At 33.0% G+C, this 71010-nt stretch overlaps 10 protein-coding genes across 10 annotated transcripts in view; 5 read left to right on the forward strand and 5 right to left on the reverse strand.

Annotated features, from left to right (window-relative positions):
• Positions 1-7686, forward strand: part of TRIADDRAFT_27926 (uncharacterized protein) — a gene marked incomplete at both ends in the record, with an annotated part of 9413 nt that extends 1727 nt beyond the window's left edge. Inside the window, 24 exons of the mRNA XM_002114034.1 lie at positions 1062-1226; positions 2763-2881; positions 2968-3077; positions 3164-3275; positions 3478-3562; positions 3651-3747; positions 3952-4057; positions 4320-4399; positions 4525-4596; positions 4696-4776; positions 4902-5096; positions 5166-5207; positions 5278-5420; positions 5514-5589; positions 5673-5801; positions 5913-5992; positions 6069-6251; positions 6326-6503; positions 6577-6652; positions 6739-6831; positions 6929-7036; positions 7122-7186; positions 7273-7353; positions 7534-7686. Of these exons, the coding sequence (XP_002114070.1) occupies positions 1062-1226; positions 2763-2881; positions 2968-3077; positions 3164-3275; positions 3478-3562; positions 3651-3747; positions 3952-4057; positions 4320-4399; positions 4525-4596; positions 4696-4776; positions 4902-5096; positions 5166-5207; positions 5278-5420; positions 5514-5589; positions 5673-5801; positions 5913-5992; positions 6069-6251; positions 6326-6503; positions 6577-6652; positions 6739-6831; positions 6929-7036; positions 7122-7186; positions 7273-7353; positions 7534-7686 (2629 nt within the window). The remainder of the gene's footprint in view (positions 1-1061; positions 1227-2762; positions 2882-2967; positions 3078-3163; positions 3276-3477; positions 3563-3650; positions 3748-3951; positions 4058-4319; positions 4400-4524; positions 4597-4695; positions 4777-4901; positions 5097-5165; positions 5208-5277; positions 5421-5513; positions 5590-5672; positions 5802-5912; positions 5993-6068; positions 6252-6325; positions 6504-6576; positions 6653-6738; positions 6832-6928; positions 7037-7121; positions 7187-7272; positions 7354-7533) is intronic.
• A 7627-nt stretch (positions 7687-15313) lies between these two features.
• On the forward strand, positions 15314-17257 carry TRIADDRAFT_58165 (uncharacterized protein; the record flags this gene model as incomplete). Its single annotated transcript, XM_002114035.1, has 1 exon — positions 15314-17257. The coding sequence occupies one exon, from the start codon at positions 15314-15316 to the stop codon at positions 17255-17257; it is 1944 nt and encodes a 647-aa protein (XP_002114071.1).
• Positions 17258-18991: 1734 nt separating this feature from the next.
• TRIADDRAFT_28100 (uncharacterized protein) lies at positions 18992-20222 on the reverse strand (the record flags this gene model as incomplete). Its single annotated transcript, XM_002114364.1, has 2 exons — positions 18992-19136; positions 19984-20222. Coding segments are annotated over 2 exons (384 nt in total), but the record flags the coding sequence as incomplete, so codon positions are not given.
• Positions 20223-22513: 2291 nt separating this feature from the next.
• Positions 22514-28316, reverse strand: TRIADDRAFT_28036 (uncharacterized protein; the record flags this gene model as incomplete). Its single annotated transcript, XM_002114365.1, has 6 exons — positions 22514-22773; positions 22890-23031; positions 23303-23440; positions 24833-24898; positions 25981-25985; positions 28013-28316. The coding sequence occupies 6 exons, from the start codon at positions 28314-28316 to the stop codon at positions 22514-22516; spliced, it is 915 nt and encodes a 304-aa protein (XP_002114401.1).
• Positions 28317-38992: 10676 nt separating this feature from the next.
• On the forward strand, positions 38993-40404 carry TRIADDRAFT_27375 (uncharacterized protein; the record flags this gene model as incomplete). Its single annotated transcript, XM_002114036.1, has 5 exons — positions 38993-39227; positions 39384-39629; positions 39740-39873; positions 39973-40097; positions 40191-40404. Coding segments are annotated over 5 exons (954 nt in total), but the record flags the coding sequence as incomplete, so codon positions are not given.
• Positions 40405-43254: 2850 nt separating this feature from the next.
• TRIADDRAFT_58170 (uncharacterized protein) lies at positions 43255-43869 on the reverse strand (the record flags this gene model as incomplete). The annotated part of the gene is made up of 1 exon (XM_002114366.1): positions 43255-43869. The coding sequence occupies one exon, from the start codon at positions 43867-43869 to the stop codon at positions 43255-43257; it is 615 nt and encodes a 204-aa protein (XP_002114402.1).
• A 1491-nt stretch (positions 43870-45360) lies between these two features.
• TRIADDRAFT_27786 (uncharacterized protein) lies at positions 45361-48290 on the forward strand (the record flags this gene model as incomplete). The annotated part of the gene is made up of 4 exons (XM_002114037.1): positions 45361-45577; positions 46397-46709; positions 46799-47033; positions 47187-48290. The coding sequence occupies 4 exons, from the start codon at positions 45361-45363 to the stop codon at positions 48288-48290; spliced, it is 1869 nt and encodes a 622-aa protein (XP_002114073.1).
• Positions 48291-48971: 681 nt separating this feature from the next.
• On the reverse strand, positions 48972-53536 carry TRIADDRAFT_58172 (uncharacterized protein; the record flags this gene model as incomplete). Its single annotated transcript, XM_002114367.1, has 11 exons — positions 48972-49103; positions 49451-49605; positions 49780-49887; positions 50028-50079; positions 50256-50346; positions 50993-51037; positions 51177-51289; positions 51489-51563; positions 51661-51753; positions 52055-52207; positions 53492-53536. The coding sequence occupies 11 exons, from the start codon at positions 53534-53536 to the stop codon at positions 48972-48974; spliced, it is 1062 nt and encodes a 353-aa protein (XP_002114403.1).
• Positions 53537-57470: 3934 nt separating this feature from the next.
• Positions 57471-58985, reverse strand: TRIADDRAFT_58173 (uncharacterized protein; the record flags this gene model as incomplete). Its single annotated transcript, XM_002114368.1, has 4 exons — positions 57471-57572; positions 58112-58184; positions 58419-58532; positions 58723-58985. 4 exons carry the CDS (start codon positions 58983-58985, stop codon positions 57471-57473), a joined length of 552 nt encoding a protein of 183 aa, XP_002114404.1.
• Positions 58986-61949: 2964 nt separating this feature from the next.
• On the forward strand, positions 61950-64944 carry TRIADDRAFT_63338 (uncharacterized protein; the record flags this gene model as incomplete). The annotated part of the gene is made up of 12 exons (XM_002114038.1): positions 61950-62055; positions 62562-62565; positions 62682-62784; positions 62859-62912; positions 63010-63099; positions 63192-63277; positions 63381-63640; positions 63793-63971; positions 64081-64204; positions 64364-64446; positions 64618-64764; positions 64855-64944. 12 exons carry the CDS (start codon positions 61950-61952, stop codon positions 64942-64944), a joined length of 1326 nt encoding a protein of 441 aa, XP_002114074.1.
• Between the last annotated feature and the right edge of the window lie 6066 nt (positions 64945-71010).

Here is a 71010-nt window from a genome sequence, read left to right on the forward strand (position 1 = left end):
CTCGCAAACAAAAATTGATCAATTTCTTTAATAAGCTAGTTATCCTAGGCAAATTAAAATTTTACGGTTATATTAGGCGTATTTCTTCGATATCCTCCCTGCATAAACAATACAAGAGTAGGCTGACGTACAGTACTACAAACCTTCCTTACGTATTAACGTATTAATCTGCTATGATTCTGATAAAATTCTAAATTTAGTGTTTATGTGCTGAATAATGCTGCGCTGTTTAATTTACTTAATCAAGCGTACAACGCTATGCAAATGTTCGAGAACGGCTAGCGGTCAGCATTCTTAAACACTGTCACTTCGTATTCTCTGTGTTATAGTATCGCTTTTATTGGATCTTTAGCACTTTGTTCTAAATTCTAGTCATTAACTATAATTTCGAAGTACTAATGATAAGAACGTAACGTGCATTCCATGCTATACGTATTGCACCATTGCAAGGCATCAGAAGTATTTTTACCATTCAATTCTTTTAAAGAATGATATCTAGCGTGAATCTCTACAAGTATTACAAAATTGCTCTGATATAACATTCTACTATCTGTGTGGTAGGCGATTCTTGATTCATACCAACATAGTTGGCTTTTAAATTTGAAGTCTTTTTCACACTTTGATCGCAACTTTAGTACCGTGCTGGTAGCTCATATTGACCCCATTAGTGTAGACGATTTTTTATACTTTTTTTTCGACTTTCCTAGCAGTACTCATGACACCACAATTTTCGTATTACCCATACGATATTCTCAATCACTAAATTTATGGCATCATTAGTGATACATAGTTACTAAACCTACAGTATTCCTATTGGCATCAGTTACAAGTATGATTCCCTTCACTTTATGCTAGACCACGACCAATCATGCTCATCAATACTATTGTGAGTAGAGATACACGTATTGGTATGCTTATAACATTTGATTTGCATGCTTCAAATTATATTTTAAAATTTTTAATTAGGTACTGACAATAATTCTGCTAACATGATGCACAAAAATAATATTTGTTCTTGTCCTTACGACTTTATACAGTAAATCTTTCAACTATTGATTTAGGATTACCCAATATACACCATACCAGCCGGAAATCTCGCAGGGCAGACTAGAAAGTTTATTAAATTATCAAACTATGGTTTCGGATTTAACGGGATTGCCAATGGCTAATTCATCATTACTGGATGAAGGTACAGCTGCAGCGGAAGCTATGTCTTTGTGTTTTCGGTAAGAGCTATTCATCATAGGATGCCTTACTTTATTTCTTGGCACATTATATTTTAGATATGTCGTGCATGTATAGAAGAAAGTTATTAATACCCTTGTCCATAAATCGTTTCTATTCAAATTTTACCAAATTTACAGTACAGAAATATACTACTGCAGGTTATATTTAGTAGCTTACATCAGTTTACACTACACTACAGATAAGCATCGGATATTTTACGGTACATAGTACTGATATAACTTTTAATCTGCTGTTCATCATATGCAGTGCATAAAGCAGCACATTAGAGCAATGTAGCAAATAATTAGTCCTAATATTCAGACTTCCTTAGGTTTTCAGTTTTCGAACTTGAACCAATACGTATTCATTAATTATATATTGTACCAAGTACATGCATATGTACCATATAGTACCTAGGATTAAATTCATGTTGAAATGCGGGGCAAATAGAAGATACTCAAAAGTATTAGACGCTACTCAGCTAGTATAGCCTTCTTAAAAAAGAAATTTATACAAGCTAGGGTTGATGTCATGTAAATGAGTGAATTACTAAACGCTTATATTTTGTAATCCGAATGTTATGTTCAGTTTTTCTAGCATTCAGTAAGTGCAGTAGGAATTATTATTTAAATAATCTGTGCAACGATAGTACTATAGCTATCGAGATTCTTAAAGATCCAATAACATTTAAATATATTATCATAAACATCTAATGTACAAATTTAATGATCCATAATTAAGTACTCAACGACCGACAATTTACACTCGGTATGTTTACATTGAGCACACTGATCTCTAGTACACCTCGATATGCACTGCTGTTGTAGCCTATATGGGGACTAAATTAACTCCAATGCTGAGGTATTCGGTGTACTTACGGTGAAGTTCCGCTGATTCAATATTACTGTAACACAAGTTCAGCCAAAAAAAACGTTAGGGGGCTACCCTAGCTTCACATAACCGTTCCTAATCAGGAGGCTCGCTAGATATCTCCCAATCGTTTCCGCTTTACTATGCATAGGGTTGGACCCTATACAAACTGTATCAGCCGTATCTACGCATTTATAAGGTAGTCAATTATGAATTACTCCAATTATGGGATACCGATGACGTCATCGATACAGATGGACATAAGCTTGGAAAGGGCAGCTTCTACCTTTAGTACAGTAGTCCCTGGTTACAGTATATGAATATTACTGCAAAGCCAGATTTACGGTCTTACCACGGCATGAGTATACCTTACATTGACTTTTGAGTAGCGACATAGAATGCAATGATGGAAAAATCTGGAGTTATGAATAGCTAGGCTTACAGTGATATCAAGCACGCCACTCGGTAAAGGGTAAATTGACTAAATTCTGTTCACTTAATCCCCTTTGCGTATATTATTTCATAAATAAATGCCGATACCATTCCGTAATAGCCGCGATATATTCACACTATGGGCAGTAAATAGAAATACTATACTGGAGACTTAACAATTAATATATAACTTAAATTTTTAAACACTATTATCGTTATAGGCATTTTATCAGAGATAAACATAAGAACAAATTCTTAGTGGATGAACAATGCCATCCTCAAACTATTGCTGTGGTCAAGACACGAGCTAGGTTAAGAGAATGGAAATTGACATATTTGCTTTTTCGCTATTGTTTACTATAGTTATTAAGAGATTAATTTATTGCTTGCTTTATTATAGCCCTGTTAACGCGAAAGTAATTGTTGGTCCTTATAAAGACTTCGATTTTACTGGCGGTGACGTAGCTGGGGTACTTATTCAGTACCCTGATACCAATGGCGCTGTGTACGACATTGAACAGTTGATACAAAAGATACATGAGAATGGGGTTTGTAGTAATTAATAATAATGTTACCTAGTGGACAAACTTTCAAAATCCACCAGCTTATACAATTCTTATATGATGAACGGCAGGCATTAGCTGTTTGTGCAACAGATCTTCTTGCTTTAACACTCTTGAAACCACCCGGAGAATTTGGAGCTGACATCTGCATTGGTAACAGTCAGCGATTTGGTGTTCCTCTCGGTAATATTATTTGCTTTGCAATATGTTTAACTATTAGCTTTAATCTTATAGTTAGCTCTTATAATAATGATACTATTTTTACACAAGCTATCTAATAGAAAATATGAAAATTATATTAAAAAGCCTGCTTAAATAGCATATTGTTTTAAAAAGCTCTTGTAAATTTTCATAAAAGTGTTAAATTTCTGTGATGTAAACGTAGGTTACGGAGGCCCTCATGCGGCTTTTTTCGCTACTCGAGCAGATATGGCTAGGTTAATTCCAGGAAGAGTGATTGGAGTTTCTAAGTAAGAAAAATAATATTTTTACGCTTAGATTAAATGACTGTCACTTTCATTTTAAAAGTATTAAAGACTCCTTGCGTCATATTAACAGAGACACTGAAAACAATCCAGCCTTTCGATTGGCATTACAAACTCGCGAACAACATATTAGAAGAGCGAAAGCAACTAGTAATATTTGTACGGCTCAGGTATATAACATAGTGATAATCACTTTAGTAACTAAAATTCATCAATGATCTCTACATTTTACCAATAAATAAATATTGTAAATCTTCTAATTATAAATATCCCTGGTATTGAGAGGCAGTCATCGAGTTGCGTAGGAGTTACTAGCAAAGTGATGGTTTAATCTGTTATTTTCGCATCTCTAATGGCATATAAACTTACTGCAGGCATTATTGGCTAATATGTCAGCTATGTATGCAGTGTATCATGGGCCGAAAGGATTAAAAGAAATAGCTACAAGAGTACACAATGCCGCGTTATTGTTAGCCGAAGGTTAGATTTTAGCAGTTTTAACTTAAGCCGCATTTATCAATTGTATTTGCTATCTCACTAAGTACAGAACCGTTATTTTATACGCTTATTAGCAATTTTCACAATTCGTTTTATAGACTGTTTCAATTATTAACACCATTTGTTACTTGGATATATTCTTACTGTATTGTATTCAAATATAAAATAGAATATTAAGTTTGCATTCGATCAAATGAATTATATCACTAAGGTTAGAACAAATCAAATTACTTTTGACTGTTAGGACTACTTCGGGCTGGTCATCAAATTCCAGTAGAACCATTCTTTGATACTGTAAAGGTAATTTGTAATATGCATATACGCGTATACATATATCACACACAAAAAGTTTCTAATGTACGGTATATGATCGATTTCATTAATGTACCAGTTTCTGTGTTAAAGTTCTCTTAAAAAATTAAATTAAAAATCAGATAACGCTATCCGAGAGGAACTCAACTGAAATTATGAAAAGGGCAACCAAATGTAAATTAAATTTTCGAAAGTTCGATGAGACAACGGTACTTATGCTGAAATACGTACATTTTTATTTCTTATTCACAGTCTCCCTTTCTCCAGATTCAACTTATGTACATAGTATGACATAATTTGGTTTTTAGGTTAGCGTGACTTTAGACGAAACTGTGGACGAAAATGATTTAAATGATTTACTTTGGGTCTTTGGCCTATATTACAACGTTGTATGTATTACAGATTTATGGTAGATATTTTCGCTTTAGGTTATCGCAAGATTATATCTTATATTTTGCAAAGAAAGTAAATATCCTTTTACTGCTGTTCTAATACATATATATCGGATTGACAGGAAACACTAAGCCGTAAGATTGAAGCTGAAGGCAGAAAAGTTATCAGTGATGTTGTTGGCGGTCGGTTTGAAAGAGCTAGCCCATATTTACAACATCCTGTTTTTAACACTTATCACACTGAAACCGACATTGTTAGATACATGAAACATCTTGAGAATAAGGATTTATCTTTAGTTCATTCTATGATTCCCCTGGTACGCTGGAAACATAGTGATACATACTCAGATAGCTTGGTTTTAATTCAATTTTAAATAATCTTGTAGGGTTCCTGCACAATGAAACTTAATGGATCAACCGAATTAGAGGTTAGCATTCTTTTTTAAGCTAGGAATATTCAAACTAACCTGAATTCACAAATCGCTATCTCTAATCTAGCCCTCATCTATGCCTGAATTTTCTGAACTTCATCCTTTTATACCATCGGAACAAGCACAAGGCTACCGTACACTCTTTAAAGAATTAGAAACAGATTTATGTGAAATAACTGGATTCGACAACGTTTGCTTCCAACCTAATAGGTATAGCTTTGATACTTTTAATCATACAAATACTTTAATAAGAAAATTTAAATCTTTAGCTTAAAAGTCTTTGTTAATTACTTCAATATATAGTGGCGCTCAAGGGGAATATACTGGTCTACGAACAATCAAGCAATACTATGAATACCATGGGCAAGGCCATCGAAATGTAAGACGTCATTAATAAAATTAACATGTACGTACTCATGTTATGAAATTATTTGTTCACGGATGCCTTTTGCTATATTTTAGGTCTGCCTAATACCTAAATCTGCCCATGGTACTAATCCAGCTAGTGCAACTATGGCTGGATTGAAAGTTGAGGAAGTTGCTGTTGATCAGAAGACAGGATATATTGATATGCTTGACTTGAAAAAGAAGGTTCAATCAATTAATTTTTTCTCATCATAATTGGTGTTTTGATAAGCTGTCGTATTAAATGAATCATTTATTACTTATCTTCATCTATCTTGTACTGTATTCCGTAATTAGGCTGAAAAATTTAAAGATACACTAATTTCGTTTATGGTAACATATCCTTCTACGTATGGTATCTTCGAGGAGAATATTCGGTAATTTTTAGCTTTAAATGATAATGCATACTTTTTCTGCCTCTTAAATTATTTTTTCTATTGGTTTAAACTTTAGTGAAATGTGTGACTTAATTCATGACTTTGGGGGCCAGGTATACATGGATGGTGCAAATATGAACGCACAAGTTGGTATATGCCGCCCGGGAGACTTTGGAGCTGATGTTTCCCATCTTAACTTACATAAGACATTTTGCATTCCTCATGGCGGTGGTGGTCCAGGAATGGGTCCAATTGGAGTGTATGTAAAATTCTTTTTTTTTAAGTTGAACGATAGGTATTAGCATTAGTTGTAATCTTGAATTTGATCTTCAGGAAACGACATCTTACACCGTTTTTACCAACCCATCCAATTACTCCTCCCGCTACTGAAGGAGAGTTACACCCTTTTGGAGTGATCTCATCATCAGCATGGGGATCTTCTGCGATCTTACCTATATCGTGGGCTTATATTAAATTAATGGGTCGTAAAGGATTAAAGCATGCATCGGAGGTACAGTACTATAATGTGCTATGTTTGACATAATAAATTATAACTTATCGCATTCTTGTCGTGTACAACATAGATTGCTATCCTAAACGCTAATTATATGGCGAAAAGATTAAGTAAATACTACAACTTGCAGTTTACAGGCGAAAATGGTAAATAACCGACTGACCTTATATTCTCTTACTACAGTATTGCATCGCTATACAATATAAATATTTGATATTGATCTTATTTAAAGGTTACGTAGCACATGAATTCATACTTGATGTAACACCATTCAAAAGTGTAAAAATCGAAGCTATAGATATCGCTAAACGACTACAAGATTATGGTATAAAATTGTATTGACTATTTGAGTAATGATTAGCGGAATTGACTATGCTTGCTAACAGAAATTATCATCAATATCGTCAATTTTACGTAATTAGGTTTTCATGCTCCTACAATGTCATGGCCTGTAGTAGGCGCTTTAATGATCGAACCTACCGAATGTGAAAGTAAAATGGAAATGGATCGATATTGCGATGCCCTCATTCGTAAGTCGTTAGTAGCTTTGCATTCTTATTAAAATACTTAAAATGCTATTTATTTACGTCGTCAATGAATTGTGCGTATGCTCAGAAATTCGACAAGAAATAATGAACATTGAGGAGGGAAAAATGGATCCAGTTGTAAATCCATTGAAGGTCAGTACTTACATTCTTGCTGGTCGATTGATTGATTTACTTTGCAACATTCTGTATCATACTAAAGTGTTTTACACGAATAACAGATGGCACCACATACGCAGCAAATTGTATCATCCAGTAACTGGAATCGGCCATACTCAAGGGAGCAGGCAGTTTATCCAGCTGTAAGTTTATGGGTGTTTAAATTATATTGCTACATTAGCAGAAATCTTTTTTGTAAAATTATGTAAAAGCTACTCAGGTTTAGTGATTTAAAAAATCTCTTGTTTGCAATCAATGTGAAAAGCTTTCATAAGCGACATAAGTTAAACTGAATCTTTATTCATTATATCTGACTCTATTAGCCGTGGTTGCGGTATAAAAAGTTCTGGCCCTCGTGCGCTCGAGTAAATGATGAATATGGTGATCGCAACTTAGTATGTACATGCCCTCCAATGGATTCATATGAATCTAAAGCGCCTGAAGTTATCGCAGATAAAGCGAAAATGACTGCTTAAGTTAATAAATATTGATAATGCGCGATATTTTGAGTGAATCGTATCTGATGATTTACAATCAAAATTTCATAAAAATTGAGCAAATAAGTCCGCAGATAGCGATTTAAATACTGAACATACTTCAAACAATCTCATGTATTTATTTGCTTAAAATTTTAAATGGTGTTATGTATCGAATCTTTTGTTTATGACGTTTTGATAATTATGTTAGTACAATATTAGCCAACCAATTTGATTTCTAATTTAACTGGATATACTAAATTCCCTTGCGCACGGAATATAGACTTTTTCGGTAGATCTGTATTTATACCAATTTGCTTAAAAGTAAAAAATCCTGCTCAAAACTTGAATATTTAAACCCATTCTTTGCCTCCATTTGAAAATTCGTTTCTTTGAATATAATTAACGATATAGGCTGGCTCAGTTTTTAATGAGCCATGAAATTTAAATGGTCCGATCCAATTTTCTTTATACTACTGATAATGGTATATTTTGAATATAAATGACTATGCAAGATTAATGCAAACTATACTAATAAAATGTCAGTTCAGTGATATCTGTAATCAATGCTTTTGTTGCAACTTGTACGAATCTTTTACAGGCATGAGTTTCTTTACATTATTTTAATCTAAACATATTATGTTTTCGTTATACTTATCTATGAACACATTTAGATAAGAGATTGATAGATGGCAAATACTATTGTAAGTTAAGGCATACGACGTACAAGTGTTTACTCAATATAATTCGGAACTAATGCTGTGATCCCAACGCTTATGACGTTAAAAGATACTTCTCACTCATGAATTAAAGTTAAAACTTATCGCAACAAGCTGGTGCGATTTTCCTACACTATAGCTGTAACAAATCTATTCAATTACTAAATTCTCTAAAAATATAAAGAAATCAAATTAAAATAAAGGACTATTAACAAGTTTATAGAAAATATGGACGATACACTTTAGCAGTTTAGATCATTTATGATGCTCACTTTTAGGTATGAGTAGATCTAAGGTTGCATTAAGCCCGTATGAATAACTTAATACTGAGGATATGTTATACATAAATATCTGCGGGTCTTTACAGGTTAAAAATGTGGAACAGACGATGCAGTATCGATAAATATAATTGACTATTACAGTTGTAGCAATAAAGTAAAAAGACCATTGTTAATCATTTACCTGTAATTAACTTAATATTCTAATTAAATTGAAACATTTCATAGGTTGTAAGCGATTGAGTCTTTAATAGATCCGAAGAAGTGATTATTACTAATTGCTTGGTAATTCATAATCATAAACTCTTTAAGTTTGCTATACTAAGATTCAAGAATACAGTATACGATACCAATGCTGGCTTACTAAAGATTGTAGGGAAGTACAGATGCACATACCGCTTTCATTTTACAACTATTCAGTATATTACATCCATTCATATCTATACTCAAACAATCGATGTTACAAGAAGACCTTTTTCTAATCTAAAATATAATATGTAGTAGTATATCAATACTCTCAAGTTTGCTATACTAAGATCCAAGAATATACGATACTAATGCTGGCTTACTAAAGATTGTAGGGAAGTACAGATGCATATACCACTTTCATTTTACAACTATTCAGTACATTACATCCATTCATATCTATGCTCAAACAATCGATGCTACAAGAAGACCTTTTTCTAATCTAAAATATAATATATTGTAGTATATCAACAATCTATGTTAAGTTATCTACGTTGTTGATGGTGTTGAAAAGCACCACTTGATTATGATCCCATAAATTATTTATCATTATTTTTCCTATGCTTCTTTACCAAATAATAAATGTACGACATGCACAAGTAGTCTATACCAGTATCTGAAAACAAGTCCTGTTAGAAAATAGCTTCTGTGACTAAAGTACGTTACCACTAATTATTTAATACACCTTTAATTAAGCAGATCAATTCCATAGACCTTGATTTGTAGATATGTATACATCATTTTTAATTACTATCTATGCAGTATACAAGCATTTAATTAACAATTCATGTAAAAACAAAAAGTTCTTCCCGACTAAAGTAATAAGTCGGGACAATAAATAATTTATAAGGCTATGGCGATGTTGTACTCTCTGCATGGGAAATGTAGCTATCAACGTGAGAAAATATCAATTGACTAAGTTAGGTATTGGTCTATAAATTAGCCTATCAATCGTAGTATTGCAGCAATGACGATACATTAATTCTTTGGTTGTCATAGAAACTGAAAATGCTAATTAACATTGTAAAAATGTTCATGGCCACATCTGTTATAAACAATCAATTCCTCGGGTGGGATGGAATGTTAGCAGCAAACTAGCCTACAGCAACAAAAGAGTTAGAGCATACAATTCAATATAAATTAATTCATTATTAATAACAAAAAAAAAGACTTTCATTTTACATTTATTATAGTTAGGATGGATAGCGAAGCCAATCCGTTGACGATGGTTATGCTAGTTTTGTGCCCTAACTGCAATTAATAATCTCTAGTTTATCGCCTTCTGAACAGCATTGAGCTCTGGCATTAAACAACTGTTTTTGATCGAATGATCACTTCATTGCTGCTGTAAACATTAGAACTTAAAGGAAAGGTAAGTTTTTCTTAAATGATCGACAGGGAAGATGTACTGGATAGATAGTAAATGGTGAGTATTTACTGTTCATTTTCATAAAACGTGAAAGAAAATTGATTTTTGTTTATAATTACGTATGATTTTCTAAATGTGATCAAAAATTGGGGATGTAAAATTGCGTTTGCCTGATATTATCAATCTATGAATAGCTTTTATCACCTTTACCTCGTCTTCATGACTTTGGGATAGTATAGTGAAGTTGGAAGTTTATAAAATGAATATCATTGGTATAACGAAGTTGATTTCTGCTCATATTACCGTAGCATAAGATGTTTTACTATAGATAATCTCAAGTATCAAGTAGCTCTTGCATGTTTTATTGAAGTCATAAACTTATAATATGATCATAACTGCTACGTTAGCGAAGTGAATTCTTGCTCCTATATTAGCTTATTTTTTTCCAAGATTAGTTGACTGTCTTCGTAGTGTAATAGCTTTAACTTACTGCTAAATAATCCCAAGTCTCTAGTATGGTAGCCCTTGAATATTATGTTGAAGTCATAAACTTATAACATGATCATAACTACTACATTAATGAAACCAATTCTTGCTCAGATATAAGCTTATTCTCTTCTAAGATTAGTTTATACCATGTTTGATAGCCAACTTACCGTTCGATGATCTTAAAAGAATATAAATGTTACGATTTAACTGTCAGCTTTTAGTTTATAAAATGATCATCGTAATAATATTAATTTCTTGCTCTTATTAACTTGTGATATTTTCAAGATTAGTTTATATACTGTTATGAATACAGTAACAACTTTTACTTGCTCTCTACTTATGAGGGTTTTGTAGTCAATTAAATAAGCGAAAACCTTACAGAGTCATCATTGCTGATTAAAAAACTAGTGTTTTTCTTTCCATGTTAGTATATAATTTTCTAAGTTAGATCAAATATCATTCTTCGAAATTCGATTCTGCCTACCATTATTAGTAGAGTAATAACTTTAACCTACCTTTGACTGATTGAAAGAAGTTATAAATGTTATAGATAGGAGAATAAATTATGAAATAATCATCATCCGTGAACAAAATTAATTCCTACCGATGTTATGTGACGCTATATCTAAATAACATCAACTACCGAGTATCTTATTTCAAAAATGGATTTTAGCTTCCGTAATGGATAGAGTAGTAGCGGTTAATTTACATTTAGCTATTTTAAAAGAATTTATCAATGCTATTAGTAACAGAGCGCCTTACTAAACGACCGTCATCTGAAATTGACTCCTGATTATGCTAGTCAAAGCATTTCTAAACTAGACAAAACGTCATTTTATTTCAAAATTGGACTTTGTCTACCTTCGTCAATTGAGCAATAGTTTTACTAATCTTTTTTGGCTGGTGTGGATACTTTTTGAATGCTACGTTTAAGACTACCTACACCGACACTGATATTTAACATTTTGATCCGATTCCTCTAGAGACTGGGATATTGACTAGATCAATCTGTGAATATTTTGAACCTCTTGAAGGAAAGAATTAAGTAATTTAATTTTCACTCTGGAAAATATTCATCTACTAATAAATTCAGATTACACCTTCGCCATTCCATCGCAAGTTGAAGAAAATTTCCCATCAATAGGTATGGCGCACGATATTGATTTACACTTTTGAAGGTTTTACACCTCTATACGATTACTTTAAATAAACTATCAACACTATTCTTACGTTGATCATTTGAGTATAAACATATCGCCTTTGCTACTTTTTATTTAATCCGTATTATAAATTCAAATGTAACTCGTCAATCGTCGTTAGCAATCTCTAAATAGCAAAATAAACGTATAGACAATCAGATATCGATAGTTTATCCTGCTGTATCTCTACACGATAGCACTTTTAGAATCGAAGGATTAATTTTACTTCCATAATGTTATAGTACAACAAATGTAAGGTTATAATTAACCGAATAGAAATATTTTCATTCTTTTACATCAGCATCCGGCTACAATTTTATGAGTTGGAAGAGCGAAATGATCGAGTAAAGTTCATTAATCCTTTTATTAGCATCATTCATTCTCTGTCCAGGAATAGTTAGCAACCTATATCTACCGTTCCATAATTTATTTTAAGAGCATTAGTAAATCATTGGTTGAAATACTTGCATCAAATCAGTTCATGAGAAAGAAGATCTGGTGTTTTCTATGATTTCACAGTATAATAAACCGACGATTGCTGTCAGTGTCCAATGATTTGTAGAATATTTCAACTCTATCCTATAAATAGACTTTGTTCATCAAATGATCTCCAATGTTTGCATATACTGTTATCCGGCCAGAATAACAATCCATTTTACGTTAGCCTTTCTTGCTTTCTTATAATATGTTGTCGGAATTCGACTAAAATAGATTATGACGTGTTAAAGAATAATCTCGTAGCAGCTATACAATCAACGTAGACTCAAATAGCTTTCGATTTTTCACCCTTGTTGAGTTCTTTATTTTACCATAAAATGTCTAGAGTCAATAGCTAATAAAAGAATAGTTTGCCATATTAAAGGAAAGCATCTTCTTATCATAATAGGCTTGAATAGTTACAAGTAAACTTTCAAGATGATCTCGATAGTTATCACGATATCGTAGTCGCGATTGTACATAACTATTAATTTAATTGCCAGGCTTGAAAATCAAAGTTACTCGCAATTTCGGGTTCAAGCAAGCCTCAATTGCTTTCGTCTAATAATCTAAGTATTCCAATCTCATTTAAAAGAGTTTACTTCCTAATATAAATACCGTCTGAAAATTTTAACACACCAATAGTGATAACCGATGATCCGGTAAATTCTTACTATGCACATTAAGTACAAGTACTGGTACCAAATTGTCGCTTTTAGTCTGCCATGGCGATTTAATCAAGTACAAATGAGTATAATTTAACATTTCAATTTCACCGAGTCATCTATCAATAATTTTTTAAACTAGTCGATGGCTATTTACCGTTACATTTCGCTTATTATTTTAACAGCTTTATTTGCGAATAACGTAATAAAAATTGTCTTCGTGGCATGTACTGGATTGTAGTAGTCTTTAGCTACTCAATTTAGGGAGAACTAATTTTCAATGGCATGTATTTGCTAGTTTGTTAGTTTATTTATTGAGAGCCAACTTGAACCTAGTAAGAAATGAATCTAATCCTTTAATATCATATCATATCTATTTATCATTTTATCGATCGGGAACCCGATTCATATCTAGCAAGAAATAAGTTATTCTCTTTCAAGTCGTAGTCTTTCATTGTCCGTATTGGGTAGAACTAATGCCTTATTATATCTACCGATAAGTTTATTAATTTATCGCTAAGGAATCCGCTCATATATAGTAAGAAGTAAATTATGATACCTGAAGTAGTAGTCTTTAAATAGTATTGTTACATAGAACCAATTCTATATTATATCTTCTGATGAGATTAATTATCGATTGAGAATTCGCTCTTAACTAGCAAGAAGTAAATTATTACTCCTTAAGTAGTAATTTTTAAATACTTTACAACACAGAGTTAATTCGATATTATGCCTCCTGATTCAATTATTAATTTATCGACGGGGAATAAACTATTATCTGACAAGAAGTAAATTATTTTACCTTAAAAAGTAGTCTTTAAATACTTGTACTATGTAGAATTAATTCTATATTATATCTCCTGATTAAATTTAATAATTTATCGATAGGGAATAAGCCCCTATCTAGCAAGATAAATAAATTACCGGTATTATTTTTGTTGTTATCCGTTCTAGTGAATTAAAATAGAACCACACGGTAAATTTCGCTATGCTATGCTTGACAAGAGATCGCCTAATAAAAAGATAATCAACTAGATTCATCCGGTACTAATAGAACAGATTTGTAACTATCAATTATCTGATTTGAACGGAAGAGCAGTAAACAAATACCAATCATAACAGAGCTTGATAAACAATACTGTGAAGATTAAGATTGCACTTTTTCTTATTCAACTTGAACTCCTGTCTAGTATAATTGTTATCATTCAATTTTACAGCATTAGAGTTTATTTCACACTCAATGATTCTTTTAACAGTAGATGCTTAAAATTGTATTTGAAAGATTACTCTTACTGACAAGTTGAAACCCACTACTTTCTTACAGGATTGATTATTGACATATTTACAACTACGCTTGATTAGTCTAGAGATAAAAGCTCCATCTCCAGCTTATCCTCCCCCGTTACTACCGTTATTGATTATATATATATATAAACATATATAACATATATCAATAACATAGACAATTTAAAGAATCAAGTTTAGAGATCATTAGCTGAAAAGCAAGAAAAAAATCGCGTAAGAAATCTCCGGATATTATTTCAATTTCCTCCCCCACCCATCGGAAACTCCTAAAGAATAATATAGCTAATCTTATACCAATGAAGATGATAATCTACAGTTCTACCATACTATTCCTGGCGTATGGTCTTAGTATGAATACAATTATTTGAAATTTAAGTTTCGAGCTATCGATTGAAAGATCTGCCCAAATTTTCGACCGTATTTCTCCGACAATCTGTTATTTCTGGTTGTTACTTTCGTTCGATTATAATTATATGTTCATCAAGAAGATTGTCAGATTTGGAAATCGAAGTTGCTTGCAATTTCGGGCTCCTAATTAATCAAGTCTGGATTGCTTTCGTTCTAATAATTTGGGTAGTCCAATTTCATTCACAAGAGTTTACTTATTAATATTAATTAATACCGGCTGGAAATTTTAACACACTAATGGTGATAACCGACGATCCAGCAAATTCTTATTATGCATCCTAAAGGAGATCAATACTCAACCTATTCGATATATTATATTCAATTCTATTGAAAGACCAGAACGAAGGTGTAGCTACCTACTCAAAATTAATCTTTACTTCCATTCATTACCAATATAGCGGATACAATCCATTTTACCTGAGCGTAAAAAAACAGTTCTCTATTAATCTATTGCATTTAAAAGATCATCGAGATGGCTATTACTAAAGCTGTTGCCGAAAGGAGATGGCAACAAGTTCGCTTATTAACTGAACTATTCTATGATGTTAATTCAAGAGATCATCGCGGATATACACCATTAATACAGACTATTTACATTGATAATGAGCGTAAAGCGATTGGTGTGGCTAAATATTTGTTAAATCACGGCGCTAAAGTTGGTATCACAGACAAGCAAGGTTTAAATGCATTAATGCATGCCTGTAAGGAAGATCGCGAACGTTTAGCTTTACTCTTTCTAAGTGAGAGAGATTTTGATTTAAATCATAGCGATCATGATGGAAATACTGCCTTAATTTATACCGCTATTACAGGAAATATTATTATATTAAATAAATTGCTAGCCGAGATGAAAAAGTACAAATTAACTACGGATAAAGCCAATCGTGATGGTATTACTGCTTTAATTGCAGCTGCACAACATGGCAATATTTTATGTACTAGAATATTAATTTCTATTGGTCGCGCTTCTGTTGGTATTCGCGATAATAAATATCATCGGACCGCTAAAGAATGGGAAACCACTCGTACTAGTCGTGATTTAGCATCTAAATCGCCCTTATTTCAACTTATTGCTGCTTCCAGTAATAATTCATCATTAACTAGTTCATTATCTAGCTCGCGATCGCAAAGTATATCTACTCCAGTGGTATCCACTCCACGTCGTCGGCCAAGATCGGCCGTGACTAATTATCAACAATCTCGATCTGTAACCAAAAGCCGTCCAAATGAAATCATTACAAGCAAAAAACAACCTCGAGCTGTCTCTGCGGGTCCATATCGGCGCCCATTAACTCAACCATTAATGAGTAAACGTAATGCATCTGTGGAAATTTTACCATTACGTCAATATTCGACATTAAGTAACGATGATGGGCAAAATCAAGCAGTCTTAACACCACTAAACAAATTGATGCTAATTTATCAAGCTCAATATGCACCGTCGTATAAGGCTGGGGTTAAATCCGTTAATGATGATAAATGTTCTGGTCGTAGTTTATCGCCAGCCAGTACCATTGATCGTGAAAATAGTGAAACAAGTGAACTTGGCCACAGTATATCATCGATTGCAAAGCGTAGGATGAGTTTAAGTCGTCTAGTTGGATTAACTCGATCAAGGCGTGATAGTACAGCTTCCAATAGTAGCACCAGCTCATTTAGTAAATTAGCCAAGAAAGCCTTGGCAATAACCAGATCGGAAATAAGTAATAAAATTACCGGCAATAGCCACGATGAAAGTGATCATGATCGTAAGAGTGAAAATCGTGATGATGTTCGATTGTCACGATTTCGATCTTATTCTGATATTCGTTATGATCAGGAAAAAAGTGAAGACGACAAAGCAAGAATTCGATCAAAATTCATGGTTAAATTTCAATTATCGCAGCGTAAAGGTGGCGATTCTAATGATCAAGAAAACGATCAGGAGAATTTCTTTCCTTCCAATAAATTGCCAACACCAATGGAGAGTTCACATCAACGCATCTTGGCAGCAACAAAGTTAGTTTCACTCTATAAAGAGACTAAAAATAAGACCGCACAAGATAGAAAAAATGCTGAAAAAGACCAAGTATCTAAAGAACAACATGATGATATTCATACTCCCTTAGCACAGGACGATACACCTTCCAACGAATCGAAACATTTTTCTCCTCCCTCATCTTCTCCTACTCTTTCTACTGCTGACCATCTAAACCAAGTCGAGGATGATACTAATATCGATAACCATAATGCTGAAGAAGAGAATACTATAGACGATGAGAATTGTGACGAAAATGATGCCGATCTCTTAAATAATCGTCCACAATTTACATATGATACCATTGGAGCGATCAATAAATTTAGTAAACAATTTAAAATTATAAAAGATCAATCTAAAATAAGATTTCCTACCGTGATAGAAGCTGATGAAGAGTAGTGCAATCCTTAGAAGAGGATATCACCTAGAAATAAGAACGTAAAAGAGGAGAATATTGACCAGAAATGAAGCAGATCTCTTAATTTAGGGCTGGGACTGGACTGTGCCGAGAGCTACAGACTCTTAAATGATTGTTCACAATTTGCATAGGGTACCAATGGAGCCATCGATAAATTTAGTAAATGATTTAAAATAAAATTTCTAACCATGATGGAAGCTGACGAAAAGCAGAAGAATCTTTAGAAGGTATTTTATACGAATAATAAATTTAGAAAGGAGAATATTGGCCAGCAATGATGCTAGTCTCTTAAATAATTGTCACAATAAGCATGCGATACCATTGGAGCCTTTAATAAATTTCCTATCGTGATGGAACATGATTAAGAGTAAGGAATCCTTAGAAGAGGATATATCATACAAATAATAACGTCGAGAAGAGAAATATCGGCCCGAAATGATGTACATATCTTAAATAATCATCCGCAATTTACACTCGATATCACTAAAGTAATCAATAAATTTAGTAAAAAATTTATAAAAGTATTAGTAAGTTGTTTAAAAGTTTAAAATTATAAGAAATTGGTGCCTGATGCAGGCAATAATTGGATTATCATGGAGGATGTAATATCTATTCATTTTTTTCAATTTCATGCAATTCTAACCTTTATTTAAATCATTTTAATTCTACTTTGACTTTGGATTATTGAAATAATACCGGCATCTATCTTTACTGATAATATCATGTTAATATTGTATAAGAGTTAATATCTATTCTATTTATTAATAGATTTTAATCTAGAAAATAGAGAAGACACATCGATTAATCTTACTCAAAATATAATTATTGACGAGAAATGAGTCTTTTCCGGACTCTATTTATTTTATTTTGACTATAAGCTGTACACATTCAATTGGCATTCTAATTCTATCGATATTACTAATACAGCCTTCCATGAGTATAAAGTCAGAAAATGAAATACATGTTATCCATAAAATATTTAAATCAAATTTAATTATATTTGATCTTTAATTACAAAATAATTTAGAACAAATTATATCCTATCCATAAAATACATCGAAATTCGATTTGAATGCTAAAGATATTTAGTGACATTATAGGCTTATAACATATAATATATATATTCAGCATTTATTATCAGCTTAAATTTAAGCTGACAATAAATGCTGAATAGTAAAGTCTTTGCCCTTTTTCGATTTATGAACATCATTACTTTCTGTTGGGCATGACGACGATTGATAATTGGTTTTACCATTACTTAATAATTTGCTATGGCTTACAGTTGGCATGGCAGCTGGCAAGGAAGGTAAATAAAATTGAAATGGATAACTGCGTAGAAAAGGGAATGATAAATGGCAAGAAGATTTCATAGCATGATTTTGATGAAGGTAATTTCTGTAGTATTCGCTCGACCAACCCAAAATGCTTGAACACGATATATTCCGACTATAATGAGGATGAGTGTTGATAGCCATAAAATTATTCGATGTTATTGGAGCACAAGTTGACAAAGTTGTAGTCTTTTGAGGCCTGATACTACTAGAATGATTTTCTCCTTGAATATTGGATGATATGCCTTGGCATGGATTAGCATTCATTGAGTGTGGAAGAGTTTGGATCGGATAATAACTTGAGCTAGACGATGACGGTAAAGATGATGATATTGCCGAAGGATTAATAGGCTCTAACGTTGAAAGCATGGTAATGTCGCCCTTTTTAAATCGTTTTCGACGCCTGAGGAAACTTCCGCTATCGAACATGCCTTCGCTAGATGGATCCAAAGCCCAGTAATGGCCTTTGCCGGGCTGGTTCGTCTCACGTGGCAATTTGATAAAGCAATCATTTAGAGTTAAATTATGCCTATAAAAGAGCAAGTTGAAAAGATATTCTTGATAGGATTGAATTTAAGATTGTAAAATGTTATAATTTCAAAATATATCCTTATTAATATTAAATTTAATATCACAGAGTATTACAAGTTGAGAAGATATTCTCTATAAGACTGAATTTAAGATTGAAAAACATTATAGTTTTGAAGAGTAATTAAGGTTGGAAAGATGTGTTTAATGAAATTGGATTTAAGATCGCAAAAATCGCAAATATCCGCCAAGGAATTTAGTATAAGCTAGAATATTATAACTCAACTAGCATTATAGTGCCATAGAGCAAAAAATGAACTTTTGCTATTTAGATATTCCCGTTCAATAGTAAAGCATTTATTGCGAGATGGAACATGAAGTAATTTAATCTAACTATCTCATTTCATCTTTAGTTGATAAATGCCTCGAAATATCTATTCTGAATTTCTGTCTATATTTTGGAATTTCCATTTCTACTGGTACACTGAAACAATTAGAACTATCATATTTGGCGAAATGGATCATACTAACTGAAAATTTTATATTGGTTGCAAAATTTTGTTACCATTCTAAAAAATGGCCCAAAATAGTACTATTTTTAAACAGATGATATTAAATCGTGGCATTTTCTGCCAGTATCCAGAATTATCCCCAGACGTATGGTGATCAATGCCTTGTATAGAAAATTAACATTGATATTGGGCGCCAACTAATTTACCTATTATCAATGTTATTCCATATTTGCCCCTGAGATCGCCGTTATTGGCGCGGTAATTTGAAATATAAAAGTATAAACGAAAAAATTTTGTCAATTCCAACACTATCAGACTAAATCATGGTGAACAAACCTGATTGAATTTTGCCAACTTTTACATGATAGGCTGTAATAAGGAAAGTGCTTGGCTATGAATTGATAAATATCACATAAGGTCAATTTCTTGTTTGGAGAGTTTACAATCGCCATCGCAATCAGCGCGATATACGAGTATGGCGGTTTGCCACGTCGAGATAATCGCCTTGTCTTCACCTTTTGACTCAATTGATTAGTACCTTTACTTTTAACGCTAACAGTTTGATCCTTGTCCATGTTAATTAATTCGCTCTTGGATAGTTCATCATGCTCCACAGGTGATTCCGATTGTATAGTCGCTGTAACAGTTGAGTCAGCCATAATATCAAATTTTGAAAACCGCAAAGACTGAAAATTGGATTGAATATAGAAGAATCATAAAATTGGACTATGTATAGATAGAACGGAGAGTGACTACTTAGAAATAGGAACAATAATCATAAGGACTATTGAAATGCTGCAACAACTCTACTTTTCTGGCAATCTTCTTAACTACTATTTTTGATAGGAATCAATCTACAAATGAAGAAATGAGAATATTAATATTTCTCTCAACTTGTCAGTTAACTCCTTCTATGTAAGGTTTTTATACCTTTCTTATCACAGAAGACCAGATGAGCCGATTATTATGATTATAAGCATGTTATTTCTTTTTAACACATTATTGTTTTCATCATAATTTAACATCTTGATATGTACTGGGTTGGACGGTTAACTTTTGCACCTTTGCATTATAATTTGTACCTAGCAATTGTTTACGTATATTCAAGGGTTGCTAGTAGAAAAGCTATGAGCTAAAGCCTTGTTGAACGTTGTAAATAAACTTCATCGAATCTTTTTGCCCTATTTACCCTTTTCATAGTATTCATTGTCATGCTTAATTGAGACGTATACAATATTTCCGGACTCATCTCTAATCAATTCTTAGTACTCTACTAAAACTAGAATCTAGAATTCAATTCTGCTGGAAAAAATTACATAATTAAGAATATGAAAAATGTCTCTCTTAAACAATAATATTGACTACTTTGCACAAGTCAGTTCAGCTCGATGATTTTCAGGTATCAATAATTCTATGCTATTTGTCATGTTTCACGTATCAAGCTAAGCCATAGATAGTTAAGATACTCAACAATCATGCAACAATGTTCGATCGACTATAACAGGTAAAATTATAAATCTATCAAAATGATACACAAATAGGCAGTATATCATCGATTAATTACACTTGTGAATCAGTTTGTTGATTGGCTATTGTGTGAATTGGGCCCCAGACGTTAAAAGTCTCTACATGTCATCATTTTAATAGTTTATAGGACAATCATTAATAAGATTTATATTGCAATTCTATATGATAAAATTTTTAGCATGTAACAAAATGAAATGGAAATTAAATAGGTTACTAATAACTTGTGAATTTTTCGCATAATAATTTTATCATGAAATTAGCATGGTTTTGAAGTATGAAATAATCGTAGTAATTGCCTGCTCATGTTATAAATGAAAATTAAGCTATAGTTTTCTATCAAGAGAGTCGTTGAGCCCTTAATATTATTGTTTTGAAATCATATATACACTATCTTAATACTTTCGTGCAATCACACCTTGGAAAATTCTCCAAAATAGAATCACAGATTGTATATTGGCAAGCAAATAAGATGTTTCATTTCCTAATTATGCTTTCTAATGCCAATGTAAATCAGACTGTTTTTATTTCTTAAATTCATTGACAACAAATAAGAATCCTTCAACCAACAATTAAAAAAATTGATGGAATATATAGCTTTTAGAGTAATGTTGATTTATAGTAAAATGGATCTTATTTAGCGATGCAATCAGTTATCGGTTGATAAAAATGCATATTATTTTTGATTAGAAATGTAATCCGTCAAAGTTATGTACATTATTATTATGATATGCCTTTAGATTTCATACCTTTAGGGCAAAACTTTCCACATGTTATTCAATTACTTTCATTACCGGTTATCGGTAACTGTTTACATGCAGTCAACGTAAGACAAGCAAATTTTCTTTTTAAATACTGGGGCACTTCAACTAATTTCGGTGCTAGAACTTGCACCTAATCAATTCTTAGGGAAAGTTATGCTCCGCAGATTATACACAACACTGAGTCAGTGTCAATATTATCATTTTGGATAAGTAAATAGCTGTATAGCAATGTAACATTGACTATGCGTTCTTTGCTATAAAAAGATTCTATCTAATTCCAGATTTCATCATTTGTTATCAAAAGCAAATACTGTACGATACAATCATACAAGCAAGCAAGTACTATTCTAGGATGCAAGATTTCGTTCTATAAAGTTAATAATCTGATTAAGGTTCATTTTTTTTCGGTATTGATATCGGTAATAAATTTTTCCCTTTTCCTTTACCTTTTCCTGCAGTCTTCGAAGAATGCTTTACCTAACAAATAACAAAGTTAGAATCAATCATGATTTATGAGTTACATTATTACCGAATTCGAACACGAATGAATAAATCAAGATAAAAATGAAAAAGCTATCCTAGTTCATAAAATTTGCGGAACTAACTCGATTATAAATAACAACACCACCAGCAGCTAATGTCATTCCGATTGCATTTGCTGAAGTGATAGGATTCCGAAGAATGGCTATTGATATAACTATCACAAAAATCCTTTTAGTCGCACTTGCTACTGAATAACTTAAGGGATTGATCGTCCATAATATTGTGAAAGCTATTATATTTTGAAGAAAGTTGATGAAACCATTTAGAAATACCAGAAAGGTGATCCAGTATGGATCTAGGTCCGCATACTAAAGTAAAGCAATTTTCTGATCATTAGTTATAGATTGTTTCGTTCATAGCCATTCGTAACTTTAGTACAGCCTAATTACTATAAAAGCGTTTCATTTATACAATATGGATATCGTACCGTATCTTTCTCTTCGAGTATAGGCATAACATCAAAAACGAACCAAATTGGGAGCATCAGGCTAGTAGCACTTCTTGACATGGTATGCAGTAATCTTAAATGATGGACCTTAACATCGGACAAGACCTAGATAGTAGATATAGATATTGAATTAATCTTTAAGAATTAAGATCGAAGAGTTTTGTAAAACTTAATGAGTATTTTCATAGTGAGAGTGGATATGTTTATCAGCCATACTATATTATACTTGTACATATCAAGTATTTGACATTACTGAATTAAGATAAAATTTCAATTCTGTGAAGTCGGTATAATGATTAAGAGATTAAGTCGAGTATAGAATCTACGCATTGTTAAAACTTTTATTCTGTGACTTTTTTCATAGCATTGCACTTACTTTTTTACTATAAACGTTTTGTAAGGCAAAAGAAAGCGTTGATAGTACACAGCTAATTAGGCCGATAATATCAAATTCTATTTCTGTAGCGGTAGCTAACATAACTCCACCAACGATAGGAAGTAAAGATAAGTACTCCTAAAAAAGGTTACAATAAGTAAAATGATTAGATCGATAAAAATATTAATCAAACAAACCGTGATAAGTAAGACTATGGTTGGTATTTCGAATCGATATGTCAACAATTCGCTTATGCTTAATGAAAATATAGCTGCTAAATGTTAAATATGCACTACAAGATTAGGCATTATAGACTACATAAATTTCATGTCTTTTCATCATTATACATCCATTAAAGTACATCAATCAGAGATATCTATAGCCACTGATGATACTGCACTAGTGATTTACTGTATGAAGGGATCTATATTTAATATCCTCAAACAAAAGATAGCGTCCTGTACATTGTTATTGGGAATGCTTTCAGTTTGGATATTTCTTATTAGCTCTATCTAGATATTTTTCTTCTAACAAAGCAATAAATTAGCCTTTTCCTAATAGTATATCCTAAATATCAATGTATTACATAGCATCCTTAACATTATACGTGTAATAATTTACTTATTGGACACAGCTGTAGTATTTCAGTCAAAAACTGTAAATATAATATAGTCAGTAGCAGTAGAATTTAAATAACAAGACTGTGTTGCTGCATAGTTTCGAGTAGTGATTCGATATCTAGTAGGCAGTACTATAAAAAATACGTCTACTTAAACTTGTACGAAGTAGCTTTAATTGGTTACACTTTGTTCTCATATCTATAATGGACGAAACTTAATACAGTAAAGGAACGTTTACAGTATTTGTATTTACTGGTCTCTATGCACAATATATTCATACAGTATGAACTGTGCTTGCTTGTTACTAATAGTGCTGACGTCTTGCGATATGATAGACACTGCTGCAGTCCAGCATGCACACATATTTGTACTATATAAATATATATCGCAAACTTTTACTCCCGAGGATTTAATCATCCCTAGAGGACTCTTTTGCTATATTATATCGTCATTGATGTTATGATTTGCTTACAATTTAGAACTAGTATTCTATACTTATGCGTTATTAAGTATGGTAGCAGTATGATTTTGAATATCAAATTTCATGCTTTACTGTGCTTATCTTCCTATCTATACACTAATGCCATCTCTCTAATACCCTTGGGCATTATTAGAAGACGCAAAGTTTATTAATTTTGATAATATAATGCTTCAAAAAATAAAATGTACAAATTATCGAAGTATTAGATCCATATAAGGATTATTTAGCAATACTGCTAAAATTGTCGAAGAAAACATTTTCTTAACGTTTTCTTTAAAAAATCTTTTAAGTTGGATATTTTTCAAGCATACACTTGTCGAGTGACTGATGTCTGCAAGCCGAAATTTAAGTGATCAATACATAGCATCCAGCACTTTCGTGCGCCAGGTATTGACTTGTAAATGGAAAGTAGTAGCCTTCTCTACTCACCTTTACAGTATATGTAGCACCAAGGACTAGCTTCGCCATAATAACGGTAAAGAAAGGCATTAAAGCCTAGAAGAACATAATAAATGCAATGGAACGATTATAAACATAATATGAAATAATAGTAAGTGCAAAAAGAAACGAAATATCTAGTCTCAGGATTCATGATTGATATTTTAGCAGTAATCCATATCACGCTTGTCACCTATGTTATTGTACGCTCTAAAATGGCCTTTTGCGGCTCGTAGTTGCAATTAACCTTATAAAACAAACCATTCATAAGCTGAATTCTATTGCGATAAATATACGACAGGCTTCTAGACTATAATGAATTTTGTGATAGGTGGATATCTCGTATTTTCAAATACCGTCCATGCGCTATTTCTTAGTACGCAGCATTTAAGTGGTTAGCTAAGCATTAAGTAAATCATATTGCAAGCTATACAGGAACTAAAGTATACCGTATCTTACAAAATCGGATTAGTCTGCAATCTGATGCTGTTATTGGTTATTAAGTGAAATCATTGTTTGCTCTTTGAGTTAATTATGACAGTATCATTCTACTTTAAGCGTTTATTGTAATATGTACATTAGATATATTTTAATAATTTAATTCACGTCATAATGTCGTCCGTATTGGAGCTCAGGTTTATAAATATCAATACTAGCTAGTGATCGTTATTCTAGGTAATGACATACTAGTCTTAAATTTACATAGTGCATAAAAGTGATGTATCAGAGTCACAATTATTTTGCTGTCGTAGACTGTATACTATAATTGTACTTGCAGAATTATGCCATATATCTACTTATTAAACTTGGCTACTAATCTGTCCTTTTTAAAGCAAGTAAGAATATGCAATTAAAACTTTAGGAAGATGAGATCACGGTATTTGATACAACTATTACTATGATTTTCCTCGTCGAAATAATAAATCAGCATTACGAATGCTAATGTAAGTTGTATTATTCTGAATTAATATTAATTATTTATCAAATACGAAATGATAAACTCATTAATGACTGTGACACAATAGACAACAAAATTAGAAATAGCGGTATGCAAAGATCGGAGGTGGTGTACGATGTGTACTATATTGTATTCATAAATTATAAGAAGTATTTCACCATAACTAGTTATGTATACTCACTTTAACTTTAGTTTCACATGTATGGTTGATTATGGAAGGAAACGATAGCCAAGAGAACATATGCAAAAAAAATTCGATAATACTAATTAAGCTTATTAGACACTAGCATATGCTAATTATCATTAATTCAATTTATTTAAATTTAAAATTATAATCGTTACTGTACTATAATGCAGAATCGAATAAAAATTACAAGCCATATCTATAATTTAATAAGCCGTAAAGAAATTGTATAGTATCCGCATAGTACGTGCATAGCTTTGCAGACAATTGGTCAGTTAGTAATAGAAATTTACTTTTCTAGATTTAATATTTTGATTTGATAATTTCTACAGCTACGTCAGTAAATGATAGCGCCATAACTTGGGCTTGTAAGGCACAATAGCTCGCAGGTAAGCAATAGTAGCCAGAGACTCATTCTTCCTTTTATTGGTTGCAATACTGTAGGATCTACAAGTCCATATGTACGTAATTACTGTCAGATAGGTTTCTTAATGAGAACTGCAATAGTATTATAATACATATAAAAGGCACAGCTCATGTCAACCTTTATATATTATTCTCATAATGGTAAATTATATTAATAAATCGGGCAGTTCTAAGCGATCCTGCTGTATTTAGCGAACACTGCTGGCTGTTAACATCATACAATAGTAAGCTTTTAGTGATGTCTGGATTATATAAACAGTCAAAAGGAAGGCCGTATTTTACTGCAAATAAACGTTGAGATCTATGCAGTTATACTGACATTAGTGCTCTGCCTGGTACATCCACAGAAAGATAGATTAACATTCCGTTATTAGGGTTAACATCTTTGTAAAGAACATACTGTATAAAGTAAATTTATTATATCATGATATCTATTGTGCAGAGCTGTAGGATTTTCCGCATATGGCACGATGTCCTATGAGCTAATATGAATACGTATATGGATAGGATACTATAGTATCTCACTTTGATTGAGCTTACCGTAAGCAAAGGCTTAAAGTAACGACTACGCGTAATCTGCATTGCTTAACCTATTCATTTATTTGGCTCACTGAGCTTAGAAAGAAGGCCTACCCGTAAATGGAGTCATTCATTCATGAACTATGCAGGAAGGTATCAAAGTCTCATTTTATTACCTTACAATAGAGTCTACCGTATATGATCAGCTCAAAGTACAGTAATATATCAGCAATGGCTTGCATAAAATGTGAATCTATTATTTATCATCCTTATAACACCGGATTCTATAGTGCGCGTTCTATTTTATAAATTATAGAAATTGAACCTGTTAATCTGGCATCTAGAACAAAACAGTTTAAATTAAACACTTTATCAATACCACGTGTATTAAATTAGTCATGGACCGATTAACATAATGCTGCAAATATACAACATATGGCTTATTTAAAGATATGTTTTATTTCGTTGCATGCCGGTATTATGTATTCTTAACTGTACGTCTGTAGTGGGTATTTCAACATCGGTTTTAGCATTTATAACAATGATGTGGACATCTAGAACGTATTTGCAATTTGTATGGTATGATATCTACATAATCACCTGATTTCTTCTGTGCGTGCAATGTAGATGTCGTTTACCGTATAGATAATATAATCGGTCATTTTATAAAATAATCGGGCAATTTGTAAAATGACAAATTTTGCGGTCATTTTGCAAAATGACCAGTATAGGGTAATAATGATGAATAAATTAGATTATTGAAGATGTACCTGTTCAAATTGAACAGTTTGTGTAGCTCAATCTGTACAGATCGGGTCAACTTGATGTTAGTAACAGCAAAACATTAGATGAACTACTGGGATTTTAAATGAATCATCATGACCACAAACGTCAAGTCCAGGCATAGCACTATCCTATTTAAATTTTAGCAGAAATTGATAGCTTCAAGAAAATAGGCCACTGTCTCTGTTGATGTGCCGTTCTATGCATATCACAGATCTACTGCTATTAAAGTCGTTAGCTTGTACCAGCAAAAGCAATATACAAGTAGATGGATTGTAATGCAAGCTTCAACAGCACTTACCTGTATGTGCATAAGATACAGAAACTTTCCAAATAGCAACATGACTAAGTAAAGCACCTAAAATTTTATTAGCCGCTAAAGGAAGGATTTTACTCCAGTACGATTTATAAACAACATAAGGGAGTGAATCGACATGCCAAAATTTGAGCAGTGAACCAAGATAAACCGTTTGCGATACCACTTGGATAAAGGACAAAGTTAAAGGATGAGGCCAATCGCGTAAAACCCATTTACCAACTACGTTGTTGCTAGCGCTGACAATATACCATGACAAGCAAAGTAAAACAATTTTATATTTTCCCATCTGTTTGGGTTTGTCTGATTTAATATTAGGCGGTAATTCTTCGCCATCGATATTAGCCTCTGCAGTAAGAGGAGCGGTAGCCATACTTGTTGCCTTGTTAATAAGTAAATGAATTAATTTAATTGTGCGGTAATATGGGCCTGAAAGTGAGCAGCAGGCCCTTTTAAGGCCACTACACCACAGGACTTAAATGGACCGGTACCATACTGTGTACTTACTGCATTGCACCCTGACTGCATCGATCCGTCATTCATTCTACTGTTCCTGCCCAAGCCTGCCATATCCTTCAAACAAATATGTTACTCCGTGCTTGCACTCCTCTGTGTACTGTCAACAATAGTTTCTTGCAAGCAATATTTTATTTGGATAGTCTCCTAAACCTTGTATAGTATGCTCCAAATTAGAATGGATGCCAGCTGGTAATGGAAAAGGTAGAGGCAGTAAAAATCGGACAAATGATATGATTTTCGAGTTCAGGAAGGCTAAATGAGATGGGTTGTTGTAATTTTAATACAGAAAAAGAGAATAAAGTCTTGATCATTTATATTCTTTGATCGATTTCATACTTTCGCTTTAAGAAAGAAAAATCTCTGTTACTAAATATCGTCAATGACATAAATAACCAATAGCAATCCCTAGTAACGGATGATTAACGTAATATAAAAAATAATAATTTGAATCAATCGATAGTTTAAGCAAAATTACTCCTGGTATTGCTATTTTCATGTTAATAGAACTAATTTCTAGTCATACTGCAGAACATTCAATTGTTGGTATTCCTGTAAGTAAAGCGACGCCATGGTTCGTATGTAAAGTAAGCTTATAGAACGGCGAAAAATTCGCTATTAAAGTATGCTGTAGGTGCCATGTTAATGATAGTAGCATCGATTGCGATAGATCATGCCCATCGCCAAATCTAGTCTTAAATATCAGTCAGTTTCAAATGGATCTTTTACTCTCATAGTACTCGTATATCGAATAAAGATGAAAAAACGGACTGTACTGTAAGTTTAAGATATTAAATAACATTTCGTGGTCAATGGATTCATTCTAATGATAATTAAGAAATCATGTTTATATTGAGATATTACAGAAATTGATTTCTGAAAGTTTTTCTTCTAATCACAATGCGGTTGGCTAATCATTTTTTTTGGCGATGATATACCGCAGGTGGGTTTTGCTATTAGTAATATTTATTTGGACGCTAATGTGGAGTATTTTTACGTAGCATCTTTTTATTTGCCAATATATATCTATACGAATACGAGTATGTACCGGTATGCCTATGTATTACTGATCAACATATCGTACGTTCGTTGAAAAAGGAATTGCCGGCCGGTATAGACAACACTAGAATTAATTAATGAAATGTGTTTGCATAACCTTTTGTACACACACATTCTCATGATTTAAGCCAGTAAATGATCAATCGTACGAACACTAATTCACTAGTACACTAATCTAGTATTCTTGTTGTATGAGAATGGTAAAAGAAAGCAGAATAAGTCCTCTAATTCTATCATTCCCATAATCTTTTGACGACCAAGACTAATTTTTATAAATATCAATTTTAGACTAGATTCTTCGCTCTACAAGAAGACTCTGTTTTGCTAAATGATCCCTTTTTAGGGTATAAAGATAACGTAATACCCGTATGTACTGTCATGGACAAGAATAATTGGTAATGCTTATTGCTGCAATAGCACGATAACTGAGCTATAGCAATCAATGAGTAAAGGTTTACCGTAGAAATAAATATCACCGTCAAAGAATACAAAAATGAGATATGATCACGCATTCAATCTCTTACTATATTCAAAGCCTAACGTTGGTATAGCCATGGAAACATCATTATGTTGTTTTGTCACATATGGCAAAATTAACAGACAAAAAATGAATCTTATCATTTAGATCCTTTTTCTTAATTAAGGCCAGAATATACTCGTATAGAAATGAAGTTGTTCATACATTGCTCAGCGTATAATATTACCACACTCAGAACAAATTGTTCATTTCAGACTGCAGCCTGGAGTTTTAAAGTTTTTCATTCAAGTTATAATTTTAATGAAAAAGTGCAAGTTTTATCAATCTGCAAGCGTAATTATGTATCAGCCTTTCCTTATTAATCTTGAAGTTTGTAATGCAAAATCGAGATAGGTTTAGGTAAATATTTATTTTATATCTGGTACGTGAAGTTGCATCGAGATAAAGATAAAAATAGAAAGCACGTGTACAACAGAGTATTTACATAGACATCAAAATTTCGCCGATGGTCTTATACTATGCTACGCATCAATAAATTACGCTGTCCTACTATTGTTTGCTTTAGTTCAATTTAATTAGTGGCAATGTCTATGGTAGTATTTGAATCCAAAGTTTGCTCCAACAGTTAGAGCATAATATTCCCATTGTAGACGCTTTAGTATACGTAAATCTTGTCACTAAATCGTTCATTCGCTGCATGATAGCGGAAAGAATTTACCTGAGTGGTTTAGAAACGCTTAGTATTGAAAGATTAATCACGCGTATGACTAAAAGAATGATGATTCTTTCCAAGATAGAAAGATTATAAAAGGATTCTATCTACAAATTAAAATAAATTAAGAGCTGCATAAGAAGTGCTGGTACGGCAAGTTGTGATTACGAATTTATTGACATAAAAAAATACGGCAGTGTTCAATGCTTATTCAAGGATTGGTCTACTTGTAGTACAACATCTGGCATTAAAATCTGTTATTTACTTAATTAAAATTGTTAAGAGGATGAAGCAGATTATCGGAGTATTAAGACTTTTAATTTATTAGAATCTAAAAAAAACCTCGAAAAACCATAGTGCGGATTGGTAATCATAAATATACAGTATAATCGAGTTCTTAGTATACTGCATTGGTTGTTTGATTAATTACGCAATGTGAGCATTTCATTAACATGACCATCATGACTTTATGAATAGTAATTAGGAGTAAATTTACAATAGTATTATTGTATGCCAAGCCATGAGTAAAATTAGAGAAAGAGATCCGAAAATAAGATTATCCCATTAAATGGAATAACTGAAAATTATGCTTTAGTATCACGTAATATTGTACTGAAATGAATAATTTAATTAAAATAATATATGATTATCTTAATGTAATGACATCCATTGCTTAACATTCGCGATTTCAGTAAAATCGCTTCGCACCATATGGTACTAAAGCTGTTCCAGAAAGAAATTAATCTTTCAGAAAAGTGACGAATGAAGGATTTTCACAATGATTACATTACTATATGACTATGACACAGTCTTTACAGGAAATATAATGTATATTATGAATTAGAGTTTCCAGCCATTGCTCTGATTCAATAAATGACGCTATTTGCAGTGCAAGTATTGAAATGAAATAAAATACATTTTGAAAAATTGTACCGTCATCGCTAAATCAATAACTGCCTTAGAGCTGATCTGATTATCATGAAGGCGTTAAAAATATGCAAGTAAGCAATATTGCAAAGGATCGATAATAAAAGTATTGTCAAACCAAAGTTTGATTGTTAATAATGGTGGCGAAATTTTCTTGCTGATATATCTGTCTCATAAGGAAAGTTTGTAGTGTGCATTAATAAATTAATTTTTGATTAGATAGTAGGGATCTGAAGTAAAATCTATCATTTAAAGCATAACGAATAAAAGTTAAACCCAAGGTTGAGAATTTACAATTTCGCTTTACTCTATAAGCATTTATATAATGGTATATTTCAATTCTTACTATCCTTTAGGCACGAAGAATTTATTAACATTGAATTGGAACAGACTCCGAATACTTCGATAAGTAATATACCCGTATAGTAAGTTGATAAACTATGCGCACATTCATATGCAGTTTCCATCGCAAGATACTACAGTTATAACCTGAAAAGTGTTCTTTAATAGCATAAAAGTTTTCTCCTACTTCATCTAAATTTCGTCTTTACGTATATTAATTACCTCTATGGCGTTACATTATCACAAATTATGCTCTATTGTAAGCATATGTGGAATATTCACCTCCGTTTAGATATTACATTGTAGGTGATAACATTGCTATCTGGGCCATGCGATTAAAATAGGGTAAAATTCTCTACCAAATGTTCATTTTTTTAAATTGCGACAGTTTTTGATTTCAGATAATAATTTGTACAACCTGTTTCTTTACCTGACAGGTGTGATAGCTTTCTGAATTTTACTGTAATTGAAGATTCAACTATTTTAACCATTGCAGTACATATTATTTTGCAAAGACTGCCCTATTTGTTTATAATAACAAAGTGTATTTTGTAAAGTAGTTCCTACTGGGACAAAAATACTGTACTAACCTCTGATACCTATCATATACCATTATTTGACCTTAAGTTACCATACGCTAAGCTACCGTTCGTTATTAAAAGGATTACCTGAAAGAATTTTTTTGAAGATGTATGGCCTAGATACCTTTTAGTGATTTATTCTTTTACGATTAATGTTCATACGTATGTATATATATAAATCTGCAAGATTACTGTCGTCACTACGTGCCACTATGTATCACCATGCCTTCTCATACCCCAAATAAAAATATCCATAGTCTTAAATCCTAGTGCTTATACATGGTTATTAAGTGCTTAGTATAATAACAATGTGATATTTTTTACTGTAGTGTTTAAGTGTGATATAAGTTTAGATCGTGTTAATAATAATCTTACAAGTGCAGTTATTACCGGTTAGTCTGTTAAGCTATGATGTTCGGAAGATTCTCTAAACCATCCTAATTATTCTAGCACTGATACTACATATAAACTGAAGACATTACTGTAGACAGTGCATACCACAGTATTATTACACGTATACATATTAAAATAAGTTTATTTAAAATATAGTTAGAGAAAAATTTCATAAGGACTCTACGTAATTTTGATCTTTGTAGAACATTGAGATCTTTCAATATCTATCTAATTAATGCGTTAGAGATCGTCTACAATGCAGTATAGATCTGATAGGATTCATAGTGCGGTATTTTGTATATACGCGTATAGCCAATTATATATATTCTACCAAAAATTAAAAAAACAAATATACTAATTTTTCCAGTGATGTTAATGACGATCGAATAAAAAATTTAGTTGCGAATTTAGTAGATTACGATATTTCATTTAATGTGAACCCAACATAACTAGTCTGCTAGCATATTAATATATATTTTCTAGGTAAAATTACCTCTGTGTCCTATCTGATGGAATAATGGACCGAATTGTAGTTTTCAGAGCTTAAAGTATATAGCAAGACACTGACATTTATCGCAATTTACAGTCAATGCGAGTTTATGTAGAGATATACAGTATAATGATATCTTGTTTTAGTAAGTAGCGTAGAGGTAATCCGATGTAAGGTAAAGACTACGTGAAAAGATATAATAAGTTTTGTTGGATTTTTTTTTATTACGATAACAAGGTTTGTTAATAATGATGCTAGTATGATAGATAAAGAGAACGAGACGTCAGGACTAATCTAAAACTTAGATTGCAGAGGTTTACGTAATGAGAATAATACTATTCATAACAAGGGTAAATGCGTCTTAGCAGGATATGCTGTAAATAGAATAGAATACATTTATATATAAAAGGTGTAGTAGTGTCTCTATTGGTAGTGAGTTCATATCAGTATATTGTAGAATGTATTACATTAACCTTGCTTCTATAGTATACGCGCAAATATACTACGCTATATCTTACTATACTAAGTACCGTGTATTCGATAACACATTCAGACAAGCATTTCTATAAAGTTTACGGGTATCAATCTAGAGGTTGATCGCCATATAACAAAGTATAAGCATACACAGCATCATCCAAAGTTATTTTGCAAGCTAAAACAAAAATTACACCAAAACGATAAATCAAAGTAGCTGAGATGCAGTTTTGGCAAAGATTGATGCTTATTTGGTGTCAAAATTCGACACTTTGCAAGTAGCACTATCCTTTAACATTGCATCATTTACCCAAACTGTATACTCTTTTACTTATAGGCTTTAAACTCTAGATTTACGGTCTTCTATCGATCGAAATAAACAGGAGTAAATTTTAGTTTTCAGAGCTTTAAGTGTCCTAATAAAGTTGATCATTAGCTTCAAATCAACAATCTTCTTATACTTTACTCTTTTACTTATAGGCTTTAAACGTTAGATTTACGGTCTTCTACTGATCGAAATAAACAGGAGCCAATTTTAGTTTTCAGAGCTTAAAGTGTCCTAATAAAGTTGATCATTAGCTGCAAATCTACAGAATCCCGATTATTTCCAGAACAATTGACAATTCGCATATTTATTCTTAATTTTAATATCGTACAATTTAACCATCCTGGGGACCTAGACATACAGTACAGTACTTTTGTACAGCATACAGTACACGGATACACGGTAAAAAGTTACTGAACCTCTGACAGGTCTATGACAAATAGTAATACTATCTGTTCAATGAGCACATTATCGTAAACCGTCAGCAAAGCGACGGGAGTTTGCACTAGTATGCTTTAAACGCTAGATTTACGGTCTCCTACTGATCGAAATAAACAGGAGCAAATTTTAATTTTCAGAGCTTAAAGTGTCCTAATAAAGTTGATCATTAGCTTCAAATCAACAATCTTCGTATACTATACTCATTATATAGGCTTCAAACTCTAGATTTACGGTCTTCTACTGTTCGAAAGAAACAGGAGTAAATTTTAGTTTTCAGAGCTTAAAGTGTCCTAATAAAGTTGATCATTAGCTTTAAATCAACAATCTTCGTATACTGTACTTTTTTACTTATAGGCTTTAAACGCTAGATTTACGGTCTTCTATCGATCGAAATAAATAGGAGCAAATTTTAGTTTTCAGAGCTTAAAGTGTCCTAATAAAGTTGATCATTAGCTTCAAATCAACAATCTTCGTATACTATACTCTTTTACTTATAGGCTTTAAACGCTAGATTTACGGTCTTCTATCGATCGAAATAAACAGGAGCAAATTTTAGTTTTCAGAGCTTAAAGTGTCCTAATAAAGTTGATCATTAGCTTCAAATCAACAATCTTCGTATACTATACTCTTTTACTTATAGGCTTTAAACGCTAGATTTACGGTCTCCTACTGATCGAAATAAACAGGAGCAAATTTTAGTTTTCAGAGCTAAAAGTGTCCTAATAAAGTTGATCATTAGCCGCAAGTCTACAGAATCCCGATTATTTCCAGAACAATTGACAATTCGCATATTTATTCTTAATTTTAATATCGTACAATTTAACCATAATGGGGACCTAGACATGAATAAAGTTGATCATTAGCTTCAAATCAACAATCTTCGTATACTGTACTCTTTTACTTATAGGCTTTAAACTCTAGATTTACGGTCTTCTACCGTTCGAAATAAACAGGAGTAAATTTTAGTTTTCAGAGCTTAAAATATCCTAATAAAGTTGATCATTAGCCGCAAATCAACAATCTTCATCCATTTAATCTACGTCTTATACTGTACATCTAGAATATGCCACAGAATATTATCCCCTGTTATTCACCATAGTAACGCTGCCTACTACATGTACCACAGTAACTGTACGAGGACGCTCGAGTCATGACCACGTTAGCGATACAGTGAGACTAATACTGTATTAGTATCCAAAGCCCCTGACTGTGCACTATACTAGACGGTATCTACATCTGACGATCCTTTTATGTATGATACAGTATGAAAGTCTTTCGTCAGTATAGGTCTGGCACTGGCATTGTTGCAGTCCAGTGAAAGACGACGATGGACATGTCGAAATTGCAGTGAAGAAGAGTTTGAAGACTTATTTGAACGACTTTCCATCTGAGTAAATTATATTCAAAATAAGAAATAACGATCTAGAAAGCTTAGAAATATCCAATAGTACTAATCTTCTTTGACGTCATTTCCCTTATACGAACTGACTGACTTTACTCACTCCATTTATCCTTTTTGAACCTTGGCCATTCCCAACGACGACATTGATCTCACCTGGATCTGCTGTTCAATGATTTCATAGAAATTGCACTTTACCAATACGCTAATTTCTTGTACAATATCGGCAACAGTCAATAGACAAGATCCAGTTCAAATTTTGATGCTTGCCTAATTTTATCCTATGAAGGATGCATAAACATGACCAAACCATGTATAATCCATCTATTTATGGACTTTATTGCAGCAAAATGGATCGCTCATGAATGAATTGGACTAAGAAATTTCGATATTAATCCCTGGTCATCAATTACTCAATCGTCATGCGTTTATGGTCAGTCTTTACCGTTACTATAGCATTTGGTGCAGCCTTCTTAATTCTACAGCTGGTATTATATAAGGAATTTTTATTCAAGGTAGGCCGTTGCTCTAATCGATGAATAGTTATGATGATATAATATTAGATGAATTTCTTCTAAATATTCACATGTGTATATTGGACTTGTAATGCACCTCAATGCCATTTCTAATTTTATAATTTCAAGACGTTTTCGGCTATTGAAACACAAGTATACTATAGTATAAGCATTCGTTTGTGCTGAATTTGTAGGAAATTAGAACGGCATTAGCTTTATTTCCATTATAGTACAATATATGCCTCAAGAAAATTTTTGCCTGTCCTGTTACGTGTATCAATCGATATGCCTCGCTATCTTATCAAACTACTTAGTTTTATCCACTGCACAGTGCACATTGCTGAAATGGGCTTGATCCGATCATTGTCAATAATGATAACTCAGTTTCATTTGTCCAATTCGTCACTATATGCATATTAGCTCGTGAGTGCTCATGTAGTGCAAAGCTTTTTAAGAAAATTCATAGATGATGAACAATTCCTTACATCTTCAATCAGTGTTTAGAACATAAATCCTGTTCTATAGTGAGTTTTTACTTTGACTGTATCTTCGTCGGATAATGCCATCGTGGCAAGATTACCCAATGACGTGCTGCCATAACCTAGTACCGTAGACATCATGCCAGTGCTTGCTAGTAAAATTGACATTTTATATTACTTTAAGAGTACTCGTGTATCGCTAGGCTACTGTTATTGAAACAGTTATGCTAACATTAGTAATTGTCTGTTACAATGTATTATTGTTATATCGAATTAAATATCGCTCCTACTACAGAAATCAATTCCTGATTATGAATGGTACAATGGCGGCTCATATATACACGTAGTACTGTAAATGCATGTATTTTGATGGATAATCGAATCTCACTTACTGTATAGTAATTATTTTCAGTGAACAATCTATTGTAGTGCTACAAATTGGCTTATTTTGCAACCTATTTTCTGTATCTGCGGTTTTACATTAGTTTCATTCTGGAAACATAAATATAATGACACATGATATTAGATACATGAAATCGATAAGACACTGTAATTACCGATTGTAATTAAAAAAATCTCATTATTTATGCCTTACAACATGCAAAGTTAATAGATACACATTATTTTCAATATAGGAAAGGGTAAATTATCCACATTGTTATATATTCTTACCATATTCTTCATGCCTTTAACAAACCTATCATTATTGACTTTTAGGTATATGATAACACAAGATTTTCTAATATGAACGATCAGCAACTATCAGAATTAAATTGGGTAAGATTCTTGAAATACGTTAGACATTAGTAGGAACGCACATTTCATTGTTCTGAGTAGAAAATTTGGCATAGTTTAGTTTCATCACAAATAGCTGTCATACCATAGTGTACATCAGATATTATGCCGATTCATTTACTTCGTTGTCTAATACTAAATTGTTGGCTAACACAATTTGCATATTAGCATAATACGCAATAAAGGAAAGAATAGCACATTAGTCAAGTTTTTTGAATTTATCTTGTCAATTATAATTACTCTATGTTTTAATAGGAGAGCTACTGTTTAAAATGTAAATGTAGTAATCGAGTAGTAATCGCTTATCAAAAAACTTGTTGGAGATATCAAAATCTTTTGCATAGCTATGCCCTAGAAGTAGCAATGTGATTGATTAAATCATTGCAAAGGAAACCCATATCACTTGGTATATGGGTAGATATCAGGTTATAGAAATCAAGTATCCAATATACACGTATTGGTATATTGTTCGGCTACTGCTCTGTTTGCGCTATTATACTTGTTCGCTAAGATAGCACTGATTAACCATTACCACGATCGTAATGTCGTTATAAGTTGCTTAGGTGTTTACTAATACACGTGTATCAATTCCTGTTGTACTTATTAGGAAAAGTTTAATATAGTTTTTCAAATTTTTGAAAAATTGGGAATGAAAATAATACTGATTGATAATCAAGCCTTACAAATGTGGCAAACTACAATCAATAAAGTTTCTATTGGCATGAAAAGTAATAAACGCTGTCCTGTACTATGTAATAGAAAAAGAACGGCTTTTGCTCTGATGGATAAGGATTGGGAAGCCAATAAAGTAAGAAATGCTTCAGTCGAGCTTATTTTTACTAATAGATTCGCACTACGTATTTATTCAGAAATACGTACAATGTTAATTTTGATCATTTTCAAAAATGATTTTTAAATTTTACTGTTAGACCTTAAGTGAGAAGTTTTCTAATGAGGTAACAATAATATATTCATACAGATTAAAGTTTATAACGAACTATCTAAACGAAATATTCCATTTATTGTCGATTATGGAGATGATCCTCGCATTACGCATTGGTCTCTAATCGGTGATCAAATTGTTTATCATTTATGGCTTCGTTTACTTGACCATAGCTTTGTACAAGTTGTAATTTTGTATAAGAGAGGTAGTGGTAATTATCATTGGTATGGTCCTGTCAAGAACCCTTCCATACTGTCTGGTTTCTCAAGAAATAGATCGGCTAACCAGTTTGGCGAATTTGAAGGTGTATATGACAAGTACGTTTCTCGCCGTAATAAAAATTCTCCCTTTGGAAAATTTAAGGAGCGGAACTTTTCTATGATAACTATGATGTCTGCAGGGCAATGTATTGATTCTATGCCGTACTTATGCACCACAGTACTTTAAAATTGACAAAACTTTTAAATATTTAGGTTCTCTATTGTAGGAGTATCAATCGATGGGTTTAGAGTTCACATACCGATTAATATCAACGCATTTTTACGTCAATCGAGATCTCAGTACACAATGTGTAATATGAGTAGAGCTATGATTTTTTTTCAAAATCATGGGAAAGACCTGTCACCCAAAGCCAAGAAGTTTTATGACTCGTCTAAAAAACTAATAACTAAAGCGAAAAAAGTCTTAGATGATTTAATGATTCCATTTTGGATTAGTAGTGGAACATGCCTAGGTACATGCATATCGGATCTCTTTGCCAGTTCATTATGTAAAGTTAGAGATTGTTTATAATGTTATTACCATAGTAGATGAATTGCTATGTTTTATGCTTACCTGTATCAGGTTGGTTTCGCCAATGTGGAATCATTCCCTATAGCAACGACGTAGATATTGGCATTATGGCAGACGACTATAAACCAGTGCTCATTAACGCTATGAAAAGAAACGGTTTTTCCTTAAAATTTATTTTTGGCAAAGTATGTTCTATACTATGTAACGTGCTATCTCATTTTATAAATATTGCGCACAGATGCCGTAACAACTATTTATATGTTTACTTAATACTCTTATTTCAGCTAAACGATAGCTATGAGTTATCGTTTATGTATGGAGAAATCAAGTTGGACATTTTCTTTTTTTATAAAGAGAAATCGTACTATTGGAATGGAGGCACTCAAGCGAGAACTGGCCTTAAATTTAAGTGAGTAAATAGATTTTTTTGCAAATGCTCAATCATAAATTTGCAGTTTTAGATAATACCATGACCTTACCTTGCTATGCTAATTTGGTTTAGATATATTTTCCCGAAATTTACCTTATGTTGGACAGAATTTCTTAATCTGATGATTCGTGTTCCTTGCGATACGCAAGTATATCTGGAGGCCAACTATGGTATTAACTGGTTCACACCTATTAAAACATGGGACTGGAAAGAAAGCCCCCCTAATGTTATCAAGAATGGTCAATGGGATCGTCATGAATGGTCAAAAGTAATACAACTATTTTAATTAAATCTGGTTTGTAAGGACTTGTTAATGAATATATATCAACAATATACATGTTATGCAAATCGTCAGCTTTTTCTACGCTAATATAAGTAAGGACTCCATTTCCTACGGTATGATTTATTATGAATGTTAATTTTGTTGGTTACTTCTGGTGAAATTTCAAATTATGACTATATTTACTATCGATCTATGGTTTCATCCGTAGAATGACTCAGAATAGATGGATGACGAATTAAGGAATTAAATCTATTTGTTAAGTGCATTACAGTACTTTATCAAAATCTTAAGGAAACTTCCTGTATAAAAATTTTATCACACTTGCAATAGTTACGAGTCAATTTGGTTCTTGAAGATGTGAAAATCGCTACCTACACAATTATTGTGCGCAATAATTATTAGATAATGTAATACATGTACTGTACACGCAGACTGTATTCTGTAATCCCAGGTTTTTCGATACGATATTGTTCGAAAAACAAAATTTGTGTGCTTGACTCCGAACCTATTGTATCGTTTGTCACAACGAACTCAATCATGTAACGGTCTCGACCATCTTGTGCGGTAATATGGATACTAATGTTTTTAACTTGCGTAGCCTTAGTGTCGATGACTCTACCGTGGGTTGGAAAGCTAGCGTATCATGCTACATGATATTGATAAATAAAAAATTTTAATAAGCAGTTAATCTGGGTTACCCGTTATACGAATTGAAGGATACATAAGTTATACTATTTGTTTTTCCAATATGAAATCCAAACTTATATATTTTTGGTAGGGTAATTTACGAAAAAAGCACTGCTACAAATTAACACTTGACTAATGAAACATGTGTATCGCTTACGGGCGATCGATTTCGGTACATCAACACTTGCAAATCCTACTTCAGATTTCTGCGTATGCAAACTTTGCAAAGTATCTGCCAGGCAGCGAGTTATCTACATTCATACTGCTATGTATCCACGACCAATTCATAATACTTTCAATTAAATTCATCAACCTGAACGGAAACAAGGCACCTAACCCTATCTCAACAACTTTGATAATAACCTATTTCAACAAAACTCGTCATTGACGCGCAAATGTATAATTGGCTGATACAAATTTATTTAACGTAATATCCAAAATTTACTTAGCAAACAAGCCGTAAATGTTCCGATCCGATATCTAGTTGTTAATTCAACCAAGAAAATAGCAAACAAAGTTATTTCAAGGTTATGATGCGTACGATAAAAATATCTGGTGTATAGCCCTACAGTACATAATTTAAGCTTGTTAATATGACATACCTAGCTTATTTTAAATAAAAATACAAAGTAATTCTATTTGCATCAAGTAACACTCGTAGTGAAAGCATAGAGTGTCATCAGAAGGCAAAATGATACGAACTTTGGCGTAAGCTTCTAATAAGCTTATATTTGTAAGCACAGATACGTAGTATTGGATACTACTATCTACTTTCTAAGTGTTGCATAAAGAGACATTCCAGTAAGAGCATTTCGTTATTTCCTCAGTAAATTTACTATATTATAAAATCAACGGTACTACTAGAATAGAATAATCATTACGACCATTAGTTTATGTAGGCTAACTATAGCACATTAAGCAAAGGCTTTAAATAGCCTAAAGCCCCATTTGTAACAAGTTGTGAATATTGAAGAACAGATTTTGTATAAGATAAACCGCATTGGAAGATGTAGAAGTATTTCTTTGCTGCCGTTGAACAATAAAATTTGAGATAGTAGCTTCTACAACAGTCATAAATAACCAAATATCAATTGCGTTTAACAAAATTTATAAGAAATCAGCAAACAGCATATTCTTTTGTTCTTGCTATTTAACATCTTCCCAGATTTGGTGTCTGCTAAACGATTGATTAAATTTAAAGTTCTTTCATGAGGCATCGGTGTGGTAAAAACTGCTACTGTGTTAATCTAATAACCAATATACGCGTTGTCCATGAAGCGTTAACAGTCGTACCAAGACACATTGCCGCTTGCTATAGTACATAGATGATAATTACGATATAGCATACTGATTCAGTAAACCGCACCTTTGAATGATCAAGTTGTACGGAAATGTGCAACTCGACTATTAATGAATGATAAGGTATTAATACCAAGTTGTTATAAGAGGTGATTGTCATAATTACCTTATTACAGTAACTATTATATTATCAATTGATAAAAATAATAATAATAAGTTAAATGGTTTCTTAAAGTGGATGCATAGTCGTTACCATGGTAGTAAATATTCATCCGTGTAGGTAGTTCCATTAGAAGAGAAGAAGAGTAATTTCAAGACATATTCTTTTGATACACCAGTAAATACAAATACGAGTATTGGTATTGCTATCCCGGAGAGTGCACGACAATGTTATTACTATTGATGAGCCATACAGTAGAGTAGAAAAGCTAAAAAAGCTAGCGATTCATGTTTATTGATATCAGCTTCATGAAATCAATACGGGCGAATCTTTTTTTAAGACCAACAAATTCCCTTGGAATTCAATTGAAATTTTAAAATAAAACTTGAATATTACCATAGCGATCGCATTCACGGTATACTCTCATATCTGTAAATAACGCTATTTTAACCCAATCTAATACTATACTTTCAAATCGAACACAATCAATACACTTGCGCAAGTGGCAATCATGCAGCAATAATTGATAAGCACTCCATATTATTACACTTTTCAAGCTTGCAAAAGCTTTACAGTATGGCGCATTCACGGTTGCAAATATAAGCGACTTTAATCTCTAATTCTATCTTGCGATGCAGTAGGCTATTTACAGATCTGGGATGCAAATCAAGTCCATCCAGTACTGTACTTGATAGCAGCTATGCGAGTCACATAACGTCGTCTTCGTTGCTGTCTTGATCACCGATTGAAAAGTTCCTACTTAGGCGTTCGTGATCGCCTGAGTTATTTGATAGACTAATCGAGGGTTCAACAGCATCAAGTAGCACACTAGAATCCGACTCAAAGCCAAATTCTCTGGCTGCGATCTGCATCAAACTCAAAAGATTTTCTAGCATACCCTTGGTTTGCATCATTTCATTCAAGAGATCAGCTTTTGGTTTTAATTGATCGATTACACTGGCTTTCTCTTTGATTTGATTTTGTAATAAATCTGTCTGTTGCTTATAATTTTCGAGTTGCTCTTCCATGGTACAGTTTAACGAGTCTATCTTGTGTTTATAATTGCGAAGTTGCTCTTCCATCTTTTCATTTTCTGTTCGTAAGCTGTCAACCTTGCCTTCCTCCGATTTTAGCGAACTCTTGAGCAGCGACACCTGGATTTCGAAAGCAGCCTTATCTGATTGCCTACCTTTTTTTTCTTCTTCTAACTCTGCTTTGATGAGCTTATTTTCACTTTCCATTTCTGATAAATTTTTATACAACTGCTGTAGATGATCATTTGCTTCCTTAATTGATATTTTAGTTGGTGTAATTGCTGCCATATTGACCGTCTTTGGTTACTATTTTGATGACACTTTCCAATCAATTATCTTTCAATTTATAGTTCCAAATCTACTATTACTATCTTACATATACCTTGAATCTGCTAGAGAAATTGGCTTCGTCTTGGTGTTATGATAACTACCTTACTCAAGAATGAATCAATTTTTGAAGGTTGGAAGAGTTTATGTAAAAGGCTAGAGCGCTACTACAGAATTATGGTGGATTATCAACTTGCCAGACTCGACAAGATGATATTTTTAGAAGCACGCCATACTGAATGGCAGATCGTTGGAGTACAGTACTGTAGACTGTACACTGTAGACTGTACACTGTCAGTTCAGTCAGTAATGTGCGCATGCTCCTCTTCAGGTTGTGGTCAAAGTTAAGTTGCTGTTAACTGTATGCAGTGTACACTCACTGTACAGTACTGCAAAAGTTGATGACGAAAGCAGCCAAGACTACTGGTACAGTAGACCCTGGAGATTCAACTTGACAACAGAAAGTTTTGTATAGTATGTACAGTACTGTACAGTACAATCTGATTATTTTCGAAGTCTCCTCTTCGTTAAAACCAAAGTTGTATTCCTTTGAAATTTCTGTATAGTATTTATATGTACTGTACAGTATACCCATAGAAGGATATCTCCGAAGATAGATTATCATGAGAACATCAACGTACAGTACTGTACAGTACAGTACAGTACAGTACAGTGTACAGTGTACACTACTGTATACTGTACACTGTACGGTATGTCCGTCAATAGCTCTTTCTTGATTGGAAGTCCCTACACGTGACCTCATTTCACCGCCACACATCAACCAAGTCATGATCCGATTATGTACTGTACAGTGTACAGTACTGTACTGTACTGTACGTACCTGTACAGTACTACAGTATACAGTACAGTACTTAGACCTAAGTGTACAGTGTACAGTACTGTATGTATTGTCATGCACTGGAATACTATAGTACAGTATACTGTACGGTACTGTAGACACTAGACAGCCTGTAGACAGTGAACTATACTACTGTGCGTGCCCTACTGTGAATGTTCTGTATAAAAGAGCACATGCTCATCTCCAATCGATCCATTTTTCTTTCACCTTGTCATTAAGACACTGGTAGTATCCTTTTACCATACTTAAAAAAAATAAAAATTCCAAAAAAATTTGAAAAACTCTTTTAAAAACTCCCAAAAAACTTAGAAAAAATTGTGTACTACCCTATAGCAAATCCATTTAACAGCAACATAACAAGAAAATACTCCTAGAAAGCGTTATAACGGCCTCTGGTTCTCTAATTTTTTTTTGTTGGTAAGGGCGCTAAAAAACACATATACTCTACTGTACTTTTGACACCTTGGAATGTTTGGTAGAAGGCCACGCTGTAGTGCACTTTGACCGACTTTTTGGATTACTTTTCACTAATTGGATTGCAATTTTGATTACAATTTTCAGAAGGAAACTATCATTAAAGAAAGTGAAGAAAAATGAATACGCAAGCAGCAGTAGCAGCATCATCATCATCATCATCATATCCAATGGCTTCTTTGTACGTTGGTGACTTAGCACCAGACGTGAATGAAGCTCAGCTATATGAAAAATTTAATTCAACCGGCCCTATCTCTTCGATTCGCGTCTGCCGGGACGCTATTACGAGACGTTCCCTCGGCTATGCCTATGTCAATTTTCAGCAGCCTAACGATGGTATGTCAGTATGTCATCACCGTAACTTGACAATTTTGTAACTAATTACTTGTACAAACTACGAACTTGGATTTCTTGAACGATTTAGTTAAATATAAAATCCTTCTGATAACGTTTGCATAGTGCAGTACTGTATTTCTCCTTGAGATAGACTGATGCCGTAATAGGATCAGTCCTATTGGATTCACTTTTACTTGTCCTACATTCAGTATAAGTACTAAATATAGAAGAGCACTTTTGGTACCGATTTACAGTAGATTGAATAATATTTTCCATCCCCATATCGGGAGAATCTCCACGCCATTCGACCTGATTGTAGTAGATTCAATTCAATTTTTCCATTTTGCCACTTGTACGCCCCAAAACCGTATTGAGTTACTAAATATAAAACGTTACGCGTACAGTGATTTGGCTTGGTATTATCAAAGAGTATCAGTCAAAGGCTACCGTCTGCGTACTAAGACAATATCAAATGAATGGCAGTCATTTGGTATGCGTTAAGACGGTGCAAGTACAGTACAGTACAGTACAGTACGGTACGGTAACACCAATAAGCGTACTCTTACTGATAGTAATAGCCCTTCAATATTATGTACGGCGAGGCGTGAAATTGGGCAAACGATGAAGGAATTTTAATAAAAAAAAGGATGGAGCATGAACGAATGTAGATCTGTGATGTATATACAGTATATAGACTCGATTACTTTGTAATTGCAATCGTGATTATAGCCCAATTAATGAACATTCCAGTCACTACTTGTCCCTTTATCTTTATAGATTTACAGTAAGTTAACCATTTACTCCTATTAATAATTACAGCTGAACGTGCTCTGGATACCTTAAATTTTGATCCGGTCAATGGCAAGCCATGTCGGATTATGTGGTCACAACGAGATCCATCCCTACGTCGATCTGGTGTTGGCAATATCTTTATAAAGAATTTAGAAAAGGACATCGATAATAAGGCCATATATGATACATTCAGCGCCTTTGGAAACATTTTATCTTGTAAAATAGCCTTGGATGAAAATGGTAACTCGAAGGGTTATGCTTTCGTTCACTTTGAAACTCAGGAGGCTGCTAATCGTGCAATCGAGAAAGTTAACGGCATGTTGTTAAGCGGCAAGAAAGTGTAAGTGCTGTCGACAGTATAAAACTTATCAAGTAGTCAAGATGATAACAATTTTGTTGTAAATATGCCGCTCTTCAATTTGAATTTAGATTTGTTGGACATTTTATGTCGCGTAAGGAACGTATGGAGAAGATTGGAAACTTGGCTGCAAAGTATACCAATCTTTATGTGAAAAATTTTAGAGATGATATATCAGACGACGAATTTAGAGATCTATTTGAACAGTGCGGAAAGATTGTAAGCTGTGTGGTCATGCGTGACGATAGCGGAAAGTCAAGGGGCTTTGGATTTGTTAGTTATGAAACTCATGAGGCGGCTCAAAAGGTGAGTATAGTAATGTATACAGTTTAGTTTTATTTTATTAAAATGGATTCGTACTGCAACCAGTGTGATCAGTTTCAAATTTTATCGCTAAACGATGCAACAATATCGAGAATGTATTTATGCTGACTGAAGTTTTTCCTCAAAATATTACAGGCTGTAGAAACCTTGAATGAAAAAGAATTTGATCTGCGCCGCATGTACGTTGCTCGAGCTCAGAAAAAAAGTGAGAGAAGTGCTCTTCTTCGCCGCCAGTACGAACAGAAAAAACAAGAAATGATGAAACGCTTCCAAGGTGTTAATTTGTATGTAAAAAATCTAGACGACGTTATTGACGATGCAAAACTCAGGCAGGAATTTGCTAATTTTGGTACGATTACAAGCGCTAAAGTAATGAGCGATGAAAAAGGTATTTCTAGAGGTTTTGGATTTGTATGCTTTTCTTCACCTGAAGAAGCAACGAAAGCAGTAACTGAAATGAATGGGCGAATTATCATTTCAAAGCCGTTATACGTAGCCCTAGCCCAACGCAAGGAGGATCGTAAAGCCCAATTAGCTGCGCAGTACGTGCAACGAATGTCTACTTTGCGCATACCTCAACCAGGACAACCAGGTGTTAACCAAATGTTTCAACAAGGTGGATACTATATGCCTGGTATGCATCAGGGTCAGCAACAACAACAGCGATTTTATGCAACTCAACAAATGCCTGCTCGACCTAGGTGGCAGAATCAACAGATGATGAGAAATAGTGGAGGTGGATCCAGTTATGGAGGTATTGGCGGCGGTAGTCAAATGGGACGTGGACGTGGCATGAGATTTGCTGGAGTACCACGCTCACAAGGCCAACAAAATGTAAACCCTAGCCAACGCTCTGCTGCAGCTAATGCAGCTCTTGTCTCCAACCAGCCTAGGCACCCACCTTATAAACATAGTAATGTTCGTAATATTCCTCCACAAGCGCCTAGTCAAGCCAATCATCAAACTCGTGCTCAGCCAGCTCAAGATGCTGACAACTTGACCACTCACTTATCCCAAGTCGATGAACCCCAACAGAAGCAGATTTTGGGTGAGAAATTGTATCCAAGGGTAGAAGCAATTTGTGGTAGCGAAAAAGCTGGAAAAATCACTGGTATGTTGTTGGAAATTGAAAATGCTGAAGTATTGCATATGTTAGAATCTAAAGAAGCATTGGATTCAAAAGTTCAAGAGGCTATTGATGTGTTAGACAAGCATAGCAAGACACAGGAATCGAATTAATCGAATAAATACTGTATGACGGTTGTAACAATCTCTAGGTGATATATGTTCTGCAATGTTGTGTGAACTTTGCGATGCGATCTTATTGTAAAGTGGTTAATCGATTTGCTAATTAATGTCACAGTTTTAAGGGTTATACTTATAGCTCAATGGAACCAATAAAAGGATACTTTAAGAAAAACATGCATTCTTTCCTTTCATTAATAAGTATGAACTGTAGGAATCCGATTAAAACGATTTAAATTCGCTATCCCAAACAGGGATTACTAAATATAATTTAGAAATTCTTGCCCAAAACATGTATGAAAACGACCGGATTGAGTGAAAGTTGATTGCTATAGTACTGTACATGTTTGTTGTGGTTCGATGCTCTACGATGGTACATAATTATTACAGTAATAGCATTCGTAAGGACAGAAATATCTCGAACATGAAAAACTAATGTATGCGTGTTGAGGTAAATTAGCAGTAACTGACCATGTCATCTGTTTACGGTTATAATTCACTTAATTTAGTTCGTGTTTGAGTCTACAAGTTTACGTTTAATATTCTACTTTACGCGTAAATATTCTAACTTCGAAAATCATGACTATCATGCATTTCAAAATCATAAAAATACTTTTTTATTTATAGTCACCTAGTTGCTACTTATACTTATCATGCACTATACAAATTTGAAAATTACCCATATTCAGTCATTAAAATAGAGATTCGCATAGGTTTCATAATATTAAAATTGTAGGCATTTTGCTGAGTAACAGTAATGAGAATATAAGCGATGTTAATCATAGAGGAGGTCTCCTGAGCGTATTCCTTTTGTAATATTTAAATAACAACCAATTGCAGTATAAGTACAGTTGCACTAATTGTGCATCATTCCCTCTATACACAGTACAGTATGTACTGTATTATATAGTACGAGTACTAATGTGTACAAATTCAACAATACCATACGATCCAGTAATTATTTATTATTATTGATCATTTAAGAGTAACGATAGATCATCTTTTTGGCGAATTCATACGCAACAAAATTTACGGCAATAGCTGGAGCGACCTAAATATCACAATCGTAAGCATGCAATACCTTAGTACGAGAGCACATAACTTAAATGTATAAACTGAACAAGCTAGAATAACTATTACTCCTTAATTATTACCTTTATAACATTAGGTAGCATTCCTTTATACAATCCGAGATATCCTTCTACACGGATAATAGTAGCAAACGCATTTGCAGTAGAAGTATAGGCGAAGTTAGAATTAGTTCCTTTCATTTGCATTCTTCTTCGTATCACATCTAGTGGATAGGTGACTTGAATGATAAAAAATGATTGACGTCATCAAAGGATTATAGGTTTACAACATTAGATATTTGATAATCATACTTCAAAAGTTGATACAATAACCCTTAACATTGTAAAAGTAATATTTATTTATTCTCTCGATAAGTGATAATTTAGCACGTATATAATAAAGGAAACACTACCTGATTGAGATGCAGCACCAGCAATCCCACCGCACATTAGTCTAACTGGCACAGGCAATTCAGAAGTTCCGTTTGTAGAGGTACTATAATAACGTCTCGTCACTATACCTATAATATGAAATGATTTAGCTTACAATCGGTTTACAATATGAAACATCCACCAATATAGCTAAATAGCTGAAATTCGATGTCATCTAATATGCCAAACAAATTCACTAATTTTTAATAGATAAATCAGCAGTCTGTACCTTTTAAGTTTTCATAAATCATGAAATTAAGGCCAACGTAAGGAGCAACACCCTAGTGTAAGGAGTATCGGATATAAACAGTAGTAAAGTGAGATAATAATAGAGTAGTATATGTAAGGAATTAATAATAATTCTTAATTGCAACTAATTTACGAGTATAGATAGTTTAGTACGGATTATATTCCACAATTACACATTTTCATGTGAAACTGCATTTTCTTTGGTTACCATTAATGATGGTCCAATTCCACGATAAAGTGCACCCCCAAAAAATCCGCCTTCTTGTCGACATATTAGTACAGCTGCATGGAGAATACTCCTGAAAAAATTAAATTGCTTTAGATTGGAGTCTATCAGTGCCTGATTAATTCATACCATAGATTGACATTCAAACTATAATTGCAATCGATCACGAAATAAACAGATGAAAATATCGTTAACTTAAGTTAACTCTTTGATAATCACAAAATTATGGAACCTTTAGAACCTTTAGCTTGCACAAAAAATTAAAAGTTTTTATATTGACTTTTCTGAACTGCATAATTAGTAAGATCGATTTCTTTGTTATTCACAAGTGTAGATACTCTCATTGTTGATATTGCAGTATAAGTTAATCTAATAATTAGTCGAGCATATTTACAACTTTATATCTTCGTATGAAACTACGAAAATAATGTAATTACATTTGTGAATACTTGTTTAGCTCTAGCAATACGAACTATAACAAAGTACCATAATCAATTTAATACATGCACTTTGCAGTACATTTACTTAATTTGCTGCTATCATATTGCAGAAATATGGATCGTAAGAATAATCTATTATGCAGAAACGTAATCTAATATACGTATAATTATTAATTATGGAGTAATCAAAGTCTTTCCCAATCCATCATCAATGATGAGCGTAAAGGATGCAATATGATCTACCTACACAGTAAATGGAAAATTTTTACATGTGTTTACCTGTATTTGCGTGAAGGTCCATCGCCTTGAGCAGCCAATCGAGTTCTGTTTGACACGACATTTATATATTTACAACGAAATAATATAGGCCATTAAAGCGTAATAAAATCAAACCTTAAGACGTTCCGTAGCCTAGACGATGTAAGATGTTGCCGTATTAAGACATCTAAGCATTCCTATTTACCGAATAAGATCCAAAGGATAAGTGACGATAACTGACGTAAGGCCAGCCAGAGCGCCAGCTAATAGTCTTCGAAAGGAATCATGTTTGCGAAAGTCTTGGCTTATATGAAATTGCTATATTAAACAAGCAGTCGTCAATTTTCATTTAAGAATGCAGTTTTAAGTTGAATAGTATTGCAGCATTACAATAATATATTAACTTGGAATCAAGCCGAGGTATTATCAGCGATATCAAATTACTTATTGTGATAATATTAGTTTATCAGAAAGCTTATAATTCTTAGATTGTATCTACTTAGTATTATTCAGCTACCTTCTTATATTCTTCATACGCAGTAAATTGGACGGCCATATACGGAATCATGCGAACAACGTTGGTCCCATTTCCCTATAATTAGAAAGATATCGTTTGAAATAAAGTACATTATCTTTAATTTTATGCAATAGTGACGTATGTTATTGTTGCAGCTAGATCAGTAACCAACCTTGAAGTAACCCCTAAATCCTTCTTCTCTACGTATTTGTAGTAGACTTGGTATGATTCCCTTAAATTTGATTTCATGTTGTGAATGTTGAAGCTACTCGATAGATAGAAATGTTAACCAAAATTTATCATAGATGACTGCGAAAGATTATAATCTATGTTTACAGGTTATATTACCAACGGAATTAAGGATTACAGGACGTGCCAGAACGATATTTACAGATGTACACATACATGCACTGATTACGCTGTACAATAGAATTATAACTACTGCAAATTCTAACAATTTTAATAATTTTAATAGAAAAACGATAGGAATAGCAACAGGTATCTAAGACAATGCATCTAAACTCGGCACCTATGCTATATACAGTACTGTAAATAACTTAGCTGACCTGAAATAATATCTTCAGTCTTTCTAACGGAGATACAACAGTTCGTGAAACAGCACCAGCAATTCCACCAGCTATTAGATGCTTAGATGTGTTACTACTAAATATTAACAAGGTACTGTGGCGATTTCGGCGAGATGACAATAATGAGGGATCCTTTTCGTTAGTCACTTGATATCAATGCAACAAGATACATAACAAAAGCCAGTTAAACTTGCTAATCAACAGGTTTGCATTCACTTTTTACTCATAAATTACATTATTTACGGTCAGTACATGCACTGCATTGCACGTTATAAATCGGTCATCACATTTTTATACTATATTTCTAGTCTAATCATATCACGTTGGTAACCATAAGGTAGAAAGAAAAACAAGTTACCAATTATCGATCTGCACACAGTATGTTAAATCTCTTCTACAAATGAACCAAATATCTACAAACGTAGTTGCTCAATTAGCACAGACTTTGAAGTATAGCACTATATATTGCAGTAGAATAAAGCTTTCCATCTGTAGCATCATATTGATATATTTTATCCCCATCGACCCTCTCTCTTCATTCAAACGTATAAAAATTTTTAAAAATTGAAAAACTCCATAGGCATTTTTGCAAAACGACATTGAATTACTGTATGAAATAGCACGTGCTTTGATTTTATCTACTCTCTATAAAGCTATCAAGTACAGTATATGCATTCTAGTTCAGTTTACTTAACTATAGCGGTCAAGTTTCCTGTTACTATCATGGGAAGTAAAAGAAGACCAAGTTTATCGAATGAAAGGAGTGGTACTGTACATTAATTGTACGCATCTATGTTCTTGTATAGCTGACAGTAATCAAGTTAAATTGGTTATAAAATTTTGAGCATTAGCAAATAGAACTCTACTCTTGTGAGGAACGTTTAAATCTCTTCTACATAAGTCATAACAAGTAATGAAAGTTATTAATTGCATACGCATATATCGTATAGAATCTATGAAGTTCTACAGTATGTTTAAACTTTAAACTTCACATGGCCAAATGTAGGTGAATATCGACTAGCTATCCGAAAAAAGATCACTTCTACTAGCCGATTGATATCGAATACACCATGTAGTACGTGTATCATCGTAGAGTAATGATCAAATTTGTATCATCGTTAGGATGCCATGAACGTCATCGTTTAAGTTCAATTAAGGCCACTTTAGAGTGACTGATGTTAGCATTATAGCATGTTTCATCGATATTAAGTGTGGTAATTTTGACATTAGCAGGCGATTCTTATGATGATAGATTGGAATAGATGCTTATTTTCACTTTTTTCACGATGATATTTTACTTTTTACTTGTTTTCAAGCAATGGAAGTTAACAAAATATTAATCTTACTCATAATCTCTACTTACTTGTAATAGAGTAAATATACGTATATCAATTTTCAGCACTTATTCGGTCTCACTAGGCAGTCCTCAATTCCCTTTTGTTTGTCTCCTTCAAATCTCATTCTGACTTGGCCATTTCGCCGTTCTTATGACATTTATACAAGTTGTTTGAAGATTGCTTTATCCAATTCTAGTTGTAAATGATATTATCTGAATAGATATAGTGAATAGAAAGAGGGTGGAGCCGGCTACTAGAAATTATAAGAAAAATGGTTGTCATTCATGTATTGCAGTAAACTTGGAGTCAAGCTCAGAAGTTAGTATGTGCATAGACTATCGAACCTCGTTAGTTGCCTCTAGTACCTGGCTAACTATACGTTGAGTGTATTTATTAGGCGCCTAATTAATGGCATAATACTGTACTAAGGGCTTCCTATTTTTATTGGTAATCCTTTACAATACATTACATTGCCGTAGCCTCTGGCGTTTACTAACGTATTGTATTTCAAATACTACGTGAAAAGCTTGTAGTATGTGTGTATAGTATGTTAACATTCATCTAGTATACGCATAATTATAATACTAGTAATTATAATATTTATATGCGAGTATATTCTGTATAGGCCATTACGCGTATTGCTTAGATTTCAGACATTGGCCGTAATATATATACATAAACATATATGTATATACAGTAATAATGATACTTTATACGTGTATAAGGCGTAAAGCTAACTATAATTAATTAGCAAATAAAATCAACGAGCTACAATCTTGATTCTAAATGACGTTAATTTTCCGTTATTTTTAGGCGTCTCCCTGTCTGCAACCAAAGGGTTTGTACTGTACTGTCCGTGAAGCAGACCTGAGAAAGGTTCGGTTCGGTTCAATATCTTTATGTTCTATGGCGTGAAGACTAACTGATGTACAGTTGTCGCTTACTAACTAGAAATAATTGAGAAGCTGACTATTTTACTAGTCGTTTTACTGTTCTGTACAACTGTTGCGTTACACCTTTTTAACCGGTTTTAAGATTGTGGCACCTGATGCAGAGCAAAAAGGATGAGTACAGGAGCGTATGGAAACAGATGTACGGTAGGGATATAACCAGCAAATAGTGTAGTCAGTCTTCCAGTTTCCAGATAGAAAGCGGCAGTTTGCTCGTTTCTTTTCTTCTCGTTTGAACTACTACAGACTCATTATACTCACTAATAGTAATGAATTATAACACAGATCTTGTTTCACAGTAAGTAAAAGAGCTGTACAGGGACGGACGGGAACTGGCCTTTACCAGAAGGCTGATCTAGGCTGATCAATGTGATCATTTTCTAGTCATTTTATTACTCTACCATACTACTGAAACCATACGGCGCACTATGGGAAACCTACAGGGCTACGATTCTGCTTAAGATCATAGCGCCCAATTACCATTAAAGCCAGATGAGCAAAAAGATTCCAAATTTACTTCAAATTATTCAATTTTAGAATCTTTGTAAAATATTATTTTCACCATACTCGTATGCTTGCCCACTGTATAGCGTACATTGTAAGGTCGCACATGTGTGGAGTAGAATAGAGTTTAATTGACCAGCAAAATAGTCCGTCTGCTCGATTCTGGTGAAAGGCCTCTTGCCGTGCTTCTCTTTTGAGTAAGATGACTGATGTTAGTATGGAAGGCTGTACATCACTGTTGCCATAGAGATAAGAAAACGGCTAAGCATTAATCAGTTAGTTTACTATAGACAACCTTGTCTCTACTCCGATGACAAATACAAGTATACGACGTCTATCTACTGCGATTAATTGAGAAACGATTAAATTCGAATCGTGATTAGACGAAGAACTCGAAATTTCTATCGCTTGTCTGCGCAGCATTCGCTGCTAACTGTCTTTGCGTTGGATATTAATCTAGTTACACTGTAGAAACAGGAAATATCCAAGATTTAGCAACCATCTTCAATAGAAACAACTGATCTGTAATAATCAATATGCCAGGTTAGATTAAGTCAATTATGAATAATATCATGGATATCTTGACTCATGATTAATTCTTAAGTATTAATATTGATGGCCATGCCAACTAAATTTAAAATAGAACATAAAAAGATATACTAGCCTACGGAAATTAAGATATTTTTCTTTTCTCTTCACTATCAATCTACTGCTGAACCTGTTAATTCAAATAGGAAGTAAATTAAAGCAAGGTAATAAAGTTAACATTGATATACTCAGGCACAATATATTTGATAAGAATAACCTACATCAGTTTAGCCACCATTAAAAGTGAACATATTTTGGTATAGGTAGAATATATAAGTACGGCAAACGGTACTTTAATCGACTACGGTAGTCGTATTAGACACTGGCTGTATATAACTATGTAGCCAAATGTTAAGATGAAGTTTCTGTCAACTTGATTCTTTTACCTGCCTCAGTATTATTAGTCCACATGAACATAGAACACGTATAATAACTTGATCAACTATGCCCTGGCATGCATAACATAATGAAAACAAAAAATATTTTACAATTTTTAAACCCAGAGTTGATCTGTAAAACTCCGTTATATCTTTAAATTAGCATATTATAGTATTTATGTAATTGAAGTAGAATATATTTCTAAAGTTTGCAAAATATAGGACTCGCTAGTTATCGTAATATGCAGAGATTTCAGTTTCTGCTATGTTGTTTAAAGGAACCTGGAATTTTAATACCATATCTGTACGATAAAGATTGCATTGATATATAGTAGAACATTTTGAATGGCTTAAAAGCAAGAAAAATGTATCGTTGTACCAGTGATAATATTATACATGTGAAACCAATAAGAGCAGTTCAGTTGTATACTTAAATACTGTTCACCAATTTTATTCTGATCTCTATAGCTCCGCCAGTATTGAAAGGAGTCTATATATTTCCCAATGGAGATCGTTATGGTATAGTAAATATTTTAAAACGGAATGATTTTGTCTAATTTGTCTTGTCTAGTAGAAAAAATTTGTAAATGATAATCATAATTGAAATAGATGGAGAGTATGTAATGATTGATGGAAATTTACAAAGAAATGGTTATGGAACACATACTACGCCGGACGGCCATCGCTATGAAGGACAATGGATAGCAGATCGAATGTTGGGAAAAGGTATATCCTCTAATGATCGTTAAGAGTGAAACGTCTTACATATATTTAATATTAATACATATCATACGTTTTGACATGAATAAACATATAGTACAATTAAAACTGCCATGAAACTTGACTTCTAGGCTGTCTAACCCATCCATCAGGAGCATCATATGACGGTGAATTTATGGATAACAAGTTTCATGGTCGTGGAAAATATTCATGGCCAGATGGATCATATGTAATGTGTAATTTTAACGATAATTTGTAAGTCAAGATTGTTTTATTGAGAGGCTTAATTAAGAACGCGTACTCAGTTGGCACCCATCGAAATAATCATCTTAATTAAATTTGTATTTAAGATTGAATGGTCAGGGAACGTATGTAGATCCTAGAGGTCAAGCTTGGGTTGGAAATTTCAATAAGCTGCAAGCAAACAATCTTAGATTCGTTTTAAATATGAAAACATAATATCATATTTATCTCCTAATAGCCTATCCAGTTTATTGTTCAAAACCAATTGTAATCAAATCTTCTAAATTTGATATTGTTAAGATATAACTGTAAAACTGATGCCGATTTTTTCATTTGGTTCATTGTTAAGAACCTATCTTAATTTAGGAGGCTGTTAAAACTATACTTAGAATACTGTACATCTACTCTGAAATAGTAATTGCCAACAAGGATTAATAGATAGAAATCATAGATAAGAACGTATTTGCAAAGGTCATTTATTTCCGTATTTTACAATTTTTTTTGAGAGCTACTTGATTATAGATAAATGTAAAAATTGCCTTCGTTACCGGATTGTTTGTAAGGGCATTAACAGTATACTATATGGAATACATTACATTGTCCAAAGCTAACTTAAAATTAATTTAAAAGCTGTTTTGTTCCATGATATTTTAATTAAGAAAATAATGGAAACGTTTCATTTTCGTTTCAATCGCAAAACATGTATATCATCGCTACGATAGACATCATCCAAGTCCTCCTGCCTAATCTCTTTTATCCTAAAATCTCTCTGCATATCCTATAAAATATAGAGATAATAATCAACTATTTTAATAAATGAGCCCTACAAGATAAATTTGTTAGCATCAAGGTCCGTATTTAACATGTCCTTACATATAGGAATCGGTGTATTAAGCTCATCTTATTGCCTAAAGTTCTTTCCTCGTAGCTTATCAATATTGAGGTGTCTTGACCAGCAAGTTTCTTTATAACATTTATCAATGGGTCTAAACCCTAAAAATTCGTCCATGTCTGAGTAATGTGTTTATTAATCTCAAAATTTACGGCATGATTATACCTTAACTACAGTTTGATTGTAATAGTCAACAAATACAATGATTACCACATTCAAGTGATATAGTTGTTAATATAAAATTTTTGACCCTGATTACGTTATTTGCTATAGCTTAATTTCAGCAATCCCACACGCATGTACAAGTAGCACTACAGTATACCCAAGTAATAAGACTATTAATCAAAAAATTAGTCACCAGATTACGTTATGTTACAGCAAGTTAATTCTAGCTATACATAAATTTATGTAGCAGTAGTACTTACCTCCTCATAATATATAACATCTGACATGATTAAATAGTCTGGTAGGGGTAAAAGTTTGTCAATTTCATCATTCCTGTCAGTAAAATAGTATTTATTAGCATACAGAAGATTTCATGATATAATTTTGTGATTAGAGCTTTTAGTTTCTGGTTTACCATTATCAACTATTAATCATTACACATCTGAACTTTTGCTTGTGAAATGAAAGGTTAGTTACTTCTCAGTCAATTAATGCTAAAATAGTACATTTTATGATAAGATATACTGCATAATTAAATCAATTCAATTCGATAGCTTCATTACTGACCAAGATAGGACGGATGCTTCAATGTGTCCAGAATGTATGCTACTTTTATTATTGTCTATGTTCAATTGCATTAATGGTAAAAATTGAGGTAAATCGGTTATAACCACGTTCGCTCTAGAGAAAATAGAACCAATTGAAGAGTAAAAAGCATGCATGATCCGAACAAGTTATGCAACTGCGATGAAAACGACGTTCGATCTCACTGTGTAGTGCAATAGTATAGCATACTCGCATGTATACTGTATATTGTCTACAAATTAGCCACTAGTTACAAAATCGAATGATGACTTGAGTAACAACTGACCCAATTATAGCAGCACAGAGTCCAACAATGCCAGTTCCAGCACCCAACTCAATAACTTTCTTCCCGTTAATATCTTCGCTACCTTTCTCGTGACCTAACTCCAAATATTTCGCCAACACCAAGGCCGCATCCCATACCACACAACCAACGTCACCAATTTCAGCTTGATGAATTTGTAGAGTCGATGAGCAGCATTCAAGTTGTCGTATAAATGATTTGCTCAAGTCCATACTGTCGGTAACGATATCCATATCTCCATCCATGTCTAAGAAGTTATATTATCTACAGTATCAATGGCATCCATATTAAGGTGATTAAAAGAGCTGAACTTGCGAGCATGAACGTATCTGGCTAGTACAGTACAGCAGCAGACATTTTTAAATAAACTACATCATTTAGATCCTGATTAACTATTGCAAAAAAATGTTATAACTATCCCAATAATGAAGTTACCTGCTTGTGATGTCGAAGCTACTTGCTCTTTATCGTTGCTATCCTCTTATTCTATCGACCACCTCCATCCATGGCGTCTTTCCCTTGCAATCCTCTGCTAATCTAAACAAGCCAGTTAAATAAACTGCTGTGCTGTACAGTACACTGTACTGTATTGTACTGTACTCTGTACTGTATTCTACAGTACAGTACACTTCGTCAGGGATTACTACTATAGAGAGATAAAATCTGTCCTACTGTAGTATATATACAGTATGTAGCCCCTGGCCCTGACTGCGTACTACAATATACTAGCTGGAATCGTTGTAGCCAGTCCTGTGCGGACTGAGCAATACCGTCTTGAAAAATTGATTTTGTTGGAATGGGGGGGATATTGGACGTCATATTTGGTCATCTAAAATCGAGTCATGAACCACTAGAAGAAGGCCTAGGACTTCGAGTACTCTTCCCGTTGTCCTTGATAAAGTCAAAGGGATAAAGAGTCCTTTGACTGCTTTCCAAAGCTAAAACAGCAACTACTGTACAAAATTCTTCATACTGGAATAGTGGATTAACAGTTCTCCAATAGGCGATACTGAACTTCGTGTGCAAAATAGCATGTCACTACTGATATCAACTCTAGACCATTGCTGTATGATAGCGATCGTTTCATAGGTGACAGATTATTTTGCACACAAATCGTTATCGATAGTGTACCGTACCCTATGAGGTCATCGCTATACGGTACTGCAGGGTATCGGTATGGCACTGCGCAATAGCTGAAGGACCCCACCCTACCAACGACTTTTCTCCTTTCTTGTCCTCCCTTACCAGGTACCATACCAGGAACGTCTTCTCTTCTGCTTGACGAGGTCTCCAAAAAAAATTTCTCAAATCATTTCCTTCTTCTACTGCTGACTATTCTGTTCGGTAAGTTTTCATGATGCAACCATGAATTCTTTTTAACCAATATTGAATGTACGGTATCTATCTGTGGAATATTCTGAGTTCTATCATCAGTCATAGCTTGCAATACTTGCAAGATTCAATTTAGCCCTTTTCAAACCCTCGCCGTAGCTGCTCCTTTATCCATCACGTTATTATAGCATGGATGCTCGTCAATTCTATCAAAGATGAAATTTCACTCAGTGACTGCCATTTTTAGCTACTATGTCAATAAAGTGGAATGTTGATGGCCTTTGTAGGCGAATTCAATGTCAATTATACTTTCCAATAAGACGAATAGAATCGATTAAATGATACGGCCATGACACGACGCTACGGGACGCACAATAACAGGCAAATAGGACAACCACTTGCATCAGCCTTCTAAATCAGTTTCCTTAAGGCCCCTTTTATCCTTAGTTCAGATGCGCTCTGTACTTTCTGACTGTCAATGCCAGCTAGTTAATAAATCTTAACTTAGACCACTGCAGAATGAATCCTGCTTTCCTCTGTAAAACCTGTCTAATCTTACTGGATGTAGACGGTTAGAAATAGGCATTAGCTTACTAGCTTGTAACGAAAGTAGAAAAACAATTTACCCTATCACGTATACAGAAAACCATACCGTATACCGTATCCCTGTTATCACTTATTCAATTGTAAATTCTGCAGATGATATAACGTACAAAATTGCATTCTTCAAGGAATCGATCGGTTACTCTAGACAGCTTTCTAACTTACAGTTTCAATCCATTTTCGTATTGATCTCCTATCCTCTTTATTAGTGCAGCACAGCCACGTTCTCAAGCTTAATACAGTACTGTAGACGTAGTTCATGAGAAGAGCCTATTGATCTGTATTAGGACTGTTGGATTCCATATTCTTGAATGAGTTTTTATTATCTACTTCCTCTACATCGATCTTAGATACGTGTAGTGTACTTAAAATGGTAATGATGGATGTATGGATACTTTGAACAACCTCGAGTACTTACAACTAGTTCTAACTATTAACTTTATTCCACATATTTGCACAGTAATCTAAATACACGTATGTAGGTAATACGGTTATGAATACCGCATATAGATATGCACCTTTGATCGAAAGAGGTGTCTTTGCAAGGATACAGTAATGCCTAGAATTAGACATGTGTATTAATGAAGTCAAAAATAAATTGGTTTACGTAGATAGGGATATGGGTTAACCTATCAAAGTTTTCATTTAAACAAGCATAGCGTGCAGTAGTTGTACTAATAGGATCGATTGTGAAATTGAATTATGCAAGTCAATAGCGACGGTTGTAATATAATAGCTAATATGTATCGTTTAGTCCAGCGATTCAGATGAAAGACGGACTATTCATATCGTAAAAGATGTAACTGCAGGCATGCAGGAATAATCATGACTATTTCTTTCACTAATATCGGCATACTATGAGTAGGTAATCATCTTGGCAGCTCATCATTATAGACTACTCACTGCATGACTATAGGCATTACGATCATCCGATTATTTCCGTAATTCCTACTGTATGATAATAATTCTTATTAACTATTGTATTATTTATAATCACTACCTATAATGTATTTGCTTTCAGGCCGATAAATACTGTACGTGGTATTTTAACTGCGTTTACAATAAAATAATAAAATGAGATTATTAAAGACAACGTAGTCAATAAAATTCCTATCTCTGTTAGAACTAATTGTAGTAAAATAGTTAACATAGAGTGAACAAGTCTAACTTTATTTGTCAATGCTGAAGTTTAGCTTTGTTATTACATTCTCCTTTTCTCTTGAATGAGAAGATGGTATTTATTATATACTATTTTGCACTGTTTAGAATCATTCATGGCCAACGATCAAAGACTTGCATCTCTTTTAGACCGTTTGGAATCGGTTACCAATCGGTTAGAAAAAATCCCAGGGAAAGGGGGCCAACCTGCTGACGATGAAGGTAGGATACGTTGATCAATAAATTGTAATAGCATGCAGTTTATCTTGCAAATTATGATAAATTTAGTATACTTACACGGTTATAAGAGTAGATTGTATAACATGGACTAACATAACATACCCTGTCGTTATATACTTAGGAAATACGGAAATGGTTGAAGAATTGGATAAGGTATACTTTAATGTTTTCACGGTCTGTAAATGAATATCAAACTTGAATTATGCTCCCACACAACTAACAGTTGAGGCATAATCCAATTGATTTAAAAATTTACTCTTTAATAGTATCTCGATAGATCATTTATGCCTATCTCAAGTTATTTAGCATATTATAGCAATGACTAAGGCAATTGCTATGAATAGACAACATATTGTCATAATGATGCTGACCATATACAGGACTTGGTTTAACAGTCGCCTTTTCGCACCATTAAATAGGCTCTTCAGAAAGAATTTGATACATACTATAACCTTTCAAATCAAATTGGTAATGATGTTGCAAAGCAGGTAGGTAATATGAGCTTGTATTCTAGTGAAAGTAAAGAAGTTACTCAACTAATCGATCGTCATCAAAGATTCAGTGTTAATAGATGATTCAGTATGATACTTCTTTCAATTAATATAAAGTGCCTTTACCGAAAATTCTTTACAGGCAGAATTAACCAAGAAAGCATACGAAGCTCATAGAGCTGTTGTTGTCACAGCATCAAAATGCAAGCTTCCTGAGGCGGTAAATTCGTTACTCAGTTAGGTAAAATATAGATCAGTTATAATCAATTTTGACAATATCCTTTTGTCGCGTAGGCTGCGTTACAGAATTTGCTTAAACCATTATCGAATGCAATCAGTGAAGTTCAAGTCAGTAACCTATTGTTTCCCATATTCCAATTACTATAAAGTATGGTACAGGTGTACTTCTTGTATGTGATATTTTGACCAACCATTCCAAATCTAGGCCTTTCGTGATAAGAATCGCGGTAGCAAGTTTTTCAATCATTTATCAGAAGTCTATGAATTTATCCTTTGTTTTGGATGGGTAACTGTAGTAAGTTGCAGTCTAATGTTATTATTATAGTCTCTTTAGTACCCATGACACATCCCATTTTAAATTGCTTTGAAATTGAATCGCGCTAATAGAGTCCTAAACCAGCAAATTACGTCAAGACTAATTATGAATCAGCTCAATTTTACCTAAACAAAGTCTTGAAAGAATTTAAAACCAGGTTAGTGTAAAGAAATTTTTTTATCTCAGTGATTACTAGAAATTTGAAATATTGTAGGATGCTATGATCTACATGTATGAATGTACTACATTTAAATTTCTAGTGACCCGCAACAAGCAGACTGGGCTAGGTCAATTGGACGTTTTATGAATGCTTTGATAGGATATATTAACGATTATAATGCAATTGGACTTAATTGGAATGCTGAAGGCAAGGACGTTTCAGCTGTATCCGCAGGAGCTCCTGCTGCACCACCACCACCACCACCACCGGCGCCTGTAACGGCTGACCCACCAAAGAATAGCGGTAATGAACGTGCTGCTTTAATGTCCCAGTTAAATAAGGGTGCTGACGTTACGAAAGGTAAGTTGTGCGGTTACACGTATGCATTTCTTCCGCTGTTTCAGCAGTCAATTATAAATATTTAGCGAACCCGGAAAGTTGGTATTTCTAAGTATTATTTAGTTCTCACTGTTACAGTATTCCAATTATGATATTGTATATATGATTATTAGGTTTAAAGAAAGTTACCAATGACATGAAGACACATAAAAATCCTGCTCTACGGGCATCAGGTGTAGTCTCTAGTACCTCTACGCCTGGCAAACCAGCTGTAAGTCCTAAGCCTGCTGCTACTAAACCTGTCGCTAAGAAGCCGCCAGTATTCCGTTTGGATGGAAAAAAATGGATTGTGGTATGATCAGTTTTCCAGAACGTAGATTACCAAAGATTCTTGGATAATAATATTTTAAAAGTCGTGTTAGCTAATTTCAGCTATTTAACGGTCCTACGTATTTCTTAAGGAAAATCAAGAAGGGAATCAGGATCTTGTCATTTCTGACACCAATATGAGACAAAGTGTTTACATATACAAATGCAACAACTGCGTAATCCAAGTAAAAGGAAAAGTCAATTCTATTGCAATGGGTATCGTAATGCAAAATGTTGTTTTAGTACAGTACAATAAAGATATAGTATTATACTCTTAAATCTACAGTATTACCACTTATTACCTTTTGATACTAGTTTATGTAAGTCAAATCTATTTGTTTTTTCTTCAATTGTTTCTACGAAACGTTTGAAAAGATACGTGTAAGAAATCCGCAATTGTATTCGATCATGTCATTTCCGTTATGGATTTCGTTAACTGCCAAAGTGTGAAAGTGCAGGTTAGACCTAGCTCAGACTATTGAGCGATTGCACAGTACAGTACGCTACGTATATCGTAGCAACACTCAGTCTGTTTTAGGACATACGAAGATATGCAAATTTGTTTTCCTACAAGCATAATCTCATCGTCAGATATCTTTAAGATAACAGGTGTCTCTGATAATCTATAGGTAAACGGTGCTGTTCCAACGATATCTATTGGTAATACTGATGGCATCCAGGTTTATCTTAGTAAGGAAGCAATGCAAACTACTATAATCTCTTCAAAATCATCAGAAATGAACATCTCAACTCCAACAGGGAATGATGGCGATATGGTAACGTTCATGCTTGACTTTGAACTATAGCATATAAAGATATAATATCTACTTCAGCATCGTAATACTCTCCTATTATTAATTTATTAGGTTGAAAATGCAGTCCCAGAGCAATTTACGACCGTATGGGATGACAAGAAGAAATGCTTCGATACCTATGCATCTGAAATAACTGCGTAAATACGATAACGTTAATATAGTAATATTGTCTTTATCTCATTATAAAGTGAGCATAAGTAAACATGACTAAAATGATTGTCTTAGCAAGTACCGATATTCGTATAACATGTCTTCACGAAAATTGATTTACTAGCCTTTAAGTATCAATGTTAAGTGATAGATATAAGGTAAAATTGAATGTTTTTGCCAAACAATAAAAAGATGATTTGATTTCTACTCTATGGAAAAATTGGATTCTTGAAATATGTAACTTAGTGCTCACTTCAGTAAATACGTTGACTTACTCTTATAAAGCTTTTTCTCACTTACTCGTACATAATGTCTACGATATGGACACTTGTTAATTTTAAAAGTTAGTCAGATATAATTTCCGGGTACTGCATATCAGTATTAGATCAAGTTTCAACCTCGTAGAATGTATAAGATAAGCGGTATTTCTATTGGTGTCTCTAGCCAGTTTCTACTGCGCGATAAACCCTAAAATCGAAGTTGAATGAAGTGTAAAATTTTATGAAGTTCCGAAATGTAAATATCATCTGTTATTAATTCGTCAATTTAGCTTGTAATAAGCCTACAGGCGTACAAGTATTATTCATTCATCGCTGTAATGTAAATCGATAAAGTATGAATTACCATTCAGTGCGGCAGGGGTGATAATGCTAAGAATTCTACATCTTACCCTAAACTGTTAAACGAATGTCCCACTAAGAAGTAGCGAGAAAATACTCATAATGCCGTTCTAGAGGCTACCAGTAAAGTATGATGAATTTAAGTTTCCCTTTAAACTTTACGTGCTATGAAACTATCAGGAAAACAGATTAATATGATTATCGATCTAGAAAATTTTAATTTCACTTTAGCATTGAAAGATGTAGTCTTTGTCCAGAAGTGCACTAGGATGCATGTTACAATGAATTATTACGAGTGCTTACAGTTAATGTATTTTAGATATCATCAACTGTAATTAGTGATATTTGAGGAAGGGATCAAACGTATAAGTATAATTATCAAGAATCCTAACAAATCTCAAGGAGCCGATCAAAAAGATCTTATGGTAAATTTTTTATTACGTAATTATTAAGATTTAGATGCTATAAACCTATGCAATTGGATAAATCAACAATAATTCGATTACATATTAGCTGTAACCCTAAATGAAAAATTTCTATGTAATAACTCCTAACCGTAGCGATAATAGAGTAGAATTTATACGTATAATTTCTAAGGTATTTGCAAATATCATCTCTGAAAAGATACGGTAAATGCATAATCGTATATTACTTAAAAATATCAATTAAAGAACTTGCTCCCGTATAAACTCGGATGGAATCATTCGTTTGATATCCATGAGTCAAAGAAAACTATTTATTTGTAGAGTAACTAAAATAACAAATTGCTGTAATAAAATATGCCGAAGGTATCTGAAGCGTGAGAATATGATAAGCTAAGTTGTAGTTTGTTTACTAATTAATTAAAGTATGATTTTTCTAAATTTAGAAAACATAAGCAAGAACTCATACGATGTCACTTTCAGCCGAAAAATTTAAATTGCTGTTAAATTATTTGATCGGTTAGGTATAATAAATTGAAATATTTTAAAAATCCTTCATCTTCAACTAGGAAGTTTGTGTCAATATTCAATATTTAGTTACTTACCGTAAATAACTATAACTATAATATAAACTATAAAGCGTTGAGAAAATTTTAAGAAAAATTACCTGTAGATTGTTGTAAATATCTATATCCTAAATGGTAACACGAGCTACACTTGTTAAATGCGGTAATGGGAAAGGATTTATGTCTCACTTTTCTCTTCCCTGACACTAAAAGTTAATATAAATTGTTTATGAAAAATATGATATCCTTTCCGAACTGATTCATTTCCAAAGCTGAAACTTTTAAAGCATAAAAAATGCGGGAACTCCATACGATAGTAGATATATTGCTGATAAGTATTTATTGGCAGCAATTTTCTATTTTTGAAGCCGATATCCTTGTATATATAAAAGTTATAGTAGCAGCAAGCTAAAGTATCCTGTAAAAATGAAGGATCTAATTAAATATTATATGCAAGGAAATATTAAGTGATTTATGTGTATCAATAAAGTCCATGTGTATATTTCATATTATTCAATTCTAATTGTAACAAGTGGCTACAGCCAATTCTATAGGTAAAACAATGATCGATGGAACGCGTTAAAAAGATGGAGAAACCCACAATTCTACAAGACGTCAAAGTTCAATAAGTTGTTCATTTTACCAATTAAGAACTTGAACGTAATGCTACAACGTCTATTTTGAAATAAATTTACTAATATAGTGTTTACTAAATCTTACTGTAGTACTCAATTTCGAACACAGCTTTTAATATATTATTAATGATGTTAGATCTCACAATAATGCTTTTTCATGTCAATTCTAAAACATTACGAGCAATGTGAACTCTAAACTCAGGATCTATTTTCCCACTGAGTAGAGTAGCTTATAAACAATTTCCTGCAGTATTACAATAAATGCAGCATTTTTTCCTTTCAATCGATATTATCTACAATTTTTTATACCAGTATTATGCATAATTGTTTATCCTAAAGGAAAATCATCATTTAGTGTAGATATTTATTGATATAAAATTTCAATGAAATAGCATTCATAAACTACGTGTGTTTATGCCTTCAGTAATAGCCAGTCTACCTGAATATTTACGTCATCAGCCAAGCATGAAACCTTTTCCTAATGACAATAAAATCGTTCTACCAGACAGCTATTGTACAACTGAATAAATAGAAAAATTTTCTATATCATGCGTAATTTAAGCTACATTATTTGTTCTAGCGTTACTATATTCTATTATTTATCACTTCTAGAAAGCTATGCATGAATTAAATCATTCAATCTGCAGTATTGACATTACCCCAGCACCAACTGCAAAAATTAACAAATAAAAATAGGAAAGATTTGTTTATTTTAGAGGACCTTTAAATGTCACAGCTACGATTTGCTTATGCTGATTTATTGTTACGTGCATTTATTTTTTAAATTACTCCTATTATGTCCAAATGTCTGTGTTTGCCCATCATCAAGACTAAACTTTATTCTTTATGAACTGATATGGCTGTCAATCATATTAGCCATCTTTATAATTTAACCATTATAATTTAACGGTGTTAGCAAGAACGATTTACTTATAGATGTCTATACATTTTACTGTTATTTTAAGGAAATGATAACGTTACCTAATCAAATGGATTTATGATTAGATATTTCTTCTATAGAAGTCACAATAAATAAAACTATAAGTAACGTTTGTTCGTATGTCATTCTATCACGGATTAGGAAATGTTGTATTTAATTGTCACTTCAGCCCGTTTGCAGCTGTAATTATAACTATAATGCTGCACGATAATCAATAGCCTCTATTTTAGCTATTAAGCGTATATCGTGGAATAGATAACCGACTCCTTTTGTAAAAGTTCACTCTTAGCAGTTGTGAATTATATATGATTATCATAGTTTGGTCTCTATAATATTAGATCTTAGATATAAAACTGTTATCTTGTTGATATTGCGAATGAGTTTGGTTCTTTATGTAGTTAACAATATGTTGACCTGATCCCAATAATATATTGATCCTGGGATGGAAAATGATACGTCATTGCGAGGGCTGCAAGTTTTAGCCCTTTACATCCCATTACAATAAAATCATCTGATTTATCTAAGCCTGTTCTTTACAGTAAAAGCAACTGTTTAATTTATTATTATCTATTTGCAGTATTATATCATATATTAGCATTATAACCTACAGATAATTCAAGTCTTACCATCACCTATGGTAAAGTATGTCCATGTAATGATTAAGAACAGATATCTCTTTTATAGAGATACCTCAATTAATGTTAATAATAAAAGCTTTCCACTCTTAATTTCTACTTTTAAAATATTATGAAATATAGAAAATATTAATTATAACAATGTTTTCGTTGTATCGATTCCTTTCAATATTAGTCCATAGTCATATGCAGCTGGTTCTGAAATTATGGCACAAGCTATAAATACCGTAATTTTCTTTTATTACCTACTAAGTAGCAGATACTAATTTTATTGATTGTTTAGAAGATAAGATTTTATCAATACTTAGTTTAAGTAGTGCCTTTTTCTATGCTAAAATTAGAACGCCCTAAATGTAATTAATTGATTACACAAATTCATTCACCCTAGTGCTCTATCTCATAATACATACCTTATAATTATACACGCACCATACAGGCATTTTTAATGTTAGGATAATAAGTATGATCAAGACATTTGCATATTTAAGACTAATAACGATATCATACAACAAGGAGATTGCTTTATTAGCATGCAAGATTAATTAGCAGTGGTGATGTATGATAATTTCAGAGTAATTTATTATTCTAGTTACGATCAACATTAGTCGTTCCATGCAAATTTATGAGATTAAGAATGAATTCAGGATATTACCGCGATATATAAATTTATGAGTCATTTTTAACCTTATGTAGCAACAAATCATTCCTCTGTTATTTTCATCCATTTTATCATTTTATTTGTAGCCTGTTTGATTTATTTATTTCCATTCAATATTTTTTAAATCCTTTTTATCAGTATAGTAAAATTAGAATTTAAGGAGTAATCGCTGGTGTAGATGATAATAAAGTATTGCGGTTGTTGTTATCATTGATGTTATTAGTTTATCTATCATCTATTTGATGTATTAATCTTTTTAAAACATTTTTTAAATCTTTTCTATCTTCATCATCACTATAATAAATTGAACTTTAAGGTTACATTCGTCGTAGGTATATTTGATAGTAAAAATATTTGGATTGTTGTCCTCCATTTATCAACATGTCTATGACCTGTTTGACTTATCCAATTCCTCTTAATATTCCTTCATCATCACAATAATTGTTGATTGGATCATTTAAAATAGAGTAGAATAGATTTCGTCACATTTTCCAGTAAACTGACATCGCCCACACTTCCATTTATTCACGTGGATTCCATTTTACTCGTTATTAGTGTGTTCCTGTTTAAATATAGAATGGCGAGAGAGGAAAACAACTAATGCAATCAATTTATTGGCGTAGCAATCCTTATACGATGATGGTTATTTTTTTCGACATAGAACTGCTTTGATAGACTAACACTATGATCATTAGTCATCAGCGTTAGAGGGATAATATTGCTATGGTTCGTGCTTTTCTCAATCTTATACTGGGTATTTAAAGGGAATACAAAGGGTTATCATGAATTTATTTACATCGTAATGTTGACATCCTTTTTATCTAGTCAACTTTTAAATATTACATGAGTTTGGATCATTTTTTCCCTTTGCTCGTTAGCGTAATGACTAAAAAAGCAAATATTGAACGTCTGCTGTCTTATCAAAAGTATTCATGAAATGCAAAGATTATAATTCATCTCGCCCACGACTCTTTATCCTGCCCATATGTTATATAATGGAAGAAAAAACCCATTTAACAAATGCTTTATCCCTTTTATGCAGATTATTGACGGTGTATAGAATAAAATGTGCAATATTTTGGATAGATAACCGAACATCAACATTTAAAGGTGATTTCTGTTGTGATATGAGTGCTATGCTGGATAATTTCAGCTGTGATATTATAATAGTATTAAAGATAACTTTTAAGTTTTTAAGCCATGGCACGTTAATCTATGCTACAACCATGAAGAATTTTATCTATAGGAATAAATATAATTAGGTTTAAATTAGTTTTATAATTAAGAAAGGGTAAGAAATATGAATTGAATGTTTGATAGCAGGCAGTGCAATTACGAAGAAGAATAGTAACAGATAGTCCTTGGAGGTGTTATTTACAGTTGTTTAACTTTTAAGATGAATGTTGATAGGTATTTTACATATTACTTATGTGAGGTTGTTACAACAATTAACTTTAAAGACTTTGTATGTTATAGCTTTACAACACCTGAATTACAATAATTTTGGGAAAGATTACTTTGATCTCAATCGTAGTTTACATAAAAGTTGGGTGGTTAATCCAATGAAGGAGGGTAAGGAAT

Source organism: Trichoplax adhaerens, genomic scaffold (assembly GCF_000150275.1).
Source record: "Trichoplax adhaerens TRIADscaffold_7 genomic scaffold, whole genome shotgun sequence".
Classification (NCBI taxonomy): domain Eukaryota; kingdom Metazoa; phylum Placozoa; class Uniplacotomia; order Trichoplacea; family Trichoplacidae; genus Trichoplax; species Trichoplax adhaerens.